The sequence below is a fragment of the Aquarana catesbeiana genome, linkage group LG12 (genome assembly GCF_042186555.1).
Source record: "Aquarana catesbeiana isolate 2022-GZ linkage group LG12, ASM4218655v1, whole genome shotgun sequence".
NCBI classification, from domain to species: Eukaryota; Metazoa; Chordata; class Amphibia; order Anura; family Ranidae; genus Aquarana; species Aquarana catesbeiana.
This window is the reverse complement of record NC_133335.1, coordinates 220,635,693-220,703,863: the sequence shown is the minus strand read 5'-3', so window position 1 is coordinate 220,703,863 and position 68,171 is coordinate 220,635,693. Positions and strand designations below refer to the sequence as shown.

Sequence of the window (68,171 nt, the reverse complement as noted above, 5' to 3'; positions counted from 1 at the left end):
CCCACCTATGATGATGATGGGGGGAGGGGGACCCACCTATGATGATGATGGGGGGAAGGGGGCCCAACCTATGATGATGGGAGGAGGGGGACCCACCTATGATGATGATGGGGGGAGGGGGACCCACCTATGATGATGATGGGGGGAGGGGGACCCACCTATGATGTTGATGGGGGGAGGGGGACCCACCTATGATGATGATGATGAGAGGGGGGGACCCACCTATGATGTTGATGGGGGGAGGGGGACCCACCTATGATGATGATGGGGGAGGGGGACCCACCTATGATGTTGATGGGGGGAGGGGGACCCACCTATGATGATGATGGGGGGAGGGGGACCCACCTATGATGATGATGGGGGGAGGGGGACCCACCTATGATGATGATGGGGGAGGGGGACCCACCTATGATGATGATGGGGGGAGGGGGACCCACCTATGATGATGATGGGGGGAGGGGGACCCACCTATGATGTTGATGGGGGGAGGGGGACCCACCTATGATGATGATGGGGGGAGGGGGACCCACCTATGATGATGATGGGGGGAGGGGGACCCACCTATGATGATGATGGGGGGAAGGGGGCCCAACCTATGATGATGGGAGGAGGGGGACCCACCTATGATGATGATGGGGGGAGGGGGACCCACCTATGATGATGATGGGGGGAGGGGGACCCACCTATGATGATGATGGGAGGAGGGGGACCCACCTATGATGATGATGGGGGAGGGGGACCCACCTATGATGATGATGGAGGAGGGGGACCCACCTATGATGATGATGGGGGAGGGGGACCCACCTATGATGATGATGATGGGGTTTGGGTAGTGATGGGGATAGAACACACAATGACAGAAGCGGCACACCGTGCACGTTAGGTGACCCGGCAGGGACACCCCCAGCCCGCACTCAGCCCCCCCAATCACCCCAATAAGCACCTGTCAATCACAACTCCTCCCCTTCGCCTTCTTCATGACCTCATCTCTCCGGTGACGTCACGCTCCCACTGTGGGAGGAGCCCGGTGGGGGCGCTCACGTCACACCGGGCAGTCCCCGGTTAGAGGATCATGTGACTCTCGGGCCCGGAAGTCGACGAGCAGGTCAGGCGTGGAGCCCGAAGCGCTGAGTCCTCACGCCGGGGAAGACGTCACCTGATGTTTGGGTCACGTGACGCCATTGATGCAGCGTCGTCGGATCAGGGGGGGCGTGGCCGCGTGACGTGCTGCGCAGGGAAAGCAGGAGTCGCTTCGGCTTCAGACCAGCGACACCTAGCGGCAGCGCCGCCATCTTGTTGGTGGGCCAAGCTGTTCAAAGCGGACCTGTTTCACGTCAGGCTGCACAGTTACCATCCTGTGACAGAACAATTTCTAGGGACGATTTACCAGCTTTTTGTGATCTCCAGGGATAGCCACAGGCTTTAACCACTTGCTGCCTGGGCTAATTTTGACATTTCTCACACACGTTACAATTAGCATTTTTTTTTTATTGCTAGAAAATTTAAATAGAACCCCCAAACATGATATTTTTTTACAAAAAAAAAAAACAGAGGCCCTGCAGAATAAAATGGTTGCTGTTGCAATTTTTTACGTTACGCAATATTTGCGCAGCCATTTCTCAAAAGCTAATTTTCAGGAAAAAATACATTTAAAGCTGAACTCCGGCAAATATATATATTTTTTTTTCACGATGCAGTAGGACTGTGCCTGTACTGTATGGGTCAACTGCTCCTTTTTGTCTAGGGGTTCGAAAAGTCAAGATATACTCACCTGATCCTCCGATCACAAGATCAGTCCCCTCATCAACTGCTCCCCGCCGCGGTCCAGCGGGAATTGTGTGGTGGACTTCTCCTGACGTCATCACGCTCATAGACCGGCTCTGGATGTGAAGACATCAGGAACAGTCCACCACTAGACATATGGGGGGGGGGGGGGGTCTTTTTCTGGAGGAGCCGAGGATTGTGCAAGAATACAGAGCACCCGGAAAGTATTCACAGTGCTTCACTTTTTTCCACATTTTGTTATGTTACAGCCTTATTCCAAAATGGAATAAATTCATTATTTTCTTCAAAATTCTACAAACAAAACCCCATAATGACAACGTGAAAGAAGTTTGTTTGAATTCTTTGCAAATTTATTAAAAACGAAAATAATGAAAATAATCCCATGTACATAAGTATTCACAGCCTTTGCTCAATACTTTGGTGAAGTTCCTTTGGCACTAATTACAGTCCCAAGTCTTTTTGAGTATGAGGCTACAAGCTTGGAACATCTATTTTTGGGCAGTTTCTCCCATTCTTCTTTGCAGGACCTCTCAAGCTCCATCAGGTTGGATGGGGAGCGTTGGTGCACAGCCATTTTCAGATCTCTCCAGAGATGTTCAATTGGGTTCAAGTCTGGGCCACTCAAGGACACTCAGAGTTGTCCCATAGCCACCCCTTTCTTATCTTGGCTGTGTGCTTAGGGTCGTTGCCCTGTTGGAAGATGAACCTTTGCCCCACACTGAGGTCCAGATCGCTCTGGAGCAGGTTTTCATCAAGGATGTCTCTGTACATTGCTGCATTCATCTTTCCCTCGATCCTGACTAGTCTCCCAGTTCCTGCCACTGAAAAACATCCCCACAGCATGCTGCCACCACCATGCTTCACTGTAGGGATGGTATTAGCCAGCTGATGAGCGGTGCCTGGTTGGCTCCAGATATGAAGCTTGATATTCAGGCCAAATAGTTCAATCTTTGTTTCATCAGACCAAAGAATATTGTTTCTCATGGTCTGAGAGTCCTTCAGGTACCTTTTGGCAAACTCCAGGTGGGCCGTCATGTGCCTTTTACTGAGGAGTGACTTCCGTCTGGCCACATACAGGCCTGATTGGTGGAGATCTGCAGAGATGGCTGTCCTTCTGGAAGGTTCTCCTCTCTCCACAGAGAAACACTGGAGCTCTGTCAGAGTGACCATCGGGTTCTTGGTCACCTCCCTGACTAAGGCCCTTCTCCCCCGATCGCTCAGTTTGGCCAGGCGGCCCGCTCTAGGAAGAGTCCCGGTGGTTCCAAACTTCTTCCATTTACAGATGATGGAGGCCACTGTGCTCATTGGGACCTTCAATGCTGCAGAAATGTTTCTGTACCCTTCCCCAGATCTGTGCCTCCATACAATCCTGTCTCGGAGGTCTACAGACAACTCCTTGGGCTTCATGGCTTGGTTTGTGCTCTGACATGCACTGATAACTGTGGGACCTTCTATAGACAGGTGTGTGCCTTTCCAAATCATGTCCAATCAACTGAATTTACCACAGGTGGACTCCAATCAAGTTGTAGAAACATCTCAAGGATGATCAGTGGAAACAGGATGCACCTGAGCTCAGTTTTGAGTGTCATGGCAAAGGCTGTGAATACTTATGTACTTGGGATTATTTGTTTTTTATTCTTTATAAATTTGCAAAGATTTCAAACAAACTTCTTTCACGTTGTCATTATGGGGTATTGTTTGTAGAATTTTGAGGAAAATAGTGAATTTAATCCATTTTGGAATAAGGCTGTAACATAACAAAATGTGGAAAAAGTGAAGCACTGTGAATTCTTTCCAGATGCACTGTATTTTTCTTCCTCCGAAAAATACAGTGCAGTAAAAAAAAAATGTATGTATGTATGTATACATACACACACATACATACACACACACACACACACATATATATACACACACAGTGTAACCTCGGATTGCGAGTAACGCGGTTAACAAGCGTTTCACAATACGAGCACTGTATTTTTAAAAATCGTAACTCGGTTTGCGAGTTTTGTCTCGCAAAAAGAGCACGATTCAGGCCAAAGCTTTTGGCCTGAGGTGGGGGGGCACCAGAGCCGAGCAGAGCCGAACGTTGCCGTTCGGAAATGCACGGAAAGGCCGTGCTGTCCTCGTTCCCGAGGCTCTCCGCCGCCCCCCCCCCCCCCCTTCTGGCCACATGCGGTATTGCATCCCATTGAAGTCAATGCAGAAAAAATTATTTTAGTTTCCATTGACTTCAATGGGAAGAAAAAAAAAAAATCGCTTTGATATGCGAGTACTTTGGATTACGAGCAAAGTCCTGGAACACACATTATATATATATATATATATATATATATATATATATATATATATATATATCTCTATCTATCTATCTATATCTCTCTGTTTGCTGCATTTTTGGTCAGTTTAAAAAAACAAAAAAACAAACAAAAAAAAAAACACTGCACTAAAAATGCACCTCCCCATTGAAAAAACACAGCAAGACCGCTCCTATGTTATGGTATTAATGCAGTTTTTGAGTCACATGACCTATGAAAAACACACCATAAGCGCGGTAAAATTGCGTGCATTTTTGGTGTCATTATCAGCACTTGTTTCTCTCTCTCTTTTTTTTTTTTTACAACAAGAAAAGCTCTTTTTTCTTTATCGTCAAAAATACCAAAAACACAATTTTCGGACGATTTCTTTCCGCCGCCGAAAATTCGGTGCATCTACTTGTGATGCTAAGCCTCCATGATTGAACTGAAATGCAACAAATGAAAAAGAGGCGGGCCAGGGACAGTCAGGCTGGGGAGAAAAGAGCTACATGATGCTGGGTGGCCTCCAGCCAGGAAAGGAGGAGGGCTCTATCGGACTTGTTACAGCTTTTAGGCTGGATTCACACCTATGCATTTCTAGTGCTTTTTGCATTTTGCAGATTTGCACTACAGTCTATTTAACATGGTTTCCTATGGAACACGTTCTGTAGTGCAAATCCACAAAATGCAAAAAGCACTAAAAATGCCATAGGTGTGAATCCAGCCTAAGTGCATATCGTGAGAAGCTCACAGTGTGCAGTGAAATCAGAGTAAGCCATTTTAGGAGAGGAGCCAGTACAATTGTGTAAGACTGAAGGGAAGGCTGGAGGTCAAATTTAAGTACCATAAACAGTTTCTGATCCTTCTCTATATATGTATAAATGTTAACAGATTTCCCAGTGAATGAAAAAGGAAAATGAGTGGGTTATTTACAAATTTATTTTTTTCAACTCCAAATGTACCAAATTCATTTTGAACCGTTGGGTTAGGAATAAACAGGTTTAAAAAAAAAAAAAAAAATGTAAAAACGAAAATATATTTTAAAATCACTTTCTGGACATAATAAAAGAAAAAAAAAAAAAAAAAAAAAAACACAGAAGATCCAGTAGAACAGGAGCCAGGGCAGACATGCTCACACACCTCCCATGTACCCCCAGAGCCCGGATCTGATAGGCCCAGGCCAACTCTGACAGCCATCACTGGTTCTCTGCAGGAATAGAACAAGAATTTTATATTATATTAATAATTATATATATATTTTTTTTTTTTTTTTCCACAAAAAAAGTTATATGTATTGTTACTAAACATGTGCACTGCCGAAATGTTTTTTTTTTTTCTTCGTTTTTCAAGTCAGTAACTACTAAGCTAATAACTATTAAATTATAGGTATTGGGTTTTCCGTTCAAATTTGGCTGTTATTGAACGTTACGAATACACATTTATCCGAAGTTACAAATTATCCGAAATAGCGAATCCCGTGTCTAAACGAATTGAATGTAACAAATTAATAATTAATAAAAACTTTATTATTATTATTAATTCGTTGCGTTCGATTGGTTTAGATGCGGCATTCCTTATTTCGGATAATTGGTAACTTCAAATAAATTCTTATTCCTTACATTCAATAACAGCCAACTTTTAAAGGAAATTCCAACATCTATAAAATTTAAAAGTTAATTATTTGGGATTTTCGAATTTTCAAATTTACGAATATTGGTAAAAAAAAAAATCGTTAACCAGGTTTACGTTAATTCGGATGTTTCCGGATTAACGAATTTGTCGAGATTCGTTAAAAAAACGAATTCGGAACGAAAACGAATTGCAAATATCTAATTGTTACACAGGACTATCATAAGTACCAGAATCTGTCTTTATATCAGCTTCCTATCCTTCACCCACACAGCAGCACTGTGAGAGGGCGGGGCAGCGTCAGGAGCCAATCAGGTGTACTGTACACACCTGTGCCAACAGGAGACACACATACAGGATGGGTGGGAAAAGCTGATGACTTATCAGTATGTTGCTGCTCCTTTATTATCCAATCAGCAAGTTGGGGGAGAGGGTAGGTGGCACTACTGCCTATAAAAAGGCTTACCTGTAGGTACTGTGACTATCTCCTAATCTTGCACCATTTAAAAATATTTTCAGAGTGCATGCAGCCAATGAGATCATCGCCGCATGCGCTCTGAAAGTCCAGCTTACAGTGCCTGACCTTAAGAGCCCGTGCCGGAAACGGGGGCTTCTGTGCACATACGTGGGAGTGACGTCATCGCGCTCCCAGCCACTCATGTAGCCCGAGGGCGCGAACCTGGAAAAAAGACCAGGTGGGAAGAGGTCAGCCGTCTCAGGGCTGACATTGCGGCAGCACTGGAGGACTTAGTTCTAAAAAGGCAAGTTTCTCATAGTGTGCTAGTATGCGATTCTTTGCAGTGATTTGTGCACATTCATTTAGTATTGACGCAAATCGCAAAACAAAGTATCGGTTTTCGGGAGCATTTGTGCGAGTACGGATACTTTGCGGTACGATTTGCGTCAACACGTACATAAATTGCCGCAAATCGCATGGCAAATTGCATGTGACTTGAACAGGAATGCGGTTTGATTTCTGTGTATGTGTATAGAAAGGGAAAAGCGCCATCTAGTGGGCAGTTTATTAAAAATGTTAGCACTCACAGTACATATCTGGCCAATTGCAAAACCTTTATAGGTGTCCCGGTCCCGCCGATGATAGCAAATCACGGCTGCTAGAGGTGCTAACAGGGCTGGAGGAGAAGTTTTGGGACCCGATGGGTATAGAGCGGAAGTGATGTCAGCTTGGGGCGGACTGCCTTTACATCTCTTCCAGCCTTGTGAGCACCTTCAGTGGCCGTGATTTGCCATCATCGGCGGGACACCTAGGCAGTTTTTGCATTTGGCCAGATATGTACTGTGAGTGCTAACATTTTTAACCACTTGCGGACCGCCCGCCGTCGTTTTATGTCGTTATTTTGAAGAGGAATATCGTTATGGCAGCAGCTAGCTACTATAACCCCGGTATCTTCAGCGGGTGGTCCGCTTTCAGATAAAAGTGGTCTCTGCGGCGGATTCGCCACGAGATCACTTTTATCGGCGGCGGGAGAGGGGACTCCCCCCCCCTACCGCCGCGCTCTGGTGCCCTCCGCCGCTTACCGGGACAGTCGGTAGTGGAGGAGGCGATCGGGTTCTTCCCCCTGTTAGGCATGGAGACGAGTGAGGGGAAGATGGCCCCCACCCGTCTCCATATCATTGCAGGGCGGAAGCAACGTCAAAACGTCACCTCTGCCCATAGCTCTTAAAGAGACATTTTTTTTTTTCAATGACATTTAATTATTTTTTTTTTTTATTATTGCATTTTAGTGTAAATATGAGATCTGAGGTCTTTTTGACCCCCAGATCTCATATTTAAGAGGTCCTGTCATGCTTTTTTTCTATTACAAGGGACGTTTACATTCCTTGTAATAGGAATAAAAGTGACACTTTTTTTTTTTTTTTTTTAAGAACAGTGTAAAAATAAAAAAAAAAGGTAAAATAAATAAGAAAAAAATAAATAAAATTTACCGCGCCCCTTCCCGCCGGGCTCGCGTGCAGAAGCAAACGCATTTGCGAGTAGCGCCCGCATATGAAAACGGTGTTTAAACCACACACGTGAGGTATCGTCGCGATCGGTAGAGTGATAGTAATAATTCTAGCTCTTCTGTAACTCGAAACATGCAACCTGTAGAATTTTTTTTAAACGTCGCCTATGGAGATTTTTTAAGGGTAAAAGTTTGTCGCCATTCCACGATCGGGCGCAATTTTGAAGCGTGACATGTTGGGTATCAATTTACTCGGCTTAACATTATCTTTCACAATATAAAAAAAAAAATAAAAATAGGCTAACTTTACTGACGTCTTATTTTTTTATATAAAAAAAATGTGTATTTATTTCCCCAAAAAAAAGTGCGCTTGTAAGACCGCTGCGCAAATACAGTGCGACAGAAAGTATAGCAACGGCGATTTATTCTCTAGGGTGTTATAATTTTTTTTTTAATAATATATATATATATATATATATATATATATATATATATATATATATATATATATATATATATATATATATATATATATATATATATATATATATATATATATATATATATATATATATATATATATATTTTTTTTTTTTTTTTGCTAGAAAATTTCTTAGAACCCCCAAACATTATAATTTTTATATAGATATATATATCTATATAAAAATTATAATGTTTGGGGGTTCCAAGTAATTTTCTAGCAAAAAAAAAAGTTTTTAACTTGTAAACACCAATCTCAGAAAGAGGCTCGGTCCTTAAATGGTTGATAAACTGCCCACTAGATGGCGCTCTTCCCTTTTCTATACACACACGCCGACATGTGGCTGTGAAAATGTAAATAAACTATCAGCCGCTGAAGCAGCCAGGAGTCTGTTTACAGGCCGATGACATCAGTGGCAATAAAAAGGTTATTAGGAACGTGTGAAGACCACAATGGATGTGTACAGCCATCCTGACATCTGACGTGTTCTGCATACAAATCCATTCATTATAACCAGAGATCTGCCGAGAACCAATCACAGCTGTCACAGTGGGCGGGTTCTTAACCCATCAGACCCATCTAAGGGGGGGGGGGGGGGTGTCTCTTGGCCGCACATGCACACCCTCTCCATCCCGTTCCAGCTGGTTCATGGCTTTGGTCTGGAATAGTTGACCCCTCTCAGAATTTTCGGGCCCCTGGAGACTTGTTGTTGAACAGACTGACTTTCACCCCGTGGGAAGCGGTGGAAATCGTTGGAGATTCTAGCTGCACTCTACTGAGCGTCGTTTTCTTGATGGCGGCTGCTGGGATCTTCTCCTGGTCTGCGTAATACTGGAGCTCTCTAAGGGGGGGGCAAAAGAAAATTCGGTCAACGTGCTGTATTTTCAATATGCAAATTAGCTAAAAGAGATGATTTCTGATTGGTCGGTACATCACTGTACCATAGACAGTGCATTTTCTGCTTCTTTGCATTCTCCGGTTCCTCATTTTCCTCACGAACATGCTAATAAAATTTTTAAATAAAAACAGTTTTCAATCCATTATTTTAGTCCCAGTGACATCACAGGGTCTCTGTGGTTCTCTATGCAATGCAGATCATAGTTGGTGGGAGGGACCAGCAGGGTGCCGTGCATAACTTCCTGCCACAGTGTGCAGGGCATTCAGGGCTTAGGACTCTAGAAAGGAGTCCCGAGAACCTTCAGCCCTGATACAAGCATTGGCTATGCAAATATGAATATGCCTTGATGGGTGGGCGTCAAACCTAGAGGTGTGGGTGCTCCTAGGCAGGCTGCATTTGCACACAGACTTCCCTAGGTAACACCCTTGTGTGATGAGGAGCCTTTGTGATTAAAAGAACTGAAATCCAATGAATGAAGTGGGCGGGCCGGGGACACTTCAGCTCGGGAGGAAAGTGCTAGATGATACTGGGATGCCCTCCAGCCAGAAAAGGAGATGGGCTCCATAGACTTGCTGCAGCTTTTAATGTACATTGTGAAAAGCTCACAGTGTGCAGTGAAATCAGAGCAAGCCATTTCAGTACAGGAGAGGAGTCGGTACAACTGTGCAAGACTGAAGAGAAGGCTGGAGGTCAACTTTAAAGCATAATTCACTCTCTCTCTTCTTCTTTCCCATTTGGGAAATGCCCCTTTAATTCCTGACCCATAAACAGAACAGGCAGTGAAAGAAAATCTCCCCAAGGTGAGGAGGTCAGGGTGACATTATCTATTCCTCCCACTGACACCAACGATGGGACACTATTCCTCCCACTGACACCAACGATAGGCCACTATTCCTTCCACTGACGCCAAGGATGGGCCACTACTCCTCCCACTGCGAACCAATGATGGGGCTCTATTCCTCTTACTGACACCAATGATGAGGCACTATTCCTTTTACTGACACCAATGATGAGGCACTATTCCTTTTACTGACACCAATGATGGGGCTCTATTCCTCTTACTGACACCAATGATGGGGCACTATTCCTCCCACTGCGAACCAATAATGGGGCTCTATTCCTCCCACTGACACCAACAATGGGGCATTATTCCTTCCACTGACGCCAGTGATGGGCCACTATTCCTCCCACTGACACCAAGGATGGGCCACTACTCCTCCCGTTGCGAACCAATGATGGGGCTCTATTCCTCTTACTGACACCAATGATGGGGCACTATTCCTCCCACTGATACCAATGATGGGGCTCTATTCCTCTTACTGACACCAATGATGGGGCTCTATTCCTCTTACTGACACCAATGATGGGGTACTATTCCTCCCACTGCGAACCAATGATGGGGCTCTATTCCTCCCACTGACACCAACAATGGGGTATTATTCCTTCCACTGACACCAATGATGGGACACTTCTTCCCACTGACGGGCCACTATTCTTTCCATTGACAGGACACTATTCCTCCCCTTACTATGCGCTATGTAACTATTTTACTCCCACAGACCACCAAAGCCTTGCCCTGACTGATGCCCGATATTCTACTCCCACTGGCCACAATCCAGCCACCCTAATATCTGAAGGACAGTAAACCAGCCCTTCGGTTAGGAAGTTTGGTGACCCCTGGTATAGACAAAACTTATTTTCTTTTTGCAAAAAGTAACAGTCACACTGTAATACAACAATTTACCACTTGATTGCAATGCAGTCATTTATAAAGGCGATGTTCTGTTATTTAGCAATAAATATAGAGATACAGACAGCAGAAAAAAAAAAAAAAAAAAAAAAAAAGAACCCCATGGACAAAGGTTGTTTGCTCTAAAAATAAAGTTTTGGCTGGAGTTGGGCCTTAAGCACCTTGCATGCAACATTAGCAATTTCCTAGCATGCATCAGGGCACTCACACACTCTACTGTACTTACCAAGGCAAAATCTATACAAGGCAAAGTGGAGAATTTTACAATAGAAAACTGATATAATAGAAGTATAAAAAGACTTCAACTCTATATTAGCTTTTACCAAATCTTTAACTTTAAAGCTGAACTTCAGGCAAGAAGCCAAAAATGCAGCTGAACTGCACATACAAATGGTTTGCAATTCGGTTCAGTATTCTAGAAACTCATATCCAACACACAACCAGAACCCAGAATTCAAATGCAGAGTCACAGCTGGGTAAAAACACATTCCTAGTCTGTGATTGGATAATAAAGGAGCAGCAGAATACTGAGGGGGGGTCATCAGTCTACTCACAATTCTGTTTTATATTATCATATTTATTATTTTTTCTTCCTCATTCTTTCAGGAGATGACTGACCTGGTCCTGATGCAGGATGCTTCCACAGCATTGATAAGAAGGGACCGGAATCCTCCACTTTCCAAGAAGTGCAGAGCATGAATAGTAGCGCCCCCTGGTGAGCAAACGTTGTCCTTCAACTGCCCAGGATGCTGTTCCGATTCAAGAAGCATTTTTGCAGCCCCCTGAAAGATATTACCAATAGTATGAATCTTCTGGTGGGTGGATAGGTTGCCATTGTAAACAACGGTAAATAAAAAAAAAAAAAAAAAAGTACCAACCAGCATGGCCTGAGCACCGAGACGAACTGCAAGCCTTCTGGGCAGACCCATCTTCACGCCTCCATCCGCCAGAGCATCCAGAGCTGTGAATGCCTGCAAGAAAAAAAGAAAAAAAAAAAAAGAAAAAAAAGAGAACTCAGACTTGGAATGAAGATAGATGAAGAGTGATCTGCTTTATTTATTTAAAGGGTCACTCCACTCAAAACTGGTAGATGCTGGACAGTCAACCCAGCTGACACTCTTATGTCCCTTAGATGCTATTGCTGAGACCTCTATGCTATGCTAATCCCTGTACCGAGTTCCTGAGTCTGTACACCTGTTGTGCCCATTATGAGGTGTTACCACCATCCCTGTGCTGAGTTCTCGGGTCTGTACACCTGCTGTGCCCACTATGAGGGGTTTCCACCATTCCCGTACTGAGTTCCTGAGTCTATACCCCTGTTGTGCCCATCATGAGGGGTTCCCCACCATCCCTGTGCTGAGTTCCCAGGTCTGTATACCTGCTGTGCCCATCATGAGGGGTTCCCCACCATTCCTGCTGGATTTTTTAATTTATTTTATATTATCGTGCAACAGGAGAAGCCCTGAATACAGAAAGGCGAGTTTTAACACCCACAACTCTCAGATGGACAGGAGCAGAGTCAGGAATTATGGCCAGGAGCTAAATGGTATATTCGAGACATAGAAAAAAAAAAAAAAAAAAAGGAGGGGCCAGGAACAGACTGATCCCACTGAGCTCTGCTTCTAACTAAAATCACCTTTGTCTGAGCGGATGGTCAAAAACCCACAGCAACCAATCAGCAGAAACCAGCTTTACTCGGTTTAGTATAAGCCAACCAGTGAAAGAGGATACGGATCACTGGTTAACCCCTTCCTACCCAGCGTCCCTTTAATAGGGTCTGTACACCCCAAAGGGAGTGGGGGTAAACAATCAGCGATACTGTGATTGATTGTCATAGTGGTCACATGATCAGGAGACGTCCCGCCAGCTACCAATCATCAGTGCACGCGGAGAGCTGTCTTGACCAATAATCAGTGCAGAGAGCCGTCTTGGACCGATCATTGGTGTGGACTGAGAGCCGTCTTGGACCAATCATTGGTGTGGACTGAGAGCCGTCTTGGACCAATCATTGGTGTGGACTGAGAGCCGTCTTGGACCAATCATTGGTGTGGACTGAGAGCCGTCTTGGACCAATCATTGGTGTGGACTGAGAGCCGTCTTGGACCGATCATTGGTGTGGACTGAGAGCCGTCTTGGACCGATCATTGGTGTGCACTATGAGCTGTCTTGGACAGCTCGGTCCTTGTGTAGGGAGCACACTCAGCACAGAAACCTCAGCTACCCTTTGATGCATATATGTAGCGTGTCGGCGTTAAAGCCCACCCTTCTGTCACAGCACATACAGTATGTGTTAAGCAGGCATCCAGGGTTAAAAGGATACAACACTTTGCCTTAGTAGGTAAAATCCTATGAATGATACAATAGGCATTATGCATCTTTTTATCACTTCCACAACATGACATGCAGAATGATTTAAGGCGTTTCCAGCTATTATGAATATTACTACATTTTAAAAGCTCCATGATGAGGCAGAGTAACTCCCCTTATAGGCCTGTATAACCAGGAAAAGACACCATATGCTGCACTCATGAGAATCTTTGTTAAGCTACCATCATTTCCTGTCTTCCCTATTATGCAACACCAAAACTCCACTATTAAAAATGACAGGCTATCATAAATCAGAACACTCCCTATTAAGACATACACTATATTACTAAAAGTATTGGGACACATGCCTTTACACGCACATGAACGTTACTGGCATCCCAGTCTTAGTCCGTAGGGTTCAATATTGAGTTGGCCCACCCTTTGCAGGGAAGGCCGTCCACAATGTTTAGGAGTGTGTCTATGGGAATGTTTGACCATTCTTCCAGAAGCACATTTGTGAGGTCAAGCGCTGATGCTGGATTGGAAGGCCCTGGCTTGCAGTCTCCGCTCTAATTCATCCCAAAGGCGTTCTATCGGGTTGAGGTCAGGACCAGTCAAGTTCCTCCATCCCATGGGGATTATGGTGTGGGGTTGCTTTTCAGGGGTTGGACTTGGCCCCATAGTTCCAGTGAAGGGCTGGATGAAGTCTTGGGCTGGATGCTGGAGCGAGCGGTCACAAGATCTCATCAGTTGTGGCGTCCGCAGACAGCCTCCCCCCTTGTTTTTAACTATACAAATAACTCCTCCTTGCAGAGTCGAGCAACTTCCACGAACCATTCTGCAGGGTCTTTTCCTGCTTTCCGGCCCCAGTGGGTCCTCTGGTTTCCCTTCCTCTGGGTTGGTGTTGTGTGGGGGAGCTGGACCAGCACTTATGGGCCAGGCATTTCCCTGTTCCTCTTTGTTGAACTCTTTGGCTCAAGCAATTTGGAAATAACCTTTCTTGGCACCTCCATGTTTTTAATCTGCAATATTTGTCATTCCAGTCTATAATACTAATTTTCTTGTTTAAACTATACCCCTGAAGAAGGAGGAGAACTATACTCTCACTGCAAAACGCATTGGGTACAAGAAATATTAGCTCGCTATATGTATTCCGTTTTGTATGACAACACTGGAATGTCCACTTTAAATATGCTTTTTATTAAATGTTTTGTACTTTTTTATAGTTCAATAAATATTTTTCATATTAGACTATGCTTTACTTTGTGCCTCAAAAGTCCGCCACCAGGAGATCTGGTTTCAATTTTTGTAAATACTGGATGTGGCTCAATTATATGCCCAATCATAAACCGACTGACCCTCGCTAGTTCCAAGGAAGGGAACTCTTAAGCCATCAGCATACCAAGACATTTTGGACAATTTCATGCTCCCAACTTTGTGGGAACAGTTCGGGGATGGCCCCTTCCTGTTCCAACATGACTGTGGACCTGCACACAAAGCAAGGTCCAGAAAGACATGTATGAGAGAGTTTGGGGTGGAGGAACTTGACTGGCCTGCACAGAGTCCTGACCCCCAACTTAATAGAAAACCTTTGGGATGAATTCTAGCATAGACTGCGAGTTAGGCCTTCTCGTCCAACATCAGTGCCTAACCTCACAAATGCACTTCTGGAAGAATGGTCAAACATTCCCATAGACACACTCCTAAACCTTGTGGACGGCCTTCCCAGAAGAGTTGAAGCTGATATAGCTGCAAAGGGTGGGCCAACTCATTATTGAACCCTACGGACTAAGACTGGGATGCCATTAAAGTTCATGTGCGTGTAAAGGCAGGATGTGGCACATGCAGATTACAGCAGGGGTCCGGTGCCTGCTGGTTCACCGATTCAGGTCCAATTTCAGCACGAATTTTGGCCTAAATTCGCACCTAAAACAGACCGAAAAAAAGCACAGCCTTTTTTTTTTGTGCAAAATGCACCGGACCTGCTGCGAAGATATGTGCATCCAATTCGCAATTCGAAGATATGCGAATCCAATTCGCAATGATGTGAACCCGGCCTTATAGATGGGGCCAAACCTGTCTTCACACTTACGTAGGCAGGTCCACTTCCACTCAATCCGGTCACGGCATCAATGAGATCCTCCTCCACCTCTGTGCAAAACCCCACACTCTGCATCAGCTGCTCCAGAAGCTTTATGTCTTCCACCTCTGCGTGGGTGCCTGCAGCATATACTGTGGCCCCTTCACGTACGATTACAGGGGTGTTGGTCATGCAGCGGATGACTCGGGGAGCTGGGTGAAAGAGGTTCAGTTTCTGGAAGAAAAAAAAAAAAGGTTTAGACTTAGAGCCCTTTCACACTGGGGCAGTTTGCAGGCGTTATTGCGCTAAAAATACCACCTGCAAACCGCCCCAAAACAGCCTCTACTGTTTGTTCAGTGTGAAAGCCCGAGGGCTTTCACACTGAAGCGGTGCGCTGGCAGGAGAAGAAAAAAACTCCTGCAAGCCGCATCTTTGGAGCGGTGAAGGAGCGTTGTATTCACCTCTCCTGCCCATTGAAATCAATGGGGCAGCGCGGCTATACCGCGGCTATAGCCGCGCTATGCGAGCGGTTTTAACCCTTTTTCGGCCGCCAGCGGGGGTTAAAACCGCACCGCTAGCGGGCGAATACCGCCGACGCCCCCACCACCCCAGTGTGAAAGGGGCCTTAAAGTGGAACTTTATTCTCTCAATCAGCAATGACTATGTTTAATCCTTATGCTGCTAGCATTAGTATAAATAGATAGGAAGGTATATCATTTTATATCATAATATTATCTTACTGTTATAAAATAATTTTTTTTTTTTTTTTTACATTTGTTCAGTTACTTCCTGGTTTCTGGCCTAGGCAAATAATGTCATATATCCTAGGAGTCTTCAGGAGGGGAGGAGAGGTTTTCTCAGCTAAGCACACCCTCCTGCCTCCACGCCCGAGTGTCAGGGCTGGGCTCAGCCCTTCCTTCTCTGAGATGGCCGCTCAGCTGTCGGCTAATTGCCAGCTTCTATCTCTCCACAGTTACTCAGCGGTTGATGATATCCTGCTTGTCAGTCCTGCCTACTTAAGCCGTCCAGCCCAGAGGATCTCTGCCTTCGCCTTAGTCAACATCACAGAGACTTTCTCCTGCATTCCTGTTAAAAGACTTGCTTGGCTGACATACCTTCTGGCTCCAGATCCTGCTTGCTGTTTTACTACGCTCATCTCCGGCTCCCTGACATTTGGCTTATCTGACTATCCGTTCCGGTTCCTGAACGCTGGCTATGTTTTGTCTACGTTTTTTCTATTTACTTTTATTAGTAAAAAAGTGTGATTTAACTGTACTTCTGTCTCGGTCTGATTTCATGGTTTCTGACACTGAGCCAATGACAGATGGATTGCCCTTACTCAAGATGGCCACAGCCAAAAATGCTATGGGTTGTTTTTTCAAAGGGATTTCACTGCAAAAAAAATACAGAGACAATGATGGGTGAGTTTGCTTTGAATATTAAAAAGGAGTTGAATAGGTTTTCTTGGTTTGTGGTACTCAGATGCAGTGAAGTTGTGCTTCAAACAGTGAAAAAGGATAAGACTTTATCCTGGAACTTAAAAAATATGGCTAAATGTTTACATAGGAATGCCAGCTTCACCGTCTCAGCAATTGGTTTATACATTTAATTTCCTACTGTGATTCTCTGGCAAATGAACCTTTTCTATAACTGTAATAGCAACACTAATGCCGTGTAAACACGATCGGAAATTTGGCCAGCAAAAGACAGATGAGAGCTTTTCGTGGGAAAATGTGACCGTGTGTATGCTCCATCGGACTTTTGCTGGCCGAATTCCAGCCAGCAAACCAAAAGATTGAGAGCAAGTTCTTAATTTTTCGGTCGGAAAAAGTTCCTATCCGAAAATGCGATCGTCTGTAGCAATTCTGACGCGCAAAATTCCTACGCATGCTCAGAAGCATTGAACTTAATTTTCTCGGCTCGTCGTAGCGTTGTACGTCACCACGTTCTTGACAGTCAGAAGTTCAGCTACCATGTGACCATGTGTATGCAAGGCAAGCTTGAGCGGAATCCCGTCGGAAAAGCCATCATATCTTTTTCCGATGAGAATTCCGATCGTGTGTACGCAGCATAAGGATCATTTTTTTTTATACCATGGGCAAGATCTTTCAGTCTTTTTCCATTGTAAGTAGTCCATGTTTTTCTAACAATCAGCCTTGAGCCTTTGCCAGCTCAGGTCTCTTCATTGCACACCTGCTTCAATAAGGGGTGTCTAAATAGACTGCTGGACATTCAGCAAGTGCCTGATTAACCGGGACATCTGTCTACTCATGCGTTCTGTCTGATTGTGCATGCCCTGGATTACCCATGTGTGTTGTCTGGGCTGCATATGTACTTAGTTTGTCCGCGATTATCCTGATCAACAGTCTGTTTTTTTTTTTTTGCTATTGTCATTCATTGCTCTGTATACAGGTCGGGAACCTGGGCTCTGTTTAGCTTGGGTTGTCAGCACCTGATCTCACCATCAGTTGACTCTGCTACTGTCTCCTCAAACAACCTACATGAGGATTTGGACCGCTCTAGTATCTGTCCTGGCTGTTAGTCTGCTGTCAGCCCCAATGACACGGTGGTTCCACCCAACTCCATAACAGTTTTCCCACCTTCAATAATCTGAGCCTCAAGAGGGCAAAGCAAAACCTGCTGTAATTTTTAATTTTAACTTAATCCAGACAGTTATAAGAATCCATAGGCTGCTATAATAAACAGAGGAAGCCCAAAGTGATTCTCTCTACAACATGTTAAAGCTGCTTTACCTTCTCTATAGAGCCGATAGTGACACCGGCAGCGCAGGACACCACCATGTGACGGTCCTCAATGTCACAGCCAATCTCATCCAGCACAAAGGGAATGATCGGAGGTTTTACAGCCAGGAAAAGGACATCGCTGTTCTTCACAGTCTCCTTGTTACTGGTGGTGAAGTTTATACCCAGTTTCTGAAAAAACAAGAGAAATTTGTATGAGCATCAATGGCTTATCTCGGCATAGTCCAGGAAAACAGTAATTATTTAGCAATTTGGCCAACGGTCCCGCTGCTGTGGTAGATGTGCCCGCAGACTGCACTTGGATCACGACTTCAAGGACTAACTTCAAAACATTGTGGTCAATGAACGATGGGCTAGGCGGTCTGTGCTTGTGGAAATGGTAGGAGAGATGGGAGGAGATGAGCAGAATAGGCCGACCTAGACAGCCCATCATGGTCAGGGCCTCCCAAAGACAGAAGATTGTTTCCAAAATATGACCAACACTGTCCAGAATGGGCAACTGTTATGGAAGGTCAAAGCTTTCACGCTTCTCTACTGCAAAGGTTTCCTGGCTATAAACAGTTCATATTGTGGTACAATTGCATTATGGTCCCTCAGACTGTGTGACCATCCACTGAAAGCCGGATGACGGTTTTAAGGCCACAGAGAACATAATTTTTTTTTTGGCACCAGCAACTTGATGAAATAAAACTTAGAACAAGGCTTTCAGAGGCGAGAAGAAATGTAAACTTCACTATAAGTAACCATTCCAGCTCTCTATCTCCTACACCAATGGTCTCTAAACTGAGGCCCTTTACTTGCCTTTATCCGGCCCTTAAAGTGGTTGTAAACCCATTACAAACAACTTTATGCTACAGGTAAGCCTATAATAAGGCTTCCCTGTAGCTACCCAGGATATCCCCTAAACATTTTATAATATATATATATATATATATATATATATATATATATATATATATATATATATATATATATATATATATATATATATATATATATATATATATATATATATATATATATATATATTTATTTATTTATTTATTTATTTATTTATTTATTACACACACACCTGTGGATAATTACCTTTGGACTTTACTGATTTTTTTTTTTTTTTCTTATTCATATTATGTACAGTGCCTTGAAAAAGTACTCATACCCCTTAAAATTTTCCACATTTTGTCATGTTACAACTGAAAACGTAAAATGTATTTTATGTGATAGACCAACACAAAGTGGCACATAATTGTGAAGTGGAAGGAAAATGATTTTTGTTTTTTTACAAAATAAATATGTGAAAAGTGTGGCGTGCATTTGTATTCAGCCCCCTTTACTCTGATACCCCTAACTAAAAGCTAGTGGAACCAATTGCCTTCAGAAGTCACCTAATTAGTAAATAGAGTCCAACTGTGTGTAATTTAATCTCAGTATAAATACAGCTGTTCTGTGAAGCCTTCAGAGGTTTGTTAGAGAACCTTAGGTGGCTTTCACACTGAGGCGCATATAGCGCTAAAAATAGCGCCTGCATAGAGCCTCTCCTCTCACTCCAGTGTGAAAGCCTGAGTGCTTTCACACTGGAGCGGTGCGCTGGCAGGACAGTGAAAAAAAAGTTCTGCAAGCAGTATCTTTGCAGCACTGTAGGAGCGGTATATACACTGCTCCTAAAGCGCCCCTGCCCATTGAAATCAATGGGCAGCGCGGCCAAACCACCGGCAAAGCGCTGCTGAAGCGTCGCTTTGTGGGCGGTTTTAACCCTTTTTCGGCCGCTAATGGGAGTTAAAAGTGCCCCGCTAGTGGCCGAATAGCGCCGCTAAAAATAGCGGCGCTTTACCGTCAACGCCCTCAATGCCTCAGTGTGAAAGCAGCCTTAGTGAACAAACAGCATCATGAAGGCCAAAGGACATACCAGACATGGCCTTCCACCTAAACTGATAGGTCGGGCAAGGAGAGCATTCATCAGAGAAGCAGCCAAGAGGTCCATGGTAACTCTGGAGGAGCCGCAGAGACCCCCAGCTCAGGTGGGAGAATCTGTCCACAGGACAACTATTAGTCGTGCTCTCCACAAATCTGGCCTTTATGGAAGAGTGGCATAAGAAGTCCCATTTGCAGTTTGCAAGATGCCATGTGGGGGACACAGCAAACATGTTGAAGAAGGTGCTCTGGTCAGATGAGACCAAAAAATGTACCTTTTTGGCCTAAAAGCAAAATTCTATGTGTAACGGAAAACTAGCATTGCACATCATCCTGAACACACCATCCCCACCGTGAAGCATGGTGGTGGCAGCATCATGTTGTGGGGGTGATTTTCGTCAGCGGGGACAGGGAAGCTGGTCAGAGTTGATGGGAAGATAGAAGAAAACCTGTTAGTCTGCAAAAGACTTGAGACAATGACCCTAAACATACAGCCAGAGCTACAATGGAATGGTTTAGATCAGGGATATGCAATTAGCGGACCTCCAGCTATTGCAGAACTACAAGTCCCATGAGGCATAGCAAGACTCTGACAGCCACAAGCATGACACCCAGAGGCACGATGGGACAGTCCAGACCAATTGAGAATCTGTGGCAAGACCTGAAAATTGCTGATCACAGACGCTCTCCATCCAATCTGACAGAACTTGAGCTATTTTGCAAAGAAGAATGGGCAAAAATGTCCCTCTCTAGATGTGCAAAGCTGGTAGAGACATCCCCAAAAAGACTTGCGTCTGTAATTGCAGTGAAAGGCGGTTCTACAAAGTACAGGGGGTCCCCGGGTTACAAACAAGTTAGGGACTGTAGGTTTGTTCTTAAGTTGAATCTTTTTGTAAGTCGGAACAGGAACATTTTTTAAGGGTAGCTCCAGCCAAAAAAACTATTTTTAAGCTTTTTGGATAGCATAGGGAAGGGTTAACACCCCTGTAACATTTGTTTTGCTGTGTGTGCCCCTGTTCAGAAGATTTCACCTCACTTTTTGTCCCAATGACAATTGGATTTTGAAAATTTTGGGTTGTTGTGGAAACAAGCCTTGGTGACAAAGCATCAGTGGAGGTACTTTTTCCCCATAATAGCTCTTACAGGAGTGAATTTCCCATCCTAGGGGTCGATTTCCTCTCACTTCCTGTTGTCTCCCTCCGTTTGTAAGTAGGAGTCGTTTGTAAGTCAGATGTTTGTAACTAGGGGACCCCCTGTATTGACTCGGGGGGGGGGGGGGGGGCGCCATACAAATGTACCCCCCACTTTTCACATATTTGTAAAATAAAAAAAAAATTTAAAAACTATTTATCATTTTCCTTCCACTTCACAATTATGTGCCACTTTGTGTTGGACTATCACATAAAATCCCAATAAAATACATTTACATTTTTGGTTGTAACATGACAAAATGTGGAAAATTTCAAAGGGGTATGAATACTTTTTCAAGGCATTGTATGTGTGATATTGTAAATCTTGGATTAGTACTAGTTTATGGCACATCATTTTTGGAATCTGGAATGATTTTCAAAATTGTTTATTCACTTTTTATAATTTAATAATTTTTTACACTTGTATCGATTGAAGACAGCGCAACAAGTTTTTTTTTTTTTTTTTTAAATCTTCGATGTTGTAGGAGTGTCTCGGCTGCCCGGGACTCCCCTGCTCATTGGCCAAGACAGCAGCACAGCGCCATTGGCTCCCGCTGCTGCCAAACAAAGTCAGTCAATGAGGATAGAAAGGGGGGGTGGGGGCGGGCCACGGCTCCGTGTCTGAATGGACGAAGGGAAGACGACTTTACAATCAGGAAGATTTTTGTAACAATAACCTAATTGAACCTTTTGTATGTTCTGTTCTCCGCTTTTAATACCAATAACATTTTTTAAATGGGGACTGGTCCAGGGGGTAAAATTTTTAATTCAATAAGAAGCAATGGTAATTGAGAGTTATATAAATAGGTAGCACGGAATAACCCCGGTGTTTTGTACTTTGCGCAGACACCATTACACCTTATCTCATCCTGACCTCTGTATATTGCTCCAATATCTATTCCATTTACTGCACCAATAAACAATAGATTCATCTGGAAATAACTGTCTAGAGTTTAATGGTTTTATCAGCAATGATTAGAGTTATATAGATTTGGGTAAATAACAAGCAAAAAAATAAAAAGTTTTATTTATTTTGAAAGTTCAATGATAAATTGCTGGGTTCCTTATCAACCCCTATGTTGTTCTTACTGGATACGGTATGCTTTACTTTCCCCCTGTCAGGCTGTGTCTCTAGCCCATGATGCATCTCTGCAACCCCCCCCAATGACTTGGCGAAGAACCTTGGGTCCACTACGTTCCACTCGATTCCTGGGGCTTGTGCACCATTCCTTGGAGATATTACTCTGGTTTTCTGCAACAAGCATGATGAGCACTCAATTAAGACTGTCCATTGTTGGGCTTCTCTTCTTCTCTCATCCCTATTTCTCCCCCTCCCTCTCTCCCCTTCCCCCAGAGTCGGTTGGGGTGGTTCCCTGAGAAACTTGCAACTTGCAAAACGGACATTCCCTCTATATATTCTTTCCGCTCTTAAAGTACTGTTCCTCAATGCCAAGGGACTGAATTCTCCAAACGTATCGCTGTGGCATTTCAACATTATCAATCAATGAAGGCATCTGTAGTCTGCCCAAAAGACATTTTTCTCAAACCTCTGTCCCCAAATATTTCAGTGTTCACTACTCTCCTCGTATACCAAGCTAATGCCCAGAAAAAAAAAAAAAAAAAAAAAAAAAAAAGTTTCCTCATGGATTTATGAAAACCTATGCAATTCTCTTGCACCAATGAAGCAAAAGATCCTACTGGAGAATACCCTATCCTAACGGGGCACCAAGTAACCATAGCTACGTATTATGCATCCAATACATTCCAACTCCCTTTTTTCATGCATTTGCTTGCTGTTCTTGGGCACCACCAAATGGGTACCCTCATTCTCTGCGGGGATTCCAACACTGTCTTCTTCCCATTTCTGGACAAATCAGACTCCCTTTCAGCCTCCTCCAGTCATTCAGGCCAATTACGGACTCTTTGCCCGTCATGCTGGTAGACTGTTGGAGGGAGAAATCACCCCAATGCCTGGAATTACATATCACCTTCTTCCATATGGATCATATATTTTTATTCCACACAATGCTAGCTTCTGTCCGGGTGTACAGATACTTCCAATATCCTGGTCTGATCATTCTGCGCAGCTCCTGACGCTAACCTCTTTAATGGCGGCCAGCTGGGACCCCATTTGGTCTCAATGAATCACTCCTCTCTGATGCTCCATTGCAAAAAATCATCTGTTCCCATATACTGGACTATCTAAATCACAAGACTCTTGACGTTTTTGATCATACCTTATGGGAGGCCCACAAGGCAGTCATTCAAAGCCAATGTATTCAATTGGCCTCCTCCCTTAAGAAAGGGCACCCAGCTAAACTTCTCCTTGAACATGAATATTCCATAAGGCACAAGCTTTTCAACTTTACCTGTCTAGACCAAACAAACTGGTGCTAGAGGAGGCCAAATGTAGTTTGAATCTCTTCTGGTAGACCAAGTCATCAAAAAAGCCTTGAGGCATACAAAACACGTTTCTACCTTAAAGGAGACTAACAAAACTCTTTACTGGCATTTAGACTAAACACTAAGCTGAGCTTTATAGCGCCAAGGAGGTCTTCTCCAAGACAGCAGCAGACACCTTTTATTCTAAGATTTCCCTACCCCACATATTCCTGGCACCAAGCCACTGACACGTCTGTCACGGAACGTCCCTCACTCCGCTTGAGTGCTTCCGTCATATACCACTTCCTCCCAGTCTGTATACAGATATCAGATATTCCAACCTCTCTGAGCACAAAACAAGGCGACACTTGCTTGTTGCTACCATGAACTGTTTTATTTAGAATCAAAATTACAAGACTTTATATGCCGTTGGAACCTCCTCTAACAATACAACTGTAACCTAATTAACATAATTAACATGAGCTAATTAACTAAAAAATTTACCCAGACCAGATGACAGACTTGTAGGCACCGAGCTTCACACAGTAGTATAAACACAATAGCTGGAGCTAATTACAATTAACAATACAAACAACAATCTCCCCCTCCCTCCTCAGCCTATTCATCAACAGTTCGGCTCCTAGCCAGTCCTGGAGGCTAATGTGATCAGCTCACTCAATTAACAGGTTGAGTTCAGAATCAACCAAACCAATAATAGTCTCTACATACATCCTGGGAGATATTGTGGACAAATATTACTGTCCCATTTTAAGTAGTCCAAGACATATTTTCTCACTCACCCTGTGCCAGGATGGCACAGGGTGACTTAGACATAAGATGTATTCTGAGTTCCACGGGCCCTCCCGTCACAACGTCTTTCTCGCCTATCTTGGTAGAGGAAGTCCTATCAAAATTCTAAAGCCAAACAAAAGACCAGATGGCTTTTCCGCTACTATTCTGCAAAGCCTTTAATGACCTCCGTAACCAAGTGCTTTTCCGATCGGAGTCCCTTCATGCCTCCATCTCAATGATTCCTAAAACCTATATAAACCCACATATAAAAAAGTGTTGGAATTATGCAATATACATGATTACAGACAAGAGATATATAATTAAAGTATAAAATATATATGTGTGTTTTCTACTACAACCTTAACTATACACATATACATTTGGCATTTAGCTTATCTGGAGCGCTGGGATGTGGATACTTTTAGAGTAAAGGAGAATACATCACCCACCATGCGATACATCTCCCAATCAGCCACTCCTCTCCAAGTATATCTACCACATTATACAGACTTTCTTTTGCTTTCCAAGGCTCTGATGAAGAGGGAACACCTCGAAACGCGTTAGCCTACCACTGAGCATTTGCTCTTGCATGGGCATAATTAATTTTAAATTAATATTTTGTAACCTTCTTTCCATGAATATGTACTAACTTCTTTGTACTCATCTACTTTGTTTAAGAATAAACTTTATCATTTTGTCCCATGCGTTCACGGCGTCTTCCACCTCTCCTTTCACCCTGAATTGTTGGTAATCAGTAGATCTAGTAACGCTTTATTTCTAGTTGGTGGGTCTATCATCTGACCCATGAAATTGTCCTGCAAGACATTTAGGAACTGGTGAGAATAAGACGAATGTGTGGTTCCCTCCGCCCAGTCTATGTCTGGATAATTAAAATCCCCCATTATGATAACATAATTAATGCTCTCCTTGCCCGGCCTGTCAGTTTAGGTGGACGGCCATGTCTTGGTAGGTTTGCAGTTGTGCCATACTCTTTCCATTTTCTGATGATGGATTGAACGGTGCTCCGTCAGATGTTCAAAGCTTGGGATATTTTTTTTTGTATTTTTTTTTAATAACCTAACCCTGCTTTAAACTTCTCCACAACTTTATCCCTGACCTGTCTGGTGTGTTCCCTGGCCTTCATGATGCTTTCTGTTCACTAACATCCTCTAACAAACTTCTGTGGGCTTCACAAAACAGCTGTATTTATACCGAGATTAAAATTTCACACAGGTGGACCGTTTACTAATTGGGTGACTTCTGAAGGCAATTGGTCCCACTAGATTTTAGTTAGGGTTATCAGAGTAAAAGGGGGCTGAATACAAATGTACCCCACACTTTTCAGATATTTGTAAACAATTTTGAAAACCATTTATTATTTTCCTTCCACTTCACAATTATGTGCAACTTTGTGTTGGCGTGTCACAGAAGTTTCCAATAAAATACATTTACGTTTTTGGTTGTAATATGAGAAAATGTATAAAATTTCAAGGGGTGTGAATACTTTTTCAAGGCACTGTAATAACAAGCAGACAAACTAAAGGCTGTACAGCCCAAAGGTTAGCTTACTAATGACAGGTTTGTTAAGAACAAAGCAATTCATATACACTATAAAAAGAATATATATTTTTTTTTAATCTTACCCTTAGTCCAGATACAGTGGGCAGATCAGTGTCAGGGGAACTCGCTGTGATTTTGTGTGCTGCCAGCACCCCTGCAAAAAGAAGGTGGGATTGGTATTAGAACCCTGCAGATGCATGCTAAGTGCAAAAAACAGTAGCCATTTGCAAGCAATCACAAACCAGCTTTCAGATGAAATCTAGATGTGGGTAAATGATCCCAATTCTTTATTAAAACTCTGCTAAACCGCCAAGAAACACATTACCTGCAGCAGTAAAGCCCCTCACAAGGGCATAAGTGAGCTGGCCCGCTCCGATAAATCCAACACTCATGATGCTTCTTGGTCACGGTGAAAGCCGCAAAGTTAGAAAGGAGAGTCAAAACACGATAACACGTGTCCCTGAAAAAAAAAAAAAAAAAAAAAAAAAAAGGAAAACAGAATATTTAAAGAGGACCTGTCATCAGGGATGTTGCCACAGATGGGGCCCCATCAAGCAATGGAGGCTAAAATACACTTTTTTGCATTCAACTGGAAAAACTTTATATACATTGCATGGCCAAAAAAGTATACTGAGCATCACATCTATATAAAAGCTTGTTGGACATTCCATTCCAAACCATAGGTATAAGTATGGAGTTGTCCCCACTCTCCTTGTAGCTTTAAGAACCTGTGCCTACTCCGCCAAAAGAACATTTGTGAGGTCAGGTACTGAAGTTGGATGAGAAGATCTGGCAGCTTACAATTGACATTCATCCCAAAGGTGTTCAGTAGGGTTACGGTCAGGGCTTGGTGGCAGGCTGGTTGAGTTCCTCCACACAAGACTCATCAAACCATGTCTTTATGGAGCCGACTTTGTGCATAGTCATGGTGGAACAGACAAGGATCTTCCTCAAACTATTACCACAAGCCTGGAAGAGCACAATTGACTAAAACAGTGGTTGCCACACTGTGGACCTTTGCTAGCCTCTATTCAGCCCTTCTGCACTATTCTTCCAACCGATACAAGGCAATATTCCTCTCACCGACACCATTGGTGGGGCACTATTCCTCCCAGTAATACCAATGATGGGGAACCCCCCCCCAATTAATACTTGACACCAACAATTGGGCACCAAACACTGACACCAACAATTGGGCACCATTCCTGCCACTGACACCAACTTAGGGGCTCTATTCTTCCCAATGACACCAATGGGGTATTATTACTTTTACTGACACCAATGATGGGGTACTGCGCCTCCCACTGACACCAGTCATGGAGTACTGCGCCTCCCACTGACACCAGTCATGGAGTACTATTTCTCACACTAACCATAGGCGCCATGTCTTTTTTTTTTTTTACTACCACTCACCATCAAACTTGAGGTATGGTTTACTCCTACTGATGGGGGGGGGGGGGGGCATTTTCTACCTCTACTGACCACAACCCCCCCCCCCCCCAAAGTCTCATCTAAAATAAATTTGTATGTGTAGCATTACCAGCATCCTTCACCGGAACACCTGAACTGATTTACATAGGGATTCCATATAATTTTGGACAAACAGGTGGGATGGTCAGGTATGCGCAAACTTTGGCCACATTTACCATGGCGGTAAGCTATGCTAACTTTAGATGTCCATCATCAGACCACACACAACTTCAACAGCAGAGTACACACCGAGATCCTCAACAAACAGAACCTGACTGTACAGAGCAAATAGACCTGTGTGTCCCTTTGTACAGAAACACGACTTTATCTTATGGAAGAAACCACAAAGGCAAATAATACAAGATTAACCACATAAAGCTGGACTCCGGGTATGATCCCCATTAAATACATACCATGGTCCAGCTTGGCACAATGTAAGTGTGTACATACACCATACCGGAGGGTCAGCTTCCAGGTTTTATTGTCAACGCTTAACTGAACAAGCTGAAGTTAGAAGCCGATTGGCTCCCATGCACAGCTGCACCAGATTTTGTTCTCTGTACCAGTTTTGGTAAATGAACCCCACAGTATGCAGACCAGGGTGACCTTGATTTAAATCACTAGTAAAAAGGCTCGATTTAAATCAACTTGATTAAAATAATTTTTAGCCACTTCAGCCCTGGAAGGATGTCCCCCCTTAAGCAGTTACTGACCACACTATAGTCAAATGACGGCTACAGTGCGGCTCGATAACTCTGGGAGGGCGTACATCGACGTCCTCCCAGAATCGCGCTCCCGCGCGCCCCCCTGGGGTGCGCACACGGGACCATCCGTGCTCGCCGCTTTCACGGGACCCGGCGCAACACGGATCGCGGTAAAGGGCCAATGACAGCGGCCCTTTACCACGTGATCGCTCCGTCCAATGACCGAGCGATCACAATGTAAAAAGAGCGGGGTCATCCAGGGGTTCAACGCCCTCTACTCCTCACACCGATACAGCGTGAGTGGAGAGGAGAGCGATCGAGTGTAAAACTGAGTTTATTGCTATATTACCATGCCCAGCCGGTAATATTGTGCCCGCCGGCCATGCGCATCGGCTCCGACGGGACATGCTGCGGGCGCGCGCCATCTACACCCATTTAAGGAGCCGACGTACCACGACGGCGATTCGCGCAGCCGTGCCAACCTGCCGCAGTTTAACTGCGGCGGCTGGTCGGCAATTAGATAAAGGGCAACTGTCATCTCTGTCCCGCAGTGGCTCCTCCTCTGACCCGCTGCTGACTCACCGACAGTCTCATTCACTTTAATGGGACGGCTGGTGATGCGGCAGTGACACAACAAGGTGAGGGACGTGGCGGCAGCAGGTGAGTGGATGCCCGCTAACAGGCGGTGCCATGATGGATCTGTGATGATAGGTGCTCTTTAAATGTAAGGACTCATTCTTGCTGGTAGTTAGAATCTTTAATATTTGCAAACAAAATTAAGGTTTCCTACTTATAATAATATGTGGTTAGGTTAGTAAAACAGCGATATCAGAATAGATTCAATCATACAGTTTGTAGTGTACATACAGTGGGGATGGAAAGTATTCAGACCCCCTTAAATTTTTCACTCTTTGTTATATTGCAGCCATTTGCTAAAATCATTTAAGTTCATTTTTTTCCTCATTAATGTACACACAGCACCCCATATTGACAGAAAATTTGATCAAAAAGGTGCTTCTACTAAATACTGAGCAAAGGGTCTGAATACTTAGGACCATGTGATATTTCAGTTTTTCTTTTTTAATAAATCTGCAAAAATGTCAACAATTCTGTGTTTTTCTGTCAATATGGGGTGCTGTGTGTACATTACTGAGGAAAAAAATGTATGACATCAAATTGTATGATATAATTTTAAATTCAAGATTTTAAATTCAAATTGTAATTTTAAACTCAAATTGTATGATCTAAATACTGTCCGTCCCCACTGTAGATTTCCAAAACAATGGGATAAAGGAATATTCCTGAACTTTGTTTTATCTCATGGTTACTGTGAAATTGTGTGAATGCATCAATGCAGTGCATGTTATCTCAGCTTGTATTCATTGAATGAGTTTACCAGAAATGTAAATATTGCAGAATATGCAGCCTCATGCTACATTACTTAGCTCCATTTCATGCAGAATAAACTAAATTATTAATGTATCTTAAATAGAAAACTATCTTTGGATAGATTTTTACTCCAAAATCATTTTATTAAAATAAATTTGATAAAAATCAAACATATCGGATTTAAATTAAAAAAAAAAAAAAAAACAGATTTTTTTTTTTTTTTTTAAATCATTGATTTTTATCCACCCTGATGCAGACTCAAGTAAGAATAATGGCTATGGAACACGGAATTCGCACAGTGAACCTCAGCAATAGCTGGTTCCAGCAATGGATGTCATCGCTGGTTTCCTGTGCTTCTCTATGCAATGCAGATTCTGACTGAGATGCTGTGCTGGCAGGGAGTTATACATACAAAAAAAAAATAAAATAAAATAAAAATAAGTATATATTAAATAAATAAATATATACTTATATTTTTATTATATATATATATATATATATAAAATAAAAATATAAGTATATATTAAGAATTTTTTTAGAATAATAATTATATATATATATATATATATATATATATATATATATATATATATATATATATAATTCTAAAAAAATGTAATATATACTTATATTTTTATTCAAATTTTTTAATTATATAATATATAATATAATTATATAATTTAAAAAAATTAGAATAAAAATATAAAGTATATATTAATTTTTTTTTATATTAATATAAAAATATATATATTTATATTCTCAAGAGTTCTCAGCCCTAATGCATTGGGAGTAGTAAGAATCTAGACATCAGAGTAATGGAAAATTGTATCAAATACTGTAATTTTCCTGGCACCAATGCATGGCATCATAATACCACATGTATGCTGCCATGTTGGCTTCAGGAAAAAGATTTTTACTGCCTCACGCTCATGGAACTTCTGATGGCCCTTTACTGCATTTTCTGTACCCATTGGGGGGACTTTCCCTCACTTCCTGTGTGGTCACTGAAACAGTAAGTGAGCAAAAAAAAAAAAAAAAAAAAACAAAATTAAATAAATTAAAAAAAAAAAAAAAAAAAAAAAACAACAACCATGGATTTAGGAAGGGTGAGGGCTTCTGGCAGGTTTTAATTGTAATTTGTATTTGTGTTCTCAATGAAGAGATATCCTTCACTTCTTGAATGATCACCAGGACAGGAGGCAAGATGAAAGTTTTCCAACAGGAGCGCAAAAAAAAAAAAAAAAAAAAAAAAAAAAAAAAAAAGAAGAAGTTTGTTATATCCATATTTGGGGGGGGGGGGGGGTCCCTGCCAGCTCCTGTAATTTTTTTTTAATTTAGCGCGGCTACATGGCTCCGCCCAAACAGCTGTGCCATTCATCTACAGTATGTAAAAACCACCACAGTGACGGAGGGACTTGTAGATCCCAATGGAGCCCGATCTGTTGAGGTCACCACACTTGTGGTCCATTTAAGCTTCCTCCAGCCCCATAAATAAAAGGCCATTGGGATGGAGGAATAGTCTGCAGGAGCCACTCCTGCTCCACTTATAGTCGCAATGGTCTGCAGGGTCCAATCAAAAAAAAAACATTTTTTTTTTTTTTTATTTTGCAAAAGATGGACAATTCCTTTAATTTCTGCACACAGACTGCATGCAACTTTACCAGATCGAAGCCTTGGCTGGCATAAAAACCACAGGAAAACCCAGTCTCAGGTAACAGATCTCCCTGCATAAAATCCCTTTCATTTGGCCACCTGAATTAGAGAGGTTAGGAGTGCACAAGTGACCCCCCCCTCCCTCTTCCCACTGAATACACACAGACCGTGCATGCATGCCGCATGCAAACCTACTGGAAAGGCACACACAGCATTTTCCAAGTGCAGATGAGGTCAGGGATCTAAATGAGGGTTATATACACCGCCTGCCAGCAGGGAAGAATAATGCTTGGTCTGGGACTGACACTCCTGGCACGGGGGATAGACTCAATTTAAAGAGAACCTGTCAAGACAGAAATATGGGATCTGCCATTAATAAGGTTTGTGAAGCTACAGAGCTGTCATTTGTATCCTTCCTTCAGGGTTTAGCGAGTTACTGGAACAAAACTTGTACCCATTAGGAGTCCTGAGGTTTTACTGGCTGCAGACGTGTCAGAGACTTGCAAAGTGATAAAGTCAGGATGGTGATGACGGCTCCGGAGCAAAAAAAAAAAAATTTAGCAACAGTACTGGACATGATATATACAGTGCATCCGGAAAGTATTCACAGCGCTTCACTTTTTCCACATTTTGTTATGTTACAGCCTTATTCCAAAATGGATTAAATTCACTATTTTCCTCAAAATTCTACAAATGATATCCCATAATGACAACGTGAAAGAAGTTTGTTTGAAATCTTTGCAAAATGTATTAAAAATAAAAAATGAAAACAATCCCATGTCCATAAGTATTCACAACCTTTGCCATGACACTCAAAATTGAGCTCAGGTGCCTCCTGTTTCCACTGATCATTCTTGAGATGTTTCTACAACTTGATTGGAGTCCACCTGTGGTAAATTCAGTTGATTGGACATGATTTGGAAAGACACACACCTGTCTATATAAGGTCCCACAGTTAACAGTGCATGTCAGAGCACAAACCAAGTCATGAAGTCCAAGGAATTGTCTGTAGACCTCCGAGACAGGATTGTATGGAGGCACAGATCTGGGGAAGGGTACAGAAAAATGTCTGCAGCAATGAAAGTCCCAATGAGCACAGTGGCCTCCATCATCTGTAAATGGAAGAAGTTTGGAACCACCAGGACTCTTCCTAGAGCGGGCCGCCCGGCCAAACTGAGCGATCGGGGGAGAAGGGCCTTAGTCAGGGAGGTGACCAAGAACCTGATGGTCACTCTGACAGAGCTCCAGCATTTCACTGTGGAAAGGGGAGAAACTTCCAGAAGAACAACCATCTCTGCAGCACTCCACCAATCAGGCCTGTATGTGGCCATACGGAAACCACTCCTCAGTAAAAGGCACATGACGGCCCACCTGGAGTTTGCCAAAAGACACCTGAAGGACTCTCAGACCATGAGAAACAAAATTCTCTGGTCTGATGAAATAAAGATTGAACTCTTTAGCCTAAATGACAAGCGTCATGTCTGGAGGAAACCAGGCACCGCTCATCACCTGGACAATACCATCCCTACAGTGAAGCATGGTGGTGGCAGCATCATGCTGTGGGGATGTTTTTCAGTGGCAGGAACTGAGAGACTAGTCAGGATTGAGGGAAAGATGAATGCAGCAGAGACAGACATTCTTGATGAAAACCTGCTCCAGAGCACTCTGGATCTCAGACTGGGGAGAAGGTTCATCTTCCAACAGGACAACGACTCTAAACACACATCCAAGATAACAAAGGAGTGGCTACGGGACAACTCTGTGAATGTCCTTGAGTGGTCCAACCAGAGCCCAGACTTGAACATCTCTGGAGAGATCTGAAAATGGCTGTGCACCGACGCTCCCCATCCAACCTGATGGAGCTTGAGAGGTCCTGCAAAGAAGAATGGGAGAAACTGCCCAAAAATAGGTGTGCCAAGCTTGTAGCATCATACTCAAAAAGACTTGAGGCTGTAATTGGTGCCAAAGGAACTTCAAAGTATTGAGCAAAGACTGTGAATACTTCTGTACATGGGATTTTTTCGTTTTGTTCACTTTTAATAAATTTGCAAAGATTGCAAACTAACTTTTTTCACGATGTCATTATGAGGGATTGTTTGTAGAATTTTGGAGAAAAATAATGAATTTAATCCATTTCTGAATAAGGCTGTAACATAACAAAATGTGGAAAAAGTGAAGCGCTGTGAATACTTTCCGGATGCTCTGTAGCTGTATTGACAGTTGAAATATAGATTCATGAGATGTTATACCTACCAAAAGTTTGACAGCTCTGCCCAGTCAGTCTGGTGATTCAGGTACCCCTTGCCAGACTGCACATCACGTTCCTTGACCCCAAGATGCACAACTTGGCCAAGGATCTGCCATCTTTGTGTGCCGACAACAATATTATTTGTACATTGTTATGCACAGTATTTCTACGCTACTGTTTGTCAGATTGCCATGTTTTTGAATAAAAATTTTGTTCTGATAAAAAAAAAAGAACGATGTGCCTTCCATCAGCCTGCTAACTGGACAGTTAACCACTTCCCGCCCGGCCCATAGCAGATTGACGACCGGGTGGTGGATCCATTATCCTGACTGGGCGTCATATGACGTCCAGCAGATTAACATGCCGCTGCGGGGGCGCGCATCGCGACGATCGGTGGAGCGGTGCGTCAGTCTGACACACCGCTCCACCGATTTTGGTAAAGAGCCTCCGGCCCATCGGTGCCACCTGTCAGTGCCCATCAGTGCCCACCTATCAATGCCCATCCATGCCACCAATCAGTGCCACCCATAAGTGCCCATCAGTGCCGCCTACGAGTGCCCATCAGTGCCGCCTACGAGTGCCCATCAGTGCCGCCTACGAGTGCCCATCAGTGCCGCCTACGAGTGCCCATCAGTGCCGCCTACGAGTGCCCATCAGTGCCGCCTACGAGTGCCCATCAGTGCCGCCTACGAGTGCCCATCAGTGCCGCCTACGAGTGCCACCTCATCGGTGCCCATCATCAGTGCTGCCATATCAGTGCCCGTCAGTGCTGCCATATCAGTGCCCGTCAGTGCTGCCATATCAGTGCTGCCATATCAGTGCCCGTCAGTGCTGCCATATCAGTGCCCGTCATTGAAGAAAACGTACTTATTTACAAAAATTTTTAACAGAAACAAAGAAAAACTTGTTTTTTTTTTTTCAAAATTTTCAGTTTTTTTTATTTGTTGCGCAAAAAATAAAAACCGCAGAGGTGATCAAATACCACCAAAAGAAAGCTCTATTTGTGGGAACAAAATGATAAAAAATTTAGTTTGGGTACAGTGTTGTATGACCACGCAATCGTCATTCAAACTGCGACAGCGCTGAAAATTGGCCTGGGCGGGAAGGTGTCTAAGTGCCCTGTATTGAAGTGGTTAAGGGACAGCAGGATACTTAGAGCCCATTTATGATACTGTGTTAGAGCATGTGTGTTGTGCTAAGGCATCCCATTTATTTGAACGGGCTGCCTAATGCACCAAAATACACCAAAAAAAAAGCGCACGCTGCATTTTTTGGCAGCGCATCATCACGCTCATTCCAGCGACGGGGACCAGCACAGCAGCTACAGCCGCTGTCTCGGGTCCTCATTGGATAGATTGATAGCAGCGCAGCCATTGGCTCCCGCTGCTGTCATTCAAATAAAGTGACAAGGGAGCCGGGGGGGGCGGGGCCCAAGTTCCTGGTGTCTGTGTCAATGGCTGCAGCAGCACTGGGGAGCGCGCCCACATGGGTGCCCCCATGAAAAGTGGCTCTCCGAGGGGGCACTCGAGAAGAGGAGGATCGGTGCCACTCTGTGCAAAAGCCTTACACAGAGGAGGTAGGTATAACATGTTATATTAAAAAAAAAAAAATAATAATATGAATCTTTAGGCTCCCTGCACACTGGAGCTCATAAACGGACATTTTTTGGAGTTTGGGCGTTTTTTTAACAGCCCATAAACTCACTCTTTGTTATCCTATGTGTCCATGCACACATGGACTTTTTTTAGCTTTTATCAGCAGTGGAGTTTATGGGCTGCTCTCTGAATGCCATAAAATCGCGTTCAAAGTGACTTTTTCTGACCACAAAAAAAAGCTAAAAAACGCTCATAAACGTGCGTTAATTAGCGTTCGGCGTTCTATTTTTTTTTAATGCATTGTGGGAGTTTGGGAATGCATTGTGGGATTTTTGGAGTGTTCCCTGTGTATTTTTATTATAAAACGCCCGTAAACGCTAACGCTAAAAAGCGCTCATAAACGCTAGTACAAAACGCCGATAAAAGAGCGTTTTTCAACCGGCGTTTTCTGCCAGCAACCTACCGTCCAGAAAAAGCTTTTTTGAGCTCCAGTGTGAATGGAGCCTTACAATCACTTTAAGGCTTGGCTCACACTGGTGCGATGCGGGAACCACAGCGATTCCTGTGCGGCTGTATTTAGCGCTCCCAAAACACCCCTACCCATTGGAATGAATGGGCAGCGCTTTCAAAGTGCATGAAAAGCATGGCAAAACAGGAGTTTTTAACCTTTTTTGGGGGGGGTTAAAAGCGCCCCGCTAGCGGGCAAAAAGCGCCGCTTAAACAGCGCTAAAGCGCAGCTAAAGTGAGCGCTGTTTTAGCGCTAACGGCCGGCGCGTTCAGTGTGAAAGGGGTCTCACACACCTCCTGTATTAGAGTGCCCCCATTCTGGATGAAGAATCACAGAGGGCACAGCAGCATTGTCAGTCTGGAGGGAGGGGACTGTTAGATGTACTGGCAGATTTAGATACACTAACAAACTGGTACCTAACTCCAGCCAACACATTATAAGTTACAGCTGTTCCCCCCCCCCCCATTTTTGGGATGAATGAAGTTTTATATAAATAGAAGCTGATCATTGCAAGCAACCCTGTCAGTGCTAAATGGTTTGTCTCATCCCTGAAAACTGATACATCTGCAAGAGCTTGTTCTGTTGAAAATCCACAGACGTACTGGCTGGATCTCCAGATAAAACTAAAAGAAAGAAAAGACGAAAGAAGAAAACGAATGCAGCCATCACATCTAAGAATTGCCAAGCTGCAATATAATAAATGTGTACTTTGTGGTTTAATACCGCTAGAATTCATCTAGTAAGCAATTTTCCTGTCCAATCGGTGATCTTTATGATGAAGGGCATCTCCCTGTAATTCTCACATCTGCATGCGAATTGAATGACTTAGCCTTGGTTCACACCGATAGCGGGAATGAAATTGTTCAGCTGAACTTGCACCATTTCAATCCCGCATGTTAGAGGTGCACGATTAATCGTTATCGCAAATTTTTTCCCGTTGCGATCTTGACAAAGCATTTCTTGATTCTTTCTATGCAGAGAATTCTCTCTGCTCTGCTAAAGCCGACAAAACAAAGGAAAAAAAATAAAGGCAGTCTGCCAAGAATCACAACATTCTTTAGCAGTGGAACTTAAGTATAAACATTGTAACTATTTGTCCTTTAGATCAAAAGGAATACACTTTGGTGTGTAAATGAGGGAAGTTTAACCACTTAAACACTAAACCTTATTCTGACATTTGTTGGTTTCTAGTTAAAATCATTTTTTTTTTTTTGGTAGAAAATTACTTAGAGCCCCCAAACTATAATATATATATATATATATATATATATTATTTTTTTTTTATTAGGGCTGGGAAAAAAAAAAAAAAATCGATTTAAATCTTGAATCAAGTTGAGAGGTCAAATCAAATCAAAATTTAAGCAAATCGATTTTTTTTCTTCACCGCTCCCGAGGAGCTGCGGGCAGGCGTTTTTAGGCGAGGCCGCGAGGCTTCGGCCTAGTCCGCGAGGCTGGACGCCGCGGACTAGGCCAAAGACGTGGTCTTGCCTAAAAACGCCTGCCCGCAGCTCCTCAGGACCGGCGCGGTGTCCAAAAAAAACCCCAAAAAACTTGATTTGAATCGTGAATCGAGTTCTTTTTAAGAAAATCGCATATTTTTTTTTTTTTTTTTAGAAAATCTCCCAGCCCTAATATTTTATTTATATATATATATATATATATATATATATATATATATATATATATATATTTTTTTTTTTTTTAATTTTTTTTTTTTTTTTTTTATAGTAGAGACCCTAAAGAATAAAATGGTGGTTGTTGCAAAAGTTTATGTCACACTGTATTTGCGCAGCAGTTGTTCAAATGCAATTTTTAGGAAATGAATTAAAAAAAAAAAAAAACTAACCAGTAAAGTTAGCCCAATTTTTTTTTGTATAATGTGAAAGATTTTACGCCGCGAGAATCGTGATCTTTTTATTCTAAGCAAAAAAAAAAAATTGCGATTCTCATTTTGCCCAGAAATGTGCAGCTCTACCCCGTGTCAGTCCCGACTTTGAGGGGGGGGGGGGGGGTTGTGATTTCAGAGACATTAGTGCGGGTTTCTGTACAGCGGTCTACGGAAATGGCACCCCGAAGTCGCAACAGAAACCACTTTTAGGATATTGGTGCGGTGCAGCGCCGCACCGATTTGGATGGTGCCACGGCCTAGCAAGTGCCGCTGATTTGACATATCAAATCGCATGCCAAATCGCTCCAAATGCGAACCAGGGCTCAGGCTCCTTTCACACTTGTGCATTTTACCGCAATTTCGCGGCCGTGATTTTGCCGCGATTTGGGAGCAGTACTACTTTGTACGACTTTGCCACAACTTTGGCATTAACCATTCTCAGCTTGTGCTTACAAAGTGGTACTAAAATCGTGTCTATATTATTCAGGTACGATTTGCATGCTACTTGAGGGTTTAACATTGAGGTCTATGGAGTACAACTCACATGGAAGTTGCACCAAAGTACTTGCAGGGACTACTTTGAAGTCGGCACCACTTAAAGCGGAGTTCCACACAAAAAATGGAACTTCCACTTTTCGGAACCCTCCCCCCCTCCGGTGTCACATTTGGCACCTTTCAGAGGGGAGGGGGGTGCAGATACCTGTCTAAGACAGGTATTTGCAACCACTTCCGGCATAGACTCCCATGGGAGTCTATGCCTCTTCCCGTCCCCACCGCACTGTCTCCTGGGAAACACACAGCTCCCAGGAGAGAGCGGGGACCACTTGGGACGCGCAGCGCGACTCGCGCATGCGCAGTAGGGAACCGGGAAGTGAAGCCGCAACGCTTCCCTTCCTGATTCCCTCACCCAGGATGGCGGCGGCAGCTGCCGAGAACCGAGCGGGTTCTCGGCGTCACCTGCCGACATCGCTGGACCCTGGGACAGGTAAGTGGCCATGTATTAAAAGTCAGAAGCTGCAGTATTTGTAGCTTCTGGCTTTTAATATTTTTTTTTTTTGGCGGTGTGGGTGGACCCCCCGCTTTAAAGCCGTGCCAATATGAATGGTAGTCATTGAAAATCACGGAGAATGACGTGTCATACGATTTTGCAGTACAAAATCGCGGGACAAGTTGTATACGTGTGAAAGGGGCCTCAATGTGATTTGTACTTCTATAGAAGAAGATACAATGTGATTGTTTTAGGATAAGCTGGTAATAAAGTATCCGGTGTGACCTGTTCTTATCCTCCTGGGTGCCTCCTGTGCTCCTTCATACAGAGTGGGGGGGGGGGGGGGTTCTCTAATACAGGAGGTGTGTTACTGGCCAGATCACCAGGTCAAAACAGAGGGGAGAAAAAGAATTTTAAAACAATTTAAAAAAATAAAACGGGGGGGGGGGGGGGGGGGACGAGAAAAACTAATGCAGCCACCACATCGAATGATTGGTAATCTGCAATAGATGACATTTCTGGTTTGGGGTCTAATACTTCTGTCATTTGTATTTCTCTAGAAGAAGATACAATGTAATTATTGTGGGATAAGATGGTAATAAAGTATCCGGTGTGATCGGTGAGATGTCAGGTTGCAGGGATGGATGTGGATGATGTAACACATGTGACACGTGTCGTCTGCTCACCTCTTCTCACCTCCCCCCCGATCTGTTCTTCTCCTTCCTCCGCTCCGGTCTGTCCTCGGTCTCCTCTGACGCTCCTCTCGCCCGGCAATACACGATGCAGGTACCGAATCACCGGGTGCACAGAAGAAACCACGCCCCTCTACGACGGTACAGGAAAGCGACTTGCTACAGTGTTATCAAGCCCCACCCCCAGCCCGCGAAAGCCCCGCCCTTTGCATGCTATAGGTGCAGTTGCTGGATAGCGTAACCTCAAACCACGCCTATTCTAGTTCATCTCGCCTCTCGGCACGCCCTCAGCCGCTTGTCGCGGCCCACCGGCTTGCCAACACGCTTGTCCGCGTGGCTAGCTAGTAGAAGCCACGCCTTTCATCGAGCGTCAGGCTGAGTGAGCCAGTTACCTTTATTTTAGTCTCACGGACTCCGCCTCTTTCGCCTTGTGGCTGCTGGCTGTAGTCAATTGGAGGGGGAGGGGGCGGGGTCTGCCGGCTGTAGAGAGTTGGAGAGGGCGGAGTCTGCTCGGTTTGCTTTGTAGCAATTTCCAGTCTTCAGAATCAGATTGCTAGAAAATGAACCCTTTATTTACTGGAGGCATTCAGAGAGTCAACATTACAATGATCCCTTTAATGCCTGAAGGTAAAACAAATCCTAGAGTAGAATTAAACAAGGCAGGACACTTCTGTCGTTTTTTTTTTCATCTGTGTCCCATTGGGGAGTTTTCCCTTCACTTCCTGTTCAAATGCTACAACAGGAAGTGAGGGAATCCGAGGTTGTCACCAGAATTAGTGTCCCTAGTGGAAGATTTTCCTTCTATTCCTTTTCTGGTGACACTCCTAACCTTGGGATTTTAAATTTAGGTGATAAGGGCCTTACGGGGACACAGACAGCCAGAGGGGTCACTAGGGTTGGTGTCACCTGGTGCGTTAAAACATGGTTGTCACCCCCCCAGTGGCCTCACACAGTGCTCCCCCCCCACTAGCCTGCCATGGTGCTCCCCCCCCCCCCGCTAGCCTCACACAGTGCTCCCCCCCACCCCTTCTCACTAGCCTTACACAGTGCTCACCCCACCCACCCCGCTAGCCTCACACAGTGCTCACCTCAACCACCCTGCTAGCCTGCCACAGTGCCCCCCCTCTCACTAGCATCACACAGTGCTCACTCCACCCTCCCTCACTAGCCTTACACAGTGCCCCCCCTCTCACTAGCCTGCCACAGTGCTTCCCCCCTCCCGCTAGCATCACACAGCAGGGGCGGCTCCAGACATTTTTTTTGGGGGGTGCTGTGTGGGTGCTGAAAGTATAAGTGGTGGTACTAATGCGGCACACGTCGCCCTCTTGTGGGCGTGGTCAAAAGTGGGTGTGGCCAAAAAGTGTGTGTTTTTTCATTGTTTCTCCCATCGTATAGATAAAATAGGACCTTCGGGCACACTTGATTGTGGGAGTAAAACAAGCCCAAATGGAACCAGCGATGAGAAACCCCAGAATGTATAAGGGGCAGCAATGACAACCCCATAGTACATGTTAGGGCCAGCCAGAACACCCAGCACAGCACAGCAGTGAGCAGCATACAGTGGAGGTCAGTGAGCAGTACACAGCATAAAGTGCAGAGCAGGAGTGACCCCTTAGAGTGCCCAGATTAGGAGTGAGCCCTTAGAGTGCAAAGAGAAAGAGTGACCCCATACAGAGAGTGCCCCCTTTAAGAGGGCCCAGAGAAGGAGACTGCCCCCTTTAGACGGCCCACAGCACAACGGTGACCCCATACACAGTGCCCACAGCAGGAGGGTGACCCCATACACAGTGCCCACAGCAGGAGGGTGACCCCATACACAGTGCCCACAGCAGGAGGGTGACCCCATACACAGTGCCCACAGCAGGAGGGTGACCCCATACACAGTGCCCACAGGAGGAGGATGACCCCATACACAATGCCCACAGCAGGAGGGTGACCCCATACACAGTGCCCACAGCAGGAGGGTGACCCCATACACAGTAGGAGAGTGACCCCATACACAGCAGGAGGGTGACCCCATGCACAGTGTCCACAGCAGGAGGGTGACCCCATACACAGTGCCCACAGCAGGAGGGTGACACCATACACAGTGCCCACAGCACAACGGTGACCCCATACACAGTGTCCACACCAGGAGGGTGACACCATACACAGTGCCCACAGCAGGAGGGTGGCCCCATACACAGTGTCCACAGCAGGAGGGTGACACCATACACAGTGCCCACAGCAGGAGGGTGACCCCATACACAGTACCCACAGCAGGAGGGTGACCCCATACACAGAAGGAGGGTGACCCCATACACAGCAGGAGGGTGACCCCATGAACAGTGTCCACAGCAGGAGGGTGACCCCATACACAGTGCCCACAGCAGGAGGGTGACACCATACACAGTGCCCACAGCACAACGGTGACCCCATACACAGTGTCCACAGCAGGAGGGTGACCCCATACACAGTGTCCACAGCAGGAGGGTGACCCCATACACAGTGTCCACAGCAGGAGGGTGGCCCATACACAGTGTCCACAGCAGGAGGGTGACACCATACACAGTGCCCACAGCAGGAGGGTGACCCATACACAGTGCCCACAGCAGGAGGGCGACCCCATACACAGTGCCCACAGCAGGAGGGCGACCCCATACACAGTGCCCACAGCAGGAGGGTGACCCCATACACAGAAGGAGGGTGACCCCATACACAGTGCCCACAGTAGGAGGGTGACCCCATACACAGTGCCCACAGTAGGAGGGTGACCCCATACACAGTGCCCACAGCAGGAGGGTGGCCCCATACACAGTGCCCACAGCAGGAGGGTGGCCCCATACACAGTGCCCACAGCAGGAGGGTGACCCCATACACAGTGCCCACAGCAGGAGGGCGACCCCATACACAGTGCCCACAGAAGGAGGGTGACCCCATACACAGAAGGAGGATGACCCCATACACAGTGCCCACAGTAGGAGGGTGACCCCATACACAGTGCCCACAGCAGGAGGGTGGCCCCATACACAGTGCCCACAGCAGGAGGGTGGCCCCATACACAGTGCCCACAACAGGAGGGTGAACCCATACACAGTAGGAGGGTGACCCCATACACACTGTCCACAGCAGGAGGGTGACCCCATACACAGTGCCCACAGCAGGAGGGTGAACCCATACACAGTGCCCACAACAGGAGGGTGAACCCATACACAGTAGGAGGGTGACCCCATACACACTGTCCACAGCAGGAGGGTGACCCCATACACAGTGCCCACAGCAGGAGGGTGACACCATACACAGTGCCAACAGCAGGAGGGTGACACCAAACACAGTGCCCACAGCAGGAGGGTGACACCATACACAGTGCCCACAGCAGGAGGGTGACACCATACACAGTGCCAACAGCAGGAGGGTGACTCCATACACAGTACCCACAGCACAACGGTGACCCCATGCACAGAGCACACTGCAGGAAGGTGACCCCATGCACAGTGCCCACAGTACGACGGTGACCCCATACACAGTATCCACAACACAACAGTGACCCCATACACAGTGTCCACAACACAACAGTGACCCCATACACAGTGTCCACAACACAACAGTGACCCCATACACAGTGTCCACAACACAACAGTGACCCCATACACAGTACCCACGGCACGACGGTGACCCCATACACAGTACCCACAGCACGACGACGGTGACCCCATACACAGTGCCCACGGCACGACGGTGACCCCATACACAGTGCCCACAGCAGGACGGTGACCCCATACACAGTGTCCACAACACAACAGTGACCCCATACACAGTACCTACAGCACGACGGTGACCCCATACACAGTACCCACGGCATGACGGTGACCCCATACACAGTACCCACGGCATGACGGTGACCCCATACACAGTACCCACAGCACGACGGTGACCCCATACACAGTGCCCACGGCACGACGGTGACCCCTTACACAGTGCCCACGGCACAACGGTGACCCCATACACAGTGCCCACGGCACGACGGTGACCCCATACACAGTACCCACGACACGACGGTGACCCCATACGCAGTGCCCACAGCATGACGGTGACCCCATACATAGTGCCCACAGCACAACGGTGACCCCATGCGCAGTGCCCACAGCATGATGGTGACCCCATGCACAGTGCCCACGGCAGAAGGGTGACCCCATACACAGTGCCCACGGCAGGAGGGTGACCCCATACACAGTGCCCACGGCAGGAGGGTGACCCCATACACAGAAGTAGGGTGACCCCATACACAGTGTCCACAGCAGGAGTGACCCCATACACAGTGTCCACAGCAGGACCCCATACACAGTGCCCACAGCAGGAGGGTGGCCCCATACACAGTGCCCACAGCAGGAGGGTGACCCCATACACAATGCCCACAGCAGGAGGGTGACCCCATACACAGTGCCCACAGCAGGAGGGTGACACCATACAAAGTGCCCACAGCAGGAGGGTGACACCATACACAGTACCCACAGCACGACGGTGACCCCATGCACAGTGTTCACAACACAATGGTGACCCCATAGTCCAATGGTGCACTGTTATGGAGACACCTGATCATCATTTGGGCACTGTAAGTAGCAGGCACAGGCACTTTTGATCTGCGTGGCATTCTAATGATTGCAGTACATGTCTCCAAGCCCAATGAGAGGGCTGATATCAGAGGATTTCCCTCAGAGTGTCCACTGCTCAGTCCAGATCAGGCCCCTCAATCAGTGTAATGCAGCATGCTGCTATAGATCAGAGGACTGGAAAGCCCCCCTCCCTTCAAGGCTCAGCAGCTACAATAAAAACAGAAGATGCCTGCAGCAGTGATCAGCCTCGCTCCTCCTAAGCCTTCCCCCTCGGAGCACACCATGTGACACACACACCCCTCTTGTCCTCTGACACTGACAGACTCAGTAAGCCCTGCAGACTACAATGCACTGAGTGCAGCAGCTCCATTCTGCTCCCTCACTCCTCCCACCACCATATAAATAAACACAGCTTCTCTCCTCCTCACTCTCCTTAGAATACCGGCTTCCTCCAGGTTTCCTGGGGCCCTGCACAGAGCTGGGCTCTCTCTGCTGCTCCCATCCAAATTCTTCTTTTGGCGGCAAATGCAGAGACCAGCACTGGATCAATCCACCACTGATGCAGGCTCCTCACCACCCAGCCCCTGTCGGGTCTAACTGATCATTAGCGGCTTATTCGGCTGTATCCCTCCACTTTACAAAAGAGTCCCTAGCCTCTTGCAGACAGGATTCACAGCAGGTACCAATTTTTTTTTAAATCCTGTGACTGTACTGTAATACCACTGTGGAAATTTTGGGGGTGCTATGAGGGTGCTTGAAGATTTTTTGGGGGAGCTTCAGCACACCCAAGCACCCACCTGGCGCCGCCCCTGTCACACAGTGCTCACTCCACCCCCCTCACTAGCCTGCCACAGTGCTCCCCCTCCCGCTAGCCTCACACAGCGCTAACCCCACCCCCTCACTAGTCTGCCACAGTGCTCCCCCCTGCTAGCCTGCCACAGTGCTCCCCCCTCTCACTAGCCTGCCACAGTGCTCCCCCCGCTATCCTGCCACAGTGCTCCCCCTACCGCTAGCCTTCCAAAGAGGTCCCCTCCCCTACGGCTAGCCTGCCACAGTGCTTCCCCCTACAGCTAGCCTGCCACAGTGCTTCCCCCTACAGCTAGCCTGCCACAGTGTCCCCGTCCCTCCCGCTAGCCTGCCACAGTGTCCCCCCTTCCCGATAGCCTACCACAGTGCCCCCCCTACCGCTAGCCTTCCACAGTGCACCCCCCTCTAGCCTGCCACAGTGCTCCCCCTTCCTGCTAGCCTGCCACAGTCCCCCCCCTCACTAGCCTGCCACAGTGCTCCCCATTCCTGCTAGCCTGCCACAGTCCCCCCCCCCCCCACTAGCCTGCCACAGTGCTCCCCCCTAAGTCCTCCCCCCTCCCAGCCTGCAGCCTTCTGGGACACATCACAGGTCCCAGAAGATTACGGGACCATTCAAACTCATACCTGTACAGTGGGCATATGGTGGGTGCAGCTGTGGGCAGCTAAAAAGCAGCATAGCCAGCTGCTCACAGTTAGGATGCCAGCACCGGTAACCTGAAGACTACTAAAGAACTAGCCTGGGTGAGGACGGTGCTGGATCCCTGAACAGGTAATTGTTCCGTTATCAAAAGTCAGCAGCTACAGGATTTGTTGCTACAAACTTCAATCTAAACTGCAATCATTTTTTTGGAATGGCTTTAATGTGTCCCATCACCTACAGATCTAGCAATATTATAAGATTCCTAACTGAATTTCACTGCTATTCCGATTGCTTTCACACCTCCAGGTCTGTCCCATTCCCTTATCTAGAATAACCTTTAGGGCTTGTTCCCACCACTTGTGCCTTTTCCTGCACTGCAAGGAAACACACTGCCCTCTGCAGACGTGCGCAGCTGCCACACTACCATGTGGATAGGTGCAACACAATTTTAAAAAATCATGCATTTCCATGAAATGAATGGGCTGTCAAAAAAATATATTGTAAAAAATGCCACATTCACACAGGTTCTCTGGCCCCTACAGCAACAAGAAAGAGTGGGTTGTTCCTGTGGTTGGATCCATCTGTTACACTATGGGGGCACAGCAGCTGTATGAACACAGCCACAAGATTAAGACCCCTTTCACACTGGGGCTGTTTTCAGGCGTTTTAGCGAATACACAGCTATTGAAATGAAAGATGTTCCCCGCGCTTTGATCATCTGGGCGTCGGCTCTCCCCTCTCTCCCTGTACAGGTAGGCTGCATTGGTAGGCACAGGCTGCATTAATGGGCACGGATAAAGTTGTTGGTAATATTTATTTTTACAACTTAATTCTGCATAAAACATTTAAGTGTCATTTCATGAGATAATTTATGAGGGCGTGTTTAGGGGCAGGGTAGGGGTTGGGTGGGGCAACTGGCGGGTAACCCTTGAGGCCTGGCTAGTAGCTCAGGGCTTGAAATAATGAGCCCTGTACTATACTATAGTATTACTATACTATTTTATTATATACTATACAATATTACCCTATTATATTACTATACTATATGATAATATGCTGTACTACACGATGCTTAATATATTACTACACTATCTGATACTATAATATACTGTACTACAGCAGTGGCGGCTGGTGCTCAAAATTTTTGGGGTGGCAGGTGCAAACAAACTGAAAAATTCTGAAAAAAAATCAAATGCAGCCTCACTGTGCCCATTATGAGGGGTTCCCACCATCCCTGTGCTGAGTTCCCAGGTCTGTACACCTGCTGGCTGCTGTGCTCATTATTAGGGGTTCCCACCAACCCTGTGATGAGTTCCCAGGTCTGTACACCTGCTGGCTGACATTAACCCTCTAAACCCCACAGCAAAGTGTCATTTATTACTGATTACCCCCCCCATATGTCATCAATGTGACATATAACCCCCATACAAGGCAAGGGCCCCCATACAGGGCCGTTTTTAATATGGTTTGGGCCCTGGGCAAACATTTTTTTTGCCCCCCCCCCCCCCCCCCAATGCAATTTTGCTCTTCACCCCAACATCTCAAAAAACAGACACACACATAGAATTATCTAAAAAAAAAAAAAAAAAAAAAAAAAAAACTTTGTAGACCCCCTTCACAGCAGTCCCACGGTGTCCTCAGTTCCCTTTCATGTCACAGCACTCCATTACATTGCAGCCTCTTCACATCACAGCGCCCCCATTACATTGCAGACATTTTCACATTATAGTACCCCCTTATACATCACAGCGCCCCCCTTAGATTAGAGTCCCCTTCATGTCATAGTGCCCCTTTACACATCACAGCGCCCCAATTACATTGCAGCCATTGTCATATCACACATTCATATGTAGGTGTTTTGGCGGCCCACATTTGCGCAGGCACAGCAGCCCATTAATTTTAATGGGCTGCCATGCCTTCGTTTCCTGCAGAAAAAATGGTGCATGCAGCATTTTAAAAATGCAGTGGCCTTGAAATCCATTCTGCTTTTGCACCATGCGCCTTACCTGCAGTTCCTGCACACACAAATGCACTGTGTTTTTAAAAGTGTGGCCTAAACGTCTAAAACGCCACAAGTTTGCCAGTACAGGAACTGCAGGCAAGTCACATGGTGCAAAAGCAGAATGGACAGACAGTGCTGTGTTTCACTGCTTGATGGGTATAGGTGTGCACAGCCTATTACATGATGCATGCCCTTTTTTTTTTTTTTTTTAGCGGGAAACGCAGGCATGACAGCACATTCAAATGAATAGGCTGCTGTGCCTGCGCAAATGTGGGCTACCAAAACACCTACATGTGAACCAGCCAGGCCCAAAATAAGCCCATCAAGCAATTAAATACACTAATGCGATCTATGTGTTGTAATGCTGTGTGCACTGTAATAAAAAATACAGCCACAGCCTCACTCCGCCTCAGTGGCTGCTCAAAACGCTGCCAGTGTGCCCATCAAATGCTGCCAGTGTGCCCATCAAACGCTGCCAGTGTGCTCATTAAATTTTAAAACTTTCTACTGTTTGTTCTACACATGGGGTACGGGACCCAGGGGAGGAGAAAGAAGACCTACCTTGTCGTCCTGGCCAGCTCAGCTCCGAATCCAATAAATTCCTCCACACTGATGCTACTGCTAGTTTCACTTGGAGTCTGACTCCAAGTCCGATCACGTGCACATGCTTGCAGGCAGCATGGCAAGGGGTGGGGCCAGAGCGTCAGTGGAGCTCAAGGCCCCGCCCACCCACGACCCGCTCCTTGATCGAAAAAAATTGCAGCACTACTGCACTGTGCGTGCTGCTGGTGCTGGCTGTCTGATGACTGTCTGTGACAGACAGTGTGGGATTTTCAGCGCCGATTTGTGGGCAGCACATGGGCTTAAGGGGCAGCTCTGCTTTGGGCCCCAAACAGTGAAAGGGCCCTGGGCAGCTGCCCCATTTGCCCTGCGGTAAAGACGGCCCTGCCCCCATACATGATCAGAACCCACCATACACAGGCTAAGGACCCCCATAAATGATCAGGAACCCGCATAAAGGGTAAGGACCCCCATATACAGGATAAGGACTACCATAAAGTATAACCCCACCCCCCATACAGGGTAGGGACCACCATACATTATCAGGATCCTGCATATACAGGATAAAGACCCCCCATACATGATACGGAACCTCATAAATTATCAGGAGCCTGCATATACAGGATAAGGACCCCATATATGGTCAAAGACACCGCCATATACAGGATAAGGATCCCCCATATACACAGGATAAAGACCCCTATACATGATCAGGGCTCCCCCTCATAGAAGGTAAGGACCCCCATACTTAGGATTAGGAACCCCATACACAGGATAAGGATCCCCCATACACAGAATCAAGACCCCCATATATGATCAGGGCCCCCCAATACAAGGTAAGGATCCCCATACATAGGATTAGGACCCCCCTCATACACGATCAGGACTCCCCACATACAGCATAAGGACCCCCCCATATAAGGTAAGGACCCCCATAAGCCCCCCCATACAGGATAAGGACTCCCCCATACATGACCAGGACCCTCCATATAGCATAGGACCCCCCTATATAGACTCCCCAATACACAAGATAAAGAAATCCATATATGATCAGTCCACCCCCCTATAAATGGTAAGGGCCCCCTTAAGATGACCATGCTACCTAAAGTGCTGTACTTGATGCAGGCGCTGCCATTTTGTCTCCACTTGGGGTACTTTCAACGGGTGAGTTCTATGTCTAGAGAGTTTGTATGGTCCCATCGGAGGCCTCGCCTCAAGCTCCAAATTCTCCACCTTACGGGGTGGAGTTGGACTCCCAGATGTGCGGGCCTATTACAGAGCAGTGCACCTTACCAAAATAGTGGACTGGCACTGCCATGGTGCAGCGAAACGGTGGGTGGCCATGGAACTGGAAGACTCCAATGACACAGCGAAGAGTTGGCCGTGGATCGCTTCTTCCTTACCAAATGCTCTCAGTGATCATCCTAACCTTGGCAGTACATTGTCAGTTACTAGGGACACCTTCCCCCTTGGTGCCTATACTGGGCAATCCAGAACTTCTACTAGGCTTTCAGAACCTTCACTTTCGGCGCCTGGCTGTAAGCGGTCTCCCCCATTTTTGTGATTTTCTGGGGCCAGATGGTCAGTTCTCCCCCACTATCTGCGTGACAGCTACAGACCCCCCTCTAGACTTCTGGAGCAGTCTTCTGTTGCGCAACTTTCTCCGTCGGTGTTCGCGCACTTCGGGTATAGCTCGACAGCTTACGGAACTGGAACATATCTGCCATAGGAAGGAGCCGTTCCGTCATTGTCTTTCGTTGATTTACGCATCCCTGACCCAAACGGCGGTAGGGTTTGTGCCTGGGTTCCTTTCTAAATGGGAAGCAGACCTTGAAACCCAATTCACAGACACGCAGAAGGAGAAAATTCTCCATTTTGCACAGAAGTCCTCCATGGCCACTAAAATCCAAGAGACTGGCTACAAGATCCTGATCTGATGATACAGACTACCCGCCACTCTGCACCACTTTTATCCTCAGATTCCCAGTATGTGTTGACCATGTGGCAATGCTGAGGGAACGATGCTTCATATCTTTTGGGATTTACCCAAACTGAGGTCCTTTTGGCGGGAGGTGATTGGCACTGTCAAGCACCTGACCAAGGTTGACTTGGAGGGGAACCCTGCGGCCTGTCTGTTGCATCTTTCGAAACGTCCATTTAAGAAGTATAAGGCCTCCCTCACAATTCAGATATTGAATGCAGCTAAGGCTTGCATCCCCCTATGATGGAGAGATGAGAACCCACCGTCGAAGTCCTTGTGGTTTTCCAAAGTCAATGAACTCAGGGACATTGAGGATCTGACGCCTATTTGCAGGGAGTATCGCAATTGGGCTGAACCCTTGAGATTGGTTAAACTCCCTGGGCGAGAGGTTTTTCCCTTCATGCTGAACCTTGCTCTTCTTCTTTTCCGTACAACTGGGGACTATTGGTCCCCTACTCCTAATCCTCTCAACTGCCTCTTACTTAACCTTTCTCCCTTTTCTTTTCATATTTGTTTACCATCTTGTTTTACTGAGCTCTCCCTGGGTTTCAGCTTTTTTTAGGATATCCGAGTATCCTGTTGTATATTGATTTAGCTTCATTATTCCCAGTATGGGTCCACCTGGCCACTGGGAAGCTCGATTCTTGGTAAAATATATTATTTCGTTAAATATGGTTGCACAGTCTTAAGCTTACGAATTTTCGTGCTTGGCCTCTCACATCGTTATTTTCTGTGTTGCTCATGTATGAATAATTGTAGACCATCCTCATACTTGATTTGTTCAGAGATTTTCTTTCTTGATGCTATATGTTGATTATGCTCTGTAGGTTCATTTTCTCTGCTTGGCTGTAAAATGCAACACTTGGAAAAATAAAGGAATTACAAAAAAAAAAAAATAGGTAAGGACCCCCATAAGTAACTAAATAGGAAAAGTGCACAGCAGACAGCCACATCCGTAAATAATTAGGGGGAACAAATTTAGGCAATACTAAGTATTACCAAACAGGCGGACTTTATAGGCTAAGAAACAATGGAGAGACAATAAATTATAAACAATCAAATTTATTTAGGTTAACAATATACAAAAAGACCAGATACGAATAAAAAATGTAGCATAAATGCATCTATATGTTATTTGTGCAGTGAGCCCTTGTATGTCTACGCGTTTCGCCGCTAGGCTTCTTCAGGACACGGCCAAGGTTCACAGACGGAACAGATAAGAGAATATGTTTCTCTATCTGAAAAGAGATACAATTATATTAAAAACACAAATAATACAAAAACATAACTGTTCAACAATAAAAGTACCCCATAAGTACCCTTTCCCATACTAGATTAGGACCCCCATACATGATCAGTAGACCCTCCCCAAACATAAGGACCCCCCATATACAGCATAATGACCCTCCATACATATAGATCAGCAACCCCTCCCCCCCCCCCCCCCCCTTATACAGTATCAAGGGTTTTTTTTTTTTCACTCCACCTGCAGGCTGGCCGACTCCTCTGTTTAGGTCTCCATCCACGCTCCAGAAACCGGAAGTGACGCAGCGGTTCCTCTAATAGCACCGCCCTACATCCTATTACCGCGCCAATCACTATCTGGAAACCTAATGCATTTGCAATGAAACTTTGTGACAGCGGCTACTGATTGGCGTGGTACTAGGACATAGAGCAGGGCATTATTTACAAAAGTGGCTGCTGATTGGTGCAGCGGCGGTACTAGGACATAGGGCAGATGCATTAGGTTTCCAGCAGAAACCTAATGCACTGCCCTACGCTTAGTACCATGCCAATCAGTAGCCACTATGCAAATAATGCACCGCCCTATGTCCTAGTGCCGTGCCAATCAGTAGACGCTACTGAAACATTATGCGAGAGAGGGAGTGTTCAGGGCGTAATACTCTGTGCCCCGAGGGCGGTCCAAAGGCCTGCCAATAGATATTCTTACCCGCAATCATTGCAATGACATTATACCCCCCATAGCGGATGTGTGTCCGGCGCCCTGCACACTCTTAAAGGGACTATTTATTTATTTCTTCGCTTTGGGGGGGCGGCGCCCCTGCGCCTCTTATTGATGGGCTGCCACTGTACTAGTATACTACACATAACTGAACTATACTATAATTTTATTATACTATACAATACTATACTATTATATTGCTATAGTATATGATGCTATACGATACTGTACTAAACTATTATATTAGTATACTACATGATACTATACTAATATATTACTATACTATACAATACTATTATATTGCTATACTGTACTATACTATTACTAACCAGCCTGCAACAAGCTCCGGTGACAATACGATTGATGCAATTTTAATGCGGAAAAAGAAGAAGCAAATAATCGATCTCTGGAATTTGGAATGTTGTGTAATAATAGACAGGAATTTTCCCCTCCCCCAGCCCATAGATTGGCATGTTTGACTATGTTGGGGAGCTGGGTGCAAAATAATAAAAGCAAAGACATCTGCCAGCTGGCCCTCAACGAGGAGAAGAGTCAGAGGAATGGCTGGAATGGGCATGTGCCATGTGGAGGGATTTCTTATTTCTCAGTGGTGGGAAAATTATTTTTATAATAGGCCAAGGTAGCCATCATTCCTCCACTCAGGTCATAACCATAAATAATGGGGTCCCCGGACCTCCTGACTACTAGCTCCACTGTTAGGCTGGGTTCACACCATCGCCGCATCCGTCGCACAGCAGGGGTCCGGTGCGTGCTGGTTCACCGCTTCAGGTCCGATTTCAGCCCGAATTTTGGGCTAAATTCGGACCTGAAATGGACCAAAAAAGGCACACGTTTTTCCTGCAAAACGCACCGGACCTGCTGCGGAGATATGTGAACCGGCTCCATAGATAGCTATTCTCCTGCTATGCGAATTGGATGCGGAGAAAACCCACATCCAATGCGCATAGGTGTGAACCCAGCCTTAAAGTGTATCGGGAGGAGAATCAGTGTGACAATAGTGAATATTCATTCGCTATTGTCATACAACTGGGTGGGCTCAGAGCGCAGTGCTCTGCGCTCCGAGCCCACTCTTTTTTAATGCCTATTAGAGCCTCAGGCTCTAATCATGTGCTTAAAAAAAAAACCCATTGAAATCCATGTGTCCGGCGCCCCGCATGTAGACTAGGGGGCCAGATGCATGGATAGGGGGCGGCGCCCCTGCGCCCCTAATGGAGTGGCCGCCACTAGTTAACTCTTAAAAATGAGTGGAACTCAACGCTTTCAAAAGAATACCTGAAGATCCTGCCATGAAGGTCCTTGTTAAAACACTTCCTGCTATAAGGTGACAACTCTGCTCCTAGCTCACAATTGTGCTTCTGCGTTGTCACCCTTGTGATTGTGTTGAAACCCTGGTTGTGCAGGCACACATTGCACAGGCATGGTCCAATCAGGAAGTTGGTGTAGAAAAATGACATGCAGCAGACTCTGGAGTGAGTGCATCGGGGCTGGTGCAAGGATTTTTGTCTACTTAGGTGAAGGTGCATTGTGGCGAAAAAAAAAGTGACCCAGAGGAGCACTGACACCACAGCGCTGGAAGAGGATCCCTTGCAAGGTAAGCCTGCCATAACCTGCTAAAATGCTGTACATATTATGGCTAAAAGCTCATGTGGACCCATTTTTTTTTTTTTGGGGGGGGTTGGCGACTGTACTACAGTATACTACACATAACCGAACTATACTATAGAGAGAGACGCTTTCAATGCACTTGCGCGGGTGCGCTCCCGAGTCCTGCTTCTGCGCCCATTGACACAGACAGAAGGACTTGGCCCCGCCTCCCGTGTCACTGGATTTGATTGACTATCAATCTGTCCAATGAGGACCCGAGACAGCAGCTGGAGCTGCTGCGCTCGTTCTCGTTACTGGAAAGATCGGGTTCAGGTAAGTTAAAGGGGGGGTTTGGGGGGTGCTGCACTACAGAAGATTTTACCCCTAATGCATAAAATGCATTAAGGTGAAAAACCTTGAGGGTTTACAACCCCTTTAATATCCCAGGAAGGGAATCCCCTCTGTACTCAGAGGCCATGTCCTGGGTGGCGGCACTGCCAACATTATTATCAAACCCACTCTTCCATTTAGCGAAGGTTCTGGTTCTCTTATTTACTTACAGGTTTTAGCAATATCCTGTTTAAGGAATGCCATTTCTCATAACCCCCCCAAAAGAGAATTACACAAGGATAACACCAAGGATAACACAACTCCTCTCATTCCTGGAATACTAAAAGAAAAAAAAATTCCTCGACATGCATTTGCCCATTCCATCCATTCCTAGGAGTCGTCCTCTCTGTGAGAGTCAGCTGTCTACTGCGAGCACATGGCTTTGTCTGGATGGTGTGTACATTGTGTCCATAGACTCCAGCCCAGACAGAGCATACCAATCACTGGGGGCCGGCAAGCTTTCCACGACCCAAGAATAGAGATACAGCAAATATCTTTCAACATTCCAGAGATGGGTAAAATATTTCTGTAAAAATACCGTATATTTTTTTTTTTTCAGATCACTCATGTTAGTAATTAAGCACCACATTTAGCCATCCAAGGGTGATGGGTTTGTTGTCTGTCTGGGAGGTGTACATATAAAAAAGCGAATTTGTTTCAAATAGTACAATCTAAAAAATTTGTACGAATAGAGAAAACAAATGCAGCAGGCACAGGTCAATAAAATTTTGTTCTCATGTTTGTGCTATGACTCCCCTTACTTTAGATGTCCCTATCACAGTGCACCCTTGCATCAGGTGTCCTCATCAGAGTACTCTCTTAAATCAGATGTCCCCAACACTGTGTCCCCTTAATTGACATGTTCCCATCACTGTGCCCCCTCACATCAGCTGTCCCTAACACAGTGCCCCCTATACCAGGTATCCCCAACAAAGTGTCCTTTACATCAGATGTCCCCATCATAGTGCCCCCTACATCAGGTGTCTCCATTACAGTATCTCCTTTATTCCCTAATTCAAGTGTCCCCATCACAGTGCCCTCTTACATCAGGTGACCTCATCAGAGTGTTGCCACCAGAATGTCACCATACATCAATTGTCCCTAAACATCAGGTGTCCCCATCAGCATGTAACCTTACATCAAGTGTCCCCATCAGAGTGCTCCCTTATATCAGGTGTCCCCATCAGAATGTCCCCTTACATCAACTGTCTCCATCAGAGTGCCCCCATCAGAGTTCTCCCTTACATCAATTGTTCCTATCAGAGTGCCCCCTTACATCAGGTGCCCCCATCTGAGTGATCCCTTATATTAGGTGTCCCCATTAGAATGTCCCCTTACATCAAGTGTCCCCACCAGATGTATCAACTGTCCAGAAGAGTGTTCCCTTGTATCAATTGTCCTCATCAGAGTGTTTACTTATATCAGGTGTCCCCATCAGAATGTCCCCTTACATCGAATGTCCCATCAGAGTGCTTCAAGTTTCCCCATCAGAGTGCTACCTTCCATCAATTGTCCCCATTAGAGTGCCCCCTTACATCAATTGTTACCATCAGAGTGTTCCCTTACACCCGGTGTCCCCATCTGAGTGCTCCCTTATATTAGGTGTCCCCATTAGAATGTCCCCTTACATCAAGTGTCCCCACCAGAGTGCCCCTTTACATCAACTGTCCAAAAGAGTGTTCCCTTGTATCAATTGTCACCATCAGAGTGCTCCCTTATATCAGGTGTCCCCATCAGAATGTCCCCTTACATCGAGTGTCCCATCAGAGTGCCCCCTTACATCAGGTCTCCCCATTACAGTGCTCCCGTTCCTTTTAAGGTCAGGGAGGCGGAGAAGGCTGCAGATATATTGAAAAATGCAGCGCATGTACAAATGAATATAGGTCTTTAAAATGGTGAAACAGTCAAGAAATAACTAATTGACCACAGGTGCCTTGAAACACAAACGTCCATAGATGGTTTTGTTGTTTTTTTTTGTTGATTTTGTGGTCAATTAGTTATTTCAAGGCACCTGTGGTCAATTAGTTATTTCTTAACTGTTTCACCATTTTAAAGACCTATATTCATTTGTACATGCGCTGCATTTTTCCATATGCCTATTTTGTTGTTTTTGTCAAACTGTATGCAGCAGCTTTCATTCATTTTACTGGTTAGCGCGGTGTTTTCTATTTACCTCTAAGGCTGCAGATATGGATGCCAATGCCATTGATGCAATTCCTACCATTTTTACCGCCCTTTAGCCTAGGAAAGTAGCTAGCAGCACAAGGCACATCTCTCGTTCCCCTGTGCTGATTTAAAACAAAAAAATAAAGTTAGGTTTTAATACATAAGGTTCAGAGGGGTCTTGTTGGAAAAAAAAAAAACTGGAAGCTTTCTGTGTTGCCCAACAGATTTTATTTGTGATTTTCTATTTATTTATTGTTTGTTTTCCTTTTTTGATACAGATAATTTTATGCTTACCTTCAACCACACTTTCTGTGGTTGAAGGTAAGCATAAACCCCAATCAGGGTTTACTTCCTCTTTAACATTCTGCCATCTGCTACTCGCAGGCTTTTGTGTAGAAGATAAAAACTATGAGCTTGCTTGGCCGGTTTTAGCTTCCTAAAAATATACAATTCTGTTGAGCCTTGCAGCGCTCAGCTATTTATTGTTTGTGCCTTTGGCACTCATGAACTTTTTACAGATTCCGATGAGGATACACAGAAGTAGAATAAAGTGACCCCGCCGCAATAACCAACCTCGTATGGTCTAATTCCTCCGACTGTAAAAAAAATCTCAATAATCCTATAACTAAACGTACGCTAGCCATTTTGGATAAATTTAAATTAGTCAATGGACTACAATCTCCCTTTATACCTCTTTTATCATTTCTTAAAAATCCACTTTTCTATCCTACTTGGTCTTCCCCCTAAAGCCTCGTACACACGATCGGATTGTTGGCCAACAAAACCGTGGACTTTTGTCCGAAGGGCGTTGGCCCAAACTTGTCTCGCAAAGAAACGGCAAGGAATTGTCGGCCAACAAACACGAACGTAGTGACGTACTACATTGTTTTGCAGCTCTTTAGCGCCACCCTTTGGGCTCCTTCTACTAATTTCGTGTTAGTAGAAGTTTGGTGAGTGTTGATTCGCGCTTTTCATTTCACGCTTTTCAGTTTGTTTCTGAACGGCTGTTCGTCAACCAACCATGTTGCGGAATCGGAGGAGATAACGTGTTATTTATTATTGGCCTTGGAGTTATTGCTTTGACATTATTTATTTGGCTGAATAACGATTTGATTTGGTACATTTTCTATATTTTTGGATGCATAGAATATACTTTTTGGTTAAGTTCTATTGGCAGATATCATGTCTAATTTTATTTGTTTTCTTTTTTTAATGCACAATAAAAAAAATTGTGTAGAATAATACTTGGCTGTGTGTTTTACTTCAAATGACAGTTTGGGAGTAGGCAGTTACGTTTAAAAAAATACAATGTAAAATTGACAAGTGACACCAACATAGTTGTATCTTTGATAACTTAACTTAACTTAAAAACTACAGGATAATGGTGTTGAGGTAACTTGCCCAAATAAAAAAAAAAACCCATAATAAAAATATTCTTGATATCACTAGAAAAAAAAAGCCTTTGAAAATTTGTTTGCAATAACTATCAGTATCACCAGCAAAACAGCTTCATTATTATCCCATTAAAGAAGAAGAGAATTGTGCGCTGCATTTCGAGATTTCATAATTTGCCGCGTCACGAATGTTAATTCTCCATTACGACCGTTAGTTTACAAGACTGACCGCTTCCGGCTCATCCTTGCTTCCAAGCATGCGTGTTTGTACTTTGGACTTTTGTCCGACGGACTTGTGTACACACGCTTGGAAAATCCGACAACAGACATTTGTTTGCGGAAAATTTTAAAACCTGCCATCCAACATTTGTTTGCGGAAAATCCGACAACAATTGTTCGATGGAGCGTACACACGGTCGGATTTACCGCCAACAGCCTGTCATCGAACATTTCCCGTCGGAAAATCCGATCGTGTGTACGAGGCTTAAATCTTTTAAAGCATGGACCTCACACTAATTTAACTCAACTCTGTAAACTAGCATCCTCTACTTCATTCAAAACTTTCCCTGACTTACAGTATCTCACAAAAGTGAGTACACCCCTCACATTTTTGTAATTATTTTATTATGTCTTTTCATGTGACAACACTAAAGAAATGACACTTTGCTACAATGTAAAGTATTAAGTGTACAGCTTGTATAACAGTGTAAATTTGCTGTCCCCTCAAAATAACTCAACACACAGCCATTAATGTCTAAACCACTGGCAACAAAAGTGAGTACACCCCTAAGTGAAAATGTCCAAATTGGGCCCAACGTGTCAATATTTTGTGTGGCCACCATTATTTTCCAGCACTGCCTTAAAGGGGTTGTAAAGGTAATTTTTTTTATCTTTAAAAATAACAAACATGTTATACTTACCTTCACTGTGCAGCTCGTTCTGCACAGAGTGGCCCCGAACCTGCTCTTTTGGGGTCCCTCGGCGGCTGTCTCAGCTCCTCCCCGCAATAACTAACCACCTTAATGCGAGCTCCCTCGCATGGTGGTTAGTTATTGCGGGTGCGCTCCCGTGATACAGCCGGCGGCTATAGCCGCTCGCTGTATCACTCGGCCCCGCCCCCGGCGCGCCGCATCATTGGATGTGATTGACAGCAGCGCGAGCCAATGGCTGCGCTGCTTTCAATCCATCCACTATAGCCAATCAGCGACCAGGCTGATCGGCTGAATGGAGGTCGGGAACGAGCGGCCGAGTTTCGAGGTGTCAGGTAAGTAAAACGGGGGGGGCTGGGGGGGGCGGTATTATCAAAAGTTTTTTCACCTTAATGCATAGAATGCATTAAGGTGAAAAAATTTATACCTTTACAACCCCTTTAACCCTTTTGGGCATGGAGTTCACCAGAGCTTCACAGGTTGCCACTGGAGTCCTCTTCCACTCCTCCATGACGACATCACGGAGCTGGTGGATGTTAGAGACCTTGCTCTCCTCCACCTTCTGTTTGAGGATGCCCCACAGATGCTCAATAGGGTTTAGGTCTGGAGACATGCTTGGCCAGTCCATCACCTTTACCCTCAGCTTCTTTAGCAAGGCAGTGGTCGTCTTGGAGGTGTGTTTGGGGTCATTATCACATTGGAATACTGCCCTGCGGCCCAGTCTCTGAAGGGAGGGGATCATGCTCTGCTTCAGTATGTCACAGTACATGTTGGCATTTATGGTTCCCTCAATGAACTGTAGATCCCCACTGCCGGCAGCACTCATGCAGCTCCAGACCATGACACTCCCACCACCATGCTTGACTGTAGTCAAGACACACTTGTCTTTGTACTTCTCACCTCGTTGCCGCCACACACGCTTGTCACCAACTGAACCAAATACGTTTATTTTGGTCTCATCAGACCACAGGACATGGTTCCAGTAATCCATGTCCTTAGTCTGCTTGTTTTCAGCAAACTGTTTGCAGGCTTTCTTGTGCATCTTCTTTAGAAGGGGCTTCCTTCTGGGACGACAGCCATACAGACCAATTTTATATGTATGATCTGAGCACTGACAGGGTGACCCCCCACCCCTTCAACCTCTGCAGCAATGCTGGCAGCACTCATATGTCTATTTCCCAAAGACAACCTCTGGATATGACGCTGAGCACGTGCACTCAACTTCTTTGGTCGACCATGGCGAGGCCTGTTCTGAGTGGAACCTGTCCTGTTAAACTGCTGTGTGGTCTTGGCAATCTTGGCAAGCTCAGTTACAGGGTCTTGGCAATCTTCTTATAGTCTAGGCCATATTTATGTAGAGCAACAATTCTTTTTTTCAGATCCTCAGAGAGTTCTTTGAACTTCCAGTGACCAGTATGAGAGAGTGAGAGCGATAACACCAAATTTAACACACCTGCTCCCCATTCACACCTGAGACCCTGTAACACTAATGAGTCACATGACACCGGGGAGGGAAAATGGCTAATTGGGCCCAATTTGGACATTTTCACTTAGGGGTGTACTCACTTTTGTTGCCAGCGGTTTGGACATTAATGGCTGTGTGTTGAGTTATTTTGAGGGGACAGCAAATTTACACTGTTATACAAGCTGTACACTCACTACTTTACATTGTAGCAAAGTGTCATTTCTTCAGTGTTGTCACATGAAAAGATATAATAAAATATTTACAAAAATGTGAGGGGTGTACTCTATTTTGTGAGATACTGTATGTGAAAGTCACAAACTTCCTAATTCAGAGCTCTTTCGATATCTTCAGATTAAAACATTTTTATGCCCTATATACAAGAAAGAATTCATTTAGATAAATTAACGTGCTTTGAAAATATAAGTGAACATGACCCACAAACTAAGGTACTTATTTCAACTCTTTACACTCATCCTATTACTAAACCCAACTCAGACCCACCATCATATGTGGCTAAGTGGGAGATGGATCTTGGGTTTTCGTTGGAAGCAGCCGATTGGGATAAGATTTGGATCACAACTAAGTCATCCTCACAAAACATAGCTGCCTTAGAGACAATTAAAGTACTCACACGGTGGTATTTGGTCCCTGTTAGAATTGTGAAATATGCTCCAAATTATTCTCCATCTTGTTTTCGTGGCTGTGGTGGATCTTGGATCACATCTCCATACTTGGTGGGATTACCCAGTAGCAAAAAAATTCTGGAAAGATGTATCTCTTATGATTTCAACCCTGTTTGAAATCCCTATCAATCCTGATCCTACAATAGCACTTTTAAACTTAAAACCGGCCACTCTCTCCTACCGCCAATTCAAACTCCTATTACAGATCACTGCAGCCGCGAAACAAACAATTGCCAAAGCTTGGAAATCCCCATCCTTAATAATTCCTGAAACTAAAAATAGAGTCAATCAAGCTATGATCCATGCCAAAACAGAGGCTATAGCTCAAGATAAAATATCCAACTTTGAGAATATATGGAATCCCTGGGTGACTCACTTTTTGCCTTCCAATTTTAATGCTTCCCTACTAAGACCTTGATAATCTCAATTTTTACTTCCATTCTCTGCATTCATGGTGAAAGGAAATAGTAGGTTCTGGATGACCACCCTTCTTGTAGGTACACCAACAGGGCCCTCAGATATCTGGAGACACCGAATGAAACGAGAAGCAGGTTGTGCATTTGTAAAACGTCTGCCTTTATTAGGTGTGTATACAGCTTATATATGGTTCAACTTGCCAATTAAAAGAGGAGAAAGGGGAGTGGTTAGTAAATTATGTATTTGTATATATATAAATATATGGTTATACAAGTCAGCGACCCCTAAGATATATTTATCATGACTTCACAGGAGTCAACAGACCATCCGGTTATGAGTCATAAGTCATGCATCCTGTCCCATGGCCTACAGAACCGGGAACAGGAAAGGACAAACCAACCCACAATGATATATATATATATATATATATATATATATATATATATATATATATATATATATAGAGTACAGTGCTTGTGCAAGCATCTTTCTAAGCATTCTTTCATAGTTGCAGATTTAAGCTAACATGACAAGTAAATGGAGTCACAATGGTTCGGGTATATTATTACACGTGGTATGTGTTTATTACCATCTACTACCCCGGGGACCCCTACTACCTCTAATTTCTTTCTTCCCTATCTATTTCTTTTTCTCCTACCTAAGATTACTTTTTATTTTATCATCTTTCGCTCTTCTACTTTTTCTCCCTATTCTCTATCTCTCCTCTTTCAAAGTGGCGCAGTGGGTAGCACTCTCGCCTAGCAGTAAGAAGGGTCGCTGGTTCGAATCCCGACCACGACACCACCTGCCTGGAGTTTGCATGTTCTCCCTGTGTCTGCGTGGGTTTCCTCCGGGTACTCCGGTTTCCTCCCACACTCCAAAGACATGCTGGTAGGTTAATTGGATCCGGTCTAAATCGGCCCTAGTATAGGTATGAATGTGAGTTAGGGACCTTAGATTGTAAGCTCCTTGAGGGTATAGGGACTGATGTGAATGTATAATATATATATGTAAAGCGCTGCGTAAATTGACGGCGCTATATAAGTACCTGAAATAAATAAATAATAAATAAATGTACTCTTTATATACAGTAAAACCTTGGTTTGAGAGACAAGCAACATTTTTAAATAAATTTTGTCTTGATATACAAGCGACATCTTGATATAAGAGTAGCGTCATGTCACATATAAAAGAGAAGAGAGGCGCCTCTAAGTGTAGCAATATGGTTACATTTAATGAAGGTACAACATTTAGCAACATATTGCTACACTTAGAGGCGCCTCTCTTCTCTTTTATACTCTTGAGCTCCTGCTGGATTTTGCTTCTAATCCCCTTGTGGAGGCTTCCATTTGTGGATGGACATTTTATGGTTACACAACCTGGTCACATTGCTATAATCTTTTTATATGGACTATAAACTGAAGGACTTATGAATAAATGGTTGTGGAACGAATCATTTGAGTTTCCATTATTTCTTATGGGGAAATTCGCTTTGATTTACAAGTGCTTTGGATTACAAGCATGATTCTGGAAGGAATTATGCTCACAGTCCAAGGTTTTACTGTAGTTCTGGCAGCAGAACTTTTATTTCCTTGGTTATCATAGTTCCAATATCTAGTATAAGATTTTAGATTCCATAATAATTTATTTATTTATTTATTTATTTAAAAACTATATTCTTGATAAAAAAAAAAATAAAAAAAAAAGTCTTAATTATTATCTCAGGTCATTTTATATTAACTTGGTCTAAGTTGGTTTTATCCTCTCTTATACAATGTATAACGCAATCTTTTGAGTAGTTAGAGCCATGCTAAAATAGTTTTAGTTAAACTATTAACTATTATTTTCGTTTATGTTGGAACTACAACTCAATATTATTACCATATATGTGATCTTTTCTTTCTTTTCTTTTGCTGCCACCATATGTACTTATGTATACTAATTGCTATAATTTAATAAACAAATTTGACAGGAAAGTGACCCCGCCACTACAAGGATGAACGTAAAATAAAAACATCCTGTAATAGAAGATACGTTTGTTAAAACTCCTCCATGGTATGGAAGGGACATCTTGAAGGGAACAAGAAGAAAAATGTGCCCTGATTACGTACCGCGAGTGGGTGTGGTCAAAACAGCGGACACGGTTAACGCTGAAGTCTACATAAAAAACATTTTTTAGTACAGCTTTAGTTTCATTTACCTGTAATGAAGATGTCCAATGATGTGCAGGCTGATGGATGCTGTACACAGGGCCGGGACAAGGGGTGGGCAGGATGGACGGCTGCCCTGGGCACTGTGGTATCATGTGAGGTGGGAGGGGGCCATGAGGAGATTGGAGAGAAGGGGATTTGTGTTGGAAGGGGGAATTTGGGGGGTGGCAGGCGGTAAAAATTGTTCTAGGACGGGAAATTTGAGGGAGTGTGCCAGGAGTGGAGATTTAAGGGGATCTGTGTTGGGACGGGGGATGGAGGAAGTGGATTTGTGCTAGGAGGGGAGATTGGGGGGTTTTGTGCTACAAGAGGTTATATGATGTGGGGAATTGTGCTAGGAAGGGAAATTGGGGGATGGGGGGGGGGGGGGTGTATTTGGAGGGGAAATTTTAGTGGTATAGGATTTATGCTAGGAGGGGTGATTTTTTTTGGGGGGGGGGGAGCACAAATATTTGTTCTGGGAGGGGGAATTTCAGCAGGGGGGCAGATTTGTACTGGGAAGAGGGTGATTTTTTGCTTAGGGGGTATTCATGCAGATAAGTTGCCATTTTTCGATTTTTTGGGGGGGGGGGCGGGGATTTTTGCTGACATATAATGCTCATGCATCGGGGGGGGGGGGGGGGTGCATTTCAGTATGTTTGCCATGGGCCCTAGATGACCTTGTCCCGGCACTGGCTGTACAAATCTTCACTGCAGTGCTGCCCCGTCCTCTTCCTGCTGCTGAACTTCCATTGCTTTAGAGGTTAACAGCTTCAGGTCTCCAGGCTCAGCTGCACTAAAGATGATCTGACAAGGACACACCCACTACCGCCCTCTCCTCCAATGAGAAAAGTTTTTTCATTGATTTCACTGTCTGTAACACGTGTTGTGAATGGGAGAGAGAATCCTGTGACTGATCAGACGCTTCCACATTCACAGATCATGTCAGATGCAGTGTAATCAGTTACACTTTTCTCATTGGAGGAGAGGACAGGAGGGGGCGTGTCGCTGTCAGATCATCTTTAGAGCCACTGAACCTGGAAGCCCAAAGCTGGTAACCCCCACAACGCCAGATGTCAGGCACCAGGTAGAGGTCAGTGGCAGTAATATTAAAGCCCCATTGGTGGTGAGTGGTAGTAATATTTAACCCCCCCACCCCACCTTCAATAGTGGTTAGTGACAGTACCAATTAACTCCCCCCTACCCACTTTCATTGGTGGTCAGCGGCAGTAGCCATTACCTCTGTTTTTATTGGTGATCAATGGCAATAATAGTTAAAACCCCACCCAACCACTTCATTGGTGGTAAGTGGCAATAATAATTAATACCCCACCCTTTCATTGGTGGTCAATGGCAATAATAATCAATACCCCACCCCACCCCACCCCTTTATTGGTGGCCAGGGACAATAATAATTAATACCCCACCCCTTCATTGGTGGTCATAGAAAATAATAATACCACACCCCTTCATTGGTGGTCATGGGCAATATTAACACCCCACCCAACCCCTTCATTGGCAATAATAATTAATACCCCACCCCTTCTTCGGTGGTAAGTTGCAATAATAATTAATACCACACCCCTTCATTGGTGGTCATGGGCAATATTAGTTAACACCCAACCCAACCCCTTCATTGGTGTTCAGTGTCAATAATAAGTAATACCCCACCCCTTTATTGGTGGTCATGTGCAATAACAATTAACACCCCACCCTCATTAGTCGTTAGTGGCAGTAACGATGAACCCCCATCCCCCTTTCATTGGTGGTCTGTGGCAGTAACAATTACCCCTCTGGTTATTGGGTGTCCGTGGCAATAATGAATAACACTCCACCCTTTCATTGGTGGTCAGTGGCAATAATAATTAACAATTGTCACAAGCAGTCACCCAGCTTTTACAAATTCTCACCATTAACGGGGTTGTAAACCCTTGTGGTCTTTCACCTTAATGCATTGTATGCATTAAGGTGAAAAACCTTCTATAGTGCTGCAGCCCCCCAGTGCCCTCCGTTTTTACTTACCTGAACCCAGTTTTCTTCTCTCCGGGGGTCGAGCACACCAGCTCTAGCTGGTGTCTGGGTCCCGATTAGATAGATTGATAGCAGCACAGCCATTGGCTCCCGCTGCTGTCAATCAAATCCAATGATGCGGTCGCCGGGGGCGGGGCCGAGTCCTGCTTTCTGTGTCAATAGACGCAGAAGTGGGACTGGGGAGAGCGCCCGCACGGGTGTCCCACAGGAGAGTACTTCTCCGACGGGGCACTCAATGCAGAAAGGTGCTACTAGCACCGCTGAGGGACCCCAGAAGAGGAGGATCGGGGCCACTCTGTGCAAAACCAACTGCACAGTGGAGGTAAGTATGACATGTTTGTTATTTTAAAAAAACAAAACACGAGGGTTTAGTAACGCTTTAAAACACATATATTTCCTATGATCGTTCGCTCCATCTACAGACCATAATGAGGTATTTTCCTGATGAGAAAAATACCACATTTTGGCCACTAGATGATGCTGACGATCATAGGAAATAAACGTATTGGGCAAATCACGGTGAGAATCTGTGCTGACTGGGTGAACGCTTGTGACATTCGTCCAGCATTTTTTTTTTAAAGTATATTATTTTAGATTTGGGCAGAGAGCAGAGGGATTGGAGTACCTATTAGAGTTTTATTGCTGTCTGTGCCCCCCCGTTAAGGAGATTCACCCTCACTATTTGTCATGTTTACCATTATCATTGAAGATGAAAGTAAAAGAAAATGGCAAATTTTGGGTTGTCCAAAGAAAAGTAATAGAGGGGAAATCTTCCAATGGGGACACTAGTTGTGGTGACGGGGGGGGGGGGGGGGGGGGGGGGGGGGTCCCAAGGAATTCCCTTCATTTTCAGGGATTTCCTCCTCTCACTTCTTGTTTTGGCTATGGGACAGGAAGTGAAGGAAGATCTCCCCTATGGAACACAGATGGCAACAAAAAAACTAACTGACAGGGGTTATAACCCTCCCTTACTCTACCTAAAAGGGAAAAAAAAGTTTTGCCTTTAATGAAAAGTAAATAGACCACCGATGTGTGTATGGCCAGTTTTAGAGACTTCAACAGAACAAGAAGTGCTAATGGGCACAACTTATCTGGTGACAATTGTAATTCCTCTTACTTTTACTGATCTCCTATTGTTTCCTGTTAAAGTGGAGGTCCACCCTAAAAAAAAAAAAAAAAAATGCAAAAAAAGATTCCTAAAAAATGGGAGGAAAAAAAAAAAATTTAACTTACCTGAAATGGCTGTTGCTAGGCAGTCTTCCTAATCTGCCTCTTCCTATGCCGCGGTGATGTTCAGTCTTCTCCTCCCCGCGTTGTCTTCTGGGGAATGGGGCGCGGTGTGTTATGGGAACTGTGTGTGTCCCACAACACATCGCGTCCCATTCACAAAGTGCTGCGTGACTCGCGCATGCGCAGTAGGAAACGGGTAGTAAAGCCGCAAGGCTCCACTGCCTGTTTCCCTTAGTTCGAATGGCGGTGCCGGGACCCGAGAGCCGAGGGACGGGTCGGCCTCGGGCGGCCGACATCGCGGGCACCCAGGACAGGTAAGTGTGCTTACTAAAAGTCAGCAGCTACAGTGTTTGTAGCTGCTGACTTTTAATTTTTTTTTCCCGGCCGGAACCCCCCTTTAAGTCTACGGGACAGGAATTGAAAGGACATATGCTCTATGGGACATAGATAGTAAAAAATACTGACAGGGGTTTTAACATTTAGGCCTCATGCACACAGGACATTTAAAAAACACCAGCGCTGCTGCCAGGAAAAAGCAGCGTTCAAAACACGCTTTTAGCCCCATTTTTGAATAGCGTTTATGTACCTTTTTTTGCATCTTTACAGTAAAAACACTCCCTATGTACAATGTAAAGATGCCTAAATATGCCAAATGCAGTTAAAAGCTTGTTACGGTGTTTAGCTGCGTTTTGGGGCGTTTCGCGTTTTTACAGCCAGCAGCCTCTGCCCCTGGACGCACAGGCAGTCATTTTATTTTTTTACTGCCCCTAAACACTTTTGCCTCCAAACTCCTCTCAAAGTTTATGTGTGCATGGACACATAGGCTAACATGGAGGAGAGTTCAGAGGCAATAAAATAGAAAAAAATGCCAGACGCCCCTAAAAGCAGCAGCAAAAAATGTCCTGTGTGCATGAGCCCTTACTATCCAAAACTAAGCCCCTGTTCACACTGAATCTGACTTTGAAATCCTGCAACGTCACATGAATTTCAAATCTGCAGGTCAGTGCGACTTCAGGTGCGACTTGCCTGACATCTGTGCGACTTCATGTACAGATGTCTCTGAAAGTCGCACCTGAAATCGCAAAAAAATAGTGCAGGAACCTTTTTTTTTTTTCAAATCGGTGCAGCACCACAAAGTTGGAGTCGCACCGTTTTGAACAGTTCCATTGCCGACAATAGGGAGCGACTTGGCATGTGATTTGGACCTGAATGGCTGCTGCCACCGGAAATGGAAAAAGAGGATCAGTTTTGTTACACTTGGACTGCCTGGTCAGAGTTCCGAAGTTCATCTGAATTTGGACCCCGTCACTGTTCTCTCTCAGCTATGAAGAAGTGTTTATGCTATTTTCTGCATCCATGTTACCCTCCACTTCCCTCCCCAGATCTCTTTACCCTTATTTCCAAGCGACCTTTCCCTATTCCCCCCCCCTTTTCACCCCCCCTTTTTTTTCTCTCTCTTTCCTCCCTCCTCTTCTTCATTTTTTTTTTCTTTTACATAGAAGTTTAGGTTAAAAAAAATACAATATGAACAATACACACATAGATGTATCCCTGAACGCAAGTGTGGAATATAAGACTACACAGTTTTTATTGGATTTCTGGATCCTACTAAATCTTTACCCTTATTTCCAAATGACCTTTCCCTATGGAAATGAGGGTAAAGATTTAGTAGGATCCAGAAATCCAATAAAAATTGGGTAGTCTTATATTCCACGCTTGCATTCAGGGATACATCTATGTATGTATTATATGTATTATTCATATTGGTTTTCTTCTTTTAGTTTTTCTTTACATTGAGGTTTAGGTAAAAAAAAAAAAAAAAAAACTAATAAAATAAGAAGAAAATCAATATGAATAATACACACGTAGATGTATCCCTGAACGCAAGTGTGGAATATAGGACTACACAATTTTTATTGGATTTCTGGATCCTACTAAATCTTTACCCTTTTTTCCAAGTGACCTTTCCCTATTTCTATACCCCCCCCCCCCCCCTTTACCACCCCATTCCCCCTTTTAATTCTCTTTCCTCCCTCCTCTTCTTTATTCTTTATTTTTTCTTTTACATTGAAGTTTAAGAAAAACTAAAGAAGAGGAGGGAGGAAAGAGAATTAAATGGGGCGCGGGGTGGTAAAAGGGGGGGGGGGGGGGGTATGGAAATAGGGAAAGGTCGCTTGGAAATAAGGGTGAAGATTTAGTAGGA

At 44.8% G+C, this 68,171-nt stretch overlaps 2 protein-coding genes across 2 annotated transcripts in view; both read right to left on the bottom strand.

Annotated features, from left to right (window-relative positions):
- MAFG (MAF bZIP transcription factor G) overlaps positions 1-1,182 on the bottom strand; it is a 16,701-nt gene extending 15,519 nt beyond the window's left edge. The window contains exon 1 of the mRNA XM_073606721.1: positions 944-1,182. The gene's annotated coding sequence lies outside the window, so the exon portion shown is untranslated. The remainder of the gene's footprint in view (positions 1-943) is intronic.
- Positions 1,183-8,351: 7,169 nt separating this feature from the next.
- PYCR1 (pyrroline-5-carboxylate reductase 1) lies at positions 8,352-39,120 on the bottom strand. Its single transcript, XM_073606719.1, has 8 exons — positions 38,918-39,120; positions 26,114-26,248; positions 25,872-25,942; positions 17,945-18,124; positions 15,204-15,425; positions 11,683-11,775; positions 11,423-11,586; positions 8,352-8,997 (listed from the first exon to the last, which is right to left on the bottom strand). The coding sequence occupies exons 2-8, from the start codon at positions 26,178-26,180 to the stop codon at positions 8,835-8,837; spliced, it is 960 nt and encodes a 319-aa protein (XP_073462820.1). The 5' UTR covers positions 26,181-26,248; positions 38,918-39,120; the 3' UTR covers positions 8,352-8,834.
- Between the last annotated feature and the right edge of the window lie 29,051 nt (positions 39,121-68,171).

Bases quoted from the DNA above. Each gene is read 5' to 3' on its own strand.
- PYCR1 (XM_073606719.1), bottom strand. From the start codon at position 26,180: ATGAGTGTTGGATTTATCGGAGCGGGCCAGCTCACTTATGCCCTTGTG. The intron at 18,125-25,871 runs GTAAGATTAAAA...TTGTTTTTTCAG, and splicing joins CCACTGTATCTGGACTAAGG to AAACTGGGTATAAACTTCAC. The intron at 11,587-11,682 runs GTTGGTACTTTT...AATATCTTTCAG, and splicing joins TCGGTGCTCAGGCCATGCTG to GGGGCTGCAAAAATGCTTCT.